The sequence below is a fragment of the Haemaphysalis longicornis genome, unplaced genomic scaffold (assembly GCF_048455015.1).
Source record: "Haemaphysalis longicornis isolate Haplotype H1 unplaced genomic scaffold, Haemaphysalis longicornis Haplotype H1 scaffold_17, whole genome shotgun sequence".
NCBI lineage: Eukaryota > Metazoa > Arthropoda > Arachnida > Ixodida > Ixodidae > Haemaphysalis > Haemaphysalis longicornis.
In genome coordinates, this window is record NW_027526276.1 from 1,073,384 (window position 1) to 1,145,472 (window position 72,089).

Below are 72,089 nucleotides of genomic sequence, written 5' to 3' on the forward strand. Positions count from 1 at the left end.
ATCCCCATGTTCCCACCAGACGGGGCATCAGTACGGCGAGAGACACAGCTCCAGACCTCTCACTACTGGCTGGGTTCCTCGACGTTACTTGGGTCGATACGAACACCAATCTTGGCTCAGACCACGACATCCTTGAAATAACTATTAAAGGACAAAGCTACTAGACCCATATCGTCTGGGCCAGACTCATCAACTGGGACCGATTTAGGGAAGCTCAAGCCGCGAAAGAACTTTATCTGGAGACACCCTATGACACTTGGGTAACAGAAACAATAGAAGACCTCAAATGGCATACTCAATCAATCGCAACTTCATACTCCACTCCATACGTAGACTATCGCCTACTCACCTTTGGGATGCCAGGCGTAGCCTCACAAAATAATGAAAAAAAAAGACGACATAACCGAAAGCTACGCAAACAAATAGTACTCAACTGCCTGGAAAAGCACAGTTTTTGTGAAAATTTTGTGGGCCGAGCCGGAAACGTGGAGGCTGCAAAACATTCAATGAACAAGCTAAGGTCCCGACCAAGGCTGAAACATTTTATGCAGGAAATCGACAAAAAACACTTTTCTTCCTTACTGCCTTAAAATATTTTGTCGCATTTAAAGGTATAGCGGATTATTTGATTTGTTTGGGGTCAAGAAGGCTGAGGATTCGCCCACAAAATTTTGCAAACGGTGTACCTAGACAAAACCGAACAAATTCCCGACACAATGTTTGACTTCCGCAAACACCTCGGAACTCAAGACGTTCTTCTGCAAATCAAAGAGGAGGTTCTTAACCCAGCCACGCAATGCTCCCCTAGAGCGGTACTAGCTCTGGACTTAAAAGGAGCGTTTGACAATGTTGCCCTCAACGATGCAGGGTGTGGTCAGAGGACCTACGACTATTTAACCGACTTCCTCTCAGACCGCACTGCAACACTCAAAATAGCTGACGTCACCTTCAGTCCTGTCCTCCTAGAGGGTTGCGGCACGCCTCAAGGATCTGTCTTATCCCCTCTCTTATTTAATATTGCCCGAATTGGTCTACCTGAGCAACTGGCCAATATACCTAACCTAAACCATGCCTCTATACCGATGATATAACCCTCTGGACGGGCACGGACTCGATAGGAGGATACAGGAAACACTACAACAAGCAACAGATGCCGTCAGCCAATATGTGAAAAAGTGCGGACTCATCTGCTCACCCGAAAAGTCTGAGCTATTGACTGGGCGGCGTCGTAGGAACAAGAAGGAGCCAGAAGACATGTACGTCATTTTGGGACATACAATCAAGCCCTGCCAATACCTTCGAGTACTTGGCCTCCACATTGAAGCCGATGGTAAAAGTAATGTCGCGATACAACGCATGACGGGAACCACTGAACAGGTCATTCACATGATACGCAGAGTGGCAACTAGACGAGGGCGACTCAAAGAAATAGACAGCTTTCGCCTTGTTCAGGCATTTGTGCTCTCGAGAATCACTTACATCATACAGTATTTGATTTTAAGCAATAAAGACGGCGACAAAATTTAACACACGCATACGGAAAGCAACAAAGCACGCCCTAAGCATTCCCATGAGCACGCCCACCGACAGGCTGTTGAGAATGCGCCTGCAGAATACGCTGGACGAGTTAGTGGAAGCCATCTCTCAAGCGAAAAGTCAAGACTAGCCAGGACTCAAGCGGGAAGAAAAGTCCCCGAGAAAATAAAATGGGCTTCCGACACCGGAAACCAAGAATTTAAATTTCCTGATCATTGGAGAGCGCAAGTCACTCTTCGTCCTCTACATAGGAATATGGAATATGCTCCCCGTCCACCACAGAGGCCGGCGGGCCGCAAGAGCTAAAGCCTTGAACAAGGCATATGGAGGCCTCTACTGACGCAGGGCCTCTACTGACACAACAAGGCCTCTACTGACGCAGCAGCTCTCCCTGGACGAAAGGCCAAGATAGCAGTAGTGACGACCAAGCACGATCTGGTCACAAGTGCGACTGCAAATTCAAGTTCAACAAACGAAGCCGAACAATTAGCCATCGCGCTGGTGATCACGCAGACCACAGCCCGTACGATCATCATGGACTCTCAAGAACCGTACCGAAGTTACCAATCGGGATGGGTGGCCCCCTAGCACATCGAATATTATCAAGTCAATCCCCCAACCGAAAGGTGCAAATCGTATGGACGCCTGCCCACCCCTCCATAGAGGGCAACGAATTTGCTCACCAACAGGCCCCCGTACTAACCAACCAGGCCCTGGAGAGTACGGTAGAGCTTACCCCACTCACTACATTCCAAGAGATTACTCAGCACTACAGGCTTAATAGGGGAATGTTCACATTCCCACATCAAAGCCTCACAAAGGATCAGGTAACAACTCTATGGCTTCTTCAATCAAATACATATTCTCATCCCACCCGACTTAACCTAATCTACACAAACGAATATTAAGCCGGATTCAAATTTTGCCAGAAGCCAGGGACACTGAGGCCCATTATTGTAGAATATAAAGTGACGCCATGATTTCTGCCCATAATATTCTCTTCCTCCCACTCCCAAGAGCAGTGGGAGACACTGCTCTCTAGCCCCTCCCTCCCTGATCAGCTCATCCTCGTCGAGAGGGAAGCCATGGTCAAGAGGGCCAATTGATTCCTGTGAATAGGGAACCACTCCTGCATGATCTTCTGACCAATGCTCCTAATAAAAGTTGTTCTGTCTCTCTCTCTCTCTCTCTCTCTCCTTTTATAGACAAAAAACACTCAGCTGCCATTGCCATCACTAGTGGAGAGGGAAAACTGACAAGCAAAACCTCATCCCTCACTAATTTCCCTTTTAAGTTGTAGTAGTACTTTTGTGCTGTTTGACAAGCAATAACTTATTTGCGGTAAGAATGCTGCAGACAAGTCCTCGGTCATGTTAAACACAGAAGAAATGGACTTGAAAGCACTGCACACCATAAGATCTGTTCTGATTGTTCTGCGGCATGTGACAGCACATATCAAGGACATATTGGGTGAACTGTTCAGCATCTGTTTAATGCATTGCATTATACTAGCTTGAACGTGCCCCAAAAGGGATAATTTTAAAAACGGTAACTTCAGAGGGCCCACATAAAGAAAAATGCTTGGCACCAGGGCTAAGCGCAACTAGGTAACATTTTCTCATTCACTGCTTGAGTCTGGATGTGTATTATCAAGGCTTGGTTCCTAGAGCTGGTAACAACAGCAATAACAAAAAAAAAACCTTTGTCCTGTGCGCAGCCCTACCTCCCACTGGGCTGCATGTCCTATTATCAGCTGGCTTAGGGTTTCAGACCAACGAAGTGATTAGCAGACAGATTATTCAGCATGGTAGTTACTACACCCTCGCAATGGTGAACATTACCTGCCTGCCTCACGACTCCGAACACTCAATTATAGCTGTCGTCGCACAGGTTAACTCCGTTATCAAAACACAGCCCTGTTGTCTACGTAGCAGTCCGGTGCGAAATAAGTTATGCGCGCAAAATCGTTTGCAGTGGCTAGTTTGGTTACGATGGGAGTGGTCATGCGCCGTCCCAGTGCTCTCGTGTGACCGGCGTTGCTGCCTCTCGCCACGGCACGTAGGCGACGAAACGCCCAGCGTCCTCAAATTGGCGCTCTAATAAAACACAGCGCAGAAGTTCGTCGAGAACGCACTCATCACTGTCGTAAATCGAGGCCGCAGAACTGATGCAGAGCGCCCGTGCTCACCGTCGCAACGTACTACGAGCAAATTAGGCAGTCGCACACACTCAGCGTCCCAATCGCACGTTGCACACCACCGTAAGTGCTCTCCAGAAGTTCTTCGAGAGCGCCCTAATCACAATCGCAAGCCAAACACCTATGCACCGCTGCAACGGCAGACAAAAATCACGACGAGAAGAGCGTAGCGAGGTAACCGCACAACACCCGCCATTTTTCTTGAACCATGACGTCACATCCGGCAAAAAAAAGGTCGCTTTCTTTGTTTTGTTTTTTTATGTCTCGTTGGCGCATGCGTAGTAAGGCTCGTCCACCGTTCCTGAACGTCAGGACACGCAAGGTGCGGCCTGCCGTGTCGCTCGGAATTCAACGGGCGAGGGCGTAGAGGCGGTGTTTACGTTTGCCGCCGCTAGACTACCTCGCGGCGCTAGTGTTCGGGAACTGGTTTCGGGACGGAGCCGGGCGGTCCCCGTAGGCGAGCGCTTACGCTGACTGAGAGACACGGCCAGCGCATGGGTTTTAAAAATGTGGTTGTCCTTCCTGGGCTATCCAACCGCGAAAACTGTCTGTCCGTATGTATGTATGTCTGCCAGTCTGTCGCCGGATTCAGCCACCCGGCCGTGACTGAAGCAGCCAGAAGATAAAATATTTCCGGAGGGAGATATAGGCAATACATTTTCAATCTATTAAATCTAAAAAGATGCTCCATATTCGACAACATTGTTAAAAAAAAGATAATATTCAGCAAAAAAGATAATAACCACCGGTTAGCTTTAATTGTCTGAAAACGTCTCACACACAGCACGTACCGCGTTGCGCAGTTTAAAGCCGCAAGTTCATTAGTTGATTGGCGGACTGCTGACAACAATGTAACTTCCACAGTGCTGCACCTAGCTTGTAGAATGAACTATTGACTGGCATAAGCCAGCGTTGCGGCGAACACGGCCTTAAGGCCGTGTTCGCAACGCTGGGTTCGCAAGCAACCGGGCCTTTCTTCCTACCGTGTCGACGCGCTATGCTGTGACGTCGCGCCTCGGGGTCGCAATCCCCCGGTTCCGCTGCGGTGGCATTACGGAAGCGACTGCGAAATGAGGGGCGGGGGTGAAGGAGCGGCGTTGTCCACGTATGCCTGAGCCATTCGCATTAGCGTCTTACAGCACGAAAATATGAACCTAATCTTTCTCCTTTAGACAAACGTGAAGTCGAGGCGTCGAAGAAAAAGGGGAATAGATTTCACGCCAACAAGAGGAAGAGGAAAGCAGCATTACAGTTCGCCCATAATTAGACCCTTTCCTCCTCAGAGCATCCTCAGAGTGTATATTTTGCGGCTGTAGGCACACTATACCACGTAATAAAGGAGGGTGGCCGAAACCCCTACGTTCCCCTCATCACAATAATTCCTGTGGGCAGACGGAAAGCGTGCTGTCCAGCTGACGCCTCGTCGTTGAGACCATCTTGGTCGGACAAGCAGCCACCACCAAATGGCGCATCAGCGTCCTGACTACGTAGCCGCGGCACAGTTTTGCGTGATCAGTAAAGTATTTTCACTGTGTGAAAGAAACCAATGGCGCTAAGAGAAGACAAGGATGAAAACAAAAGAGGACACCACGTGTTCGCTCTTGCCTTTTGTTAAGCGCTTTTGGTTTCATCAATGCATCCCCAGCACACCCAAACCTCGACCCTTTGGGCTTTATTTCTTGTGTCACTTTATTTCTTCTCGTTGGAGGGATTCTGCTCTCAGCCTTATTGTGATCGTCAGTCACGTCGAAAACAGGCTTACCCTCTCCTGCTGTTCATGTGGAGCGCGATTGTATTCCAAACGTGTCGCTCTGCTGCTCACTAGAGTGAAGAGCGGGGATTGAAGATAGCGTTGACAAAGCATAGTGACTTACAATCTATGTGTGGGTGTTTTCGTGCCATATGGGTACAGCCCTCGCCGGTTATCGCATTCTATGTTCTCACCAACATTTTTTCGCTTAGAATGAACCCCGAATTTTCACTTCTAATCAAACTTACCTTGTGTATAATACTAACTTCGTTGTTTTGTGGCCATACATAAGAGCAGTACCAATCTCATACAAAAGAGCAGTACCAATCTCAGAATAATTAATGGGCTTTCCAACTGTATTCGAGTGTCTTGTACAGATTAGATAACCAGTGTCTTGAGAAGTTTCGGATAGGCTTCGGGAATTCCTGTGTTCATGACTGTGCTTCGTGATCCCAGGTTTTCTCGATGACGTTATTGACGCATTTCTGAAAAAAAAAAATTGAACAGATCAAGTAATGTGAGTGCACGAAATATAAACAAAGGGCAGGTTGTTAAAGTTGCAGAATGAAACTTGAGCTTTTGCTTTTAGTGGGGCCTACGTACTCCTCTATGATAATAAGTTCGTTGTTTTAGGGGCCAAATAGCAGGCGATGACCAAATACACACAATCATTTAGCGGAATTTGAAGTGTAGCTGGGCCTTCGTACAGAATTGTTTGTTGTGTAGCTGCTTGTGCCGCGTTTAGTGAGTAACCATACACCTGTCGCATATAAAATTAAAATTTCCCCACTATTTCTGGAGATTGTGCGCTACTACGGTCCCCATATCAACTCTCCTAGTGTTGCCATAACTTCATCATGAAGCGTGCGAAGCAATTGTGTAATGGCACCGAACCCGCGGCTTCAAGCTGTCTCAGCTGTTATAGCAGGGGATATTGGCACTTCTCTTCATTTTCTTACGAAGCCCCGAAACGAGAAGGTGAGTTCGACAAGTGCAAGCAAACTGTTTCCAGGCTGCTTTAGTTGTTCATACGGCAAATTGTACTCTTTGTACCTTTACCATCTATTGATGGGGGGCACACAGGTTTTCAGTGTTTTACAAAGCTTGGTCATTATGCTTTTGGGTAATGTTATGTATTACGTGCAATTCAAATGAAGTCGTCACTCACTGCAGCGTCCCTAAACTTGCCAAGATCTTCATTGCTGAATCCAACTCTGGTCTGTAGAAATGAGAGAGCAGACATCGTCAACGGCGCCATACATTTTCACCATTCGTCAGTAGAAAGGTACTGTTGTTTTCTCGAGGAACGTTATAACATCCGGCACAGGCCTTCCTCTTACAACCTTCAAGAAGCCAGTGGATTTTTAGCGCTGAGTCAGAGCTCCACCCAAATGGCACAAACAAGTCCGTAGCAATTCTACATAAAGCTTGAACATTCCGAGTTCGCAATTGTGTAAAATAAAATGGACTCGTGCCCTTATGCTTCACGTTTTTTCCAGAGGAGGAATTGGTCTTCAGGGCATGTGACATAAGCGTAAATGTGACTGGTATGGCTGACAGAACACTGGCCTTTCCAGTGTGGTTTCTTGAAACACAGCCCAGGCTGGTCCGGTTTTTTCAGTGACTGTACGTCTTCCAAAATGTTTATTCGAAACCTCTGGAATTTATTCATCTTAGTCGCCCGCAGACCCACGTGAAATAAATTGCAGGAATTGTGTGGAATTATTATTCTGGGTCTTGGACTTCACCGTGACGCAGAAGTAGCGTTTAAAACCATCAAAATGTGGTTCGAACGAGGGGCGCATTTGCTTAAATCATTGAGCTTTCTATTTTTCAAATTTATTCTTAAGCTTCTACCCGCGAACTAATGTACGTAAGCAAACGCATTGGAAGGCAGATTCGCTAATAAGACCTATATGCTTCGGTATTGTTCTGACCTTTCCTGAAAACATACTATTTGGAAGCTTTCAAATGTCTCCCTACAAAACTTCAGCAGAGACACCATTAAGGAGATGGAAAACATTAATCAATGAATAAACTCCATGCCAGTATTTACACTACGGGACACATGGCAACAGGCGGCCAATGAATCGCATAGTAAGGTGTCTTGGAAATACGTTTTGCCAAACACACTACTCCTTGTGGCGTCATAGGGGCAGCCCGAAGAAATCTTTGGTAGTTGGACACTTTTTCAGTGGTTTCACATTTTGCCTAGCCTAATTGCTTGATTAATACGTTCAAACTAGGGAAATGGATATTTTTATACACACTCGTTAGAATGACCCAAAGTTGTATTTTGACCTGATGGTCCTCTTGTTTCAGCGCAACAAAATTGGCCGATTCGTTGCAACGTGCCAACCTGTAGTTGACCAAAGCTCTTCGATGTAGGCAGTTGCGAAACTCCGCCTCAAAAAAAACGGCCCGCACTTGGACCCCCCCCCCCCCCAACTTTGGATCATGCATACGGTGGCGCTACCGTGGCCATCGCACGCGCTATAAAAAAAACACACTAATTATTCGAACTAACAATTTAAGGTCAAACGTTATTTTAAAGGTGCATAAGTCTTTATTTTTGTACTTTCGTCGGTTATTCATTGCTTTTTTAGCTCCAGTTTTTATGTTGCGATTTTTTCTGCGTCTGCGCAACTGCCTCAACCAATTGCCGCTTGTCCGGGCGCTAGTCGCCCGGCCTACAGCACACTGTATGACAAAACTAATCTAGTAGCTCATCAAAGTGGCTCTAAATTGTCCCTTCAAGCTTGGGTAAAGCCGTTGAAGCAAATTTTTTATTCTTTTCTTGTCGCCGGAAAACCGCAGATGAGGCGCAGCAGACGACAATGTGCAAACGCCGATGCATCTCGCTGACCACAGTCGCATTTTTTTACTACTCTTGCTTCAGGAGGAGGAGGAGGAATAAACTTTATTTATGCGAGCCTTAGGTGCTGCTGTCTGGGCACCCGCCTGGTGGGGGGTTTCCTCTAGTCCGGGATACCCTGGCCTGCACTGGCCACCCGGGCCCTCTCTACCAGGCTACGCTGGGAGGAGAGGTCGGAGCTGGTCAGTTGTGCCACCCACTGCTCGTAAGTAGGTTGGAGATTGGGAGTAAGGGACGGGGTTTGTTGCTTCAAATGCATATAAAACACTTGCATGGTTGAACACATTGGGCTCCTTCGGCATTAGAAATTTACGTAAGCACCCATTTTTCGCCAACGTCTTCGAGCGGCGCAGCATGTTGCGTAGTTTATTCTGTCATCAAGAGATGGTGCCACTGTACGGAAAATCCACGAGTGGAGCAACCTTAGGGGCGCTTTTTGATGAATGGGGCATAGGAGAGTTTCGCAACTCCTATTTCAAGTAACTGTGATAGTTGACAGCGTACCAGCTGCGTAAGAACCAGATACATATATAGTACGGTTACCAAACTGTTCGGATACAAAAAAGCACTTGAGGTACACTTACCAAGAGCTGGTCTGTGTCCAAAAGCCTATTCCAGCACTGGTAGAACTGCACACAATATCCAGACAAAAGAACAAATGGTTCAAAGTTACGAACGTACCAACATAGCCATGTCAGTTTGTTGGAAATTGTTAGAGACATTTAGAAAACCTGCGCATTACCCACTCTCGTTTTAGACTGACCTTTCGTGGAAAGTCCTGAGCATCGTCGTTCTTACAGCGCCTGTCCTTAATGTCGGGAATGGAGATGTCGGGATCAACCTCTCGGGCGCATCGCAGACTGTATCGAATGCTCAGCGCTGCAAGCTGAAAAAAAGTTGATAATTAATCAGGAAATTTTAACAAGACCTGTTGGAATGCTGTTGGCCATTCATGAACTGCGATGAAGTGCATAAGGAGGGCTGCTCCACGCGACTTTAGAAGGGGCTGCATATACCACGCATATACACAAAAAGAAAGGGCCTCCATCATTACTTTCGGGGCAAGAACACTTTGCATAACTCTAAAGAGCTTGAGAGAGTAGGGCGAGAGCCTTAGATGGCCCAATGAGCAAAAACTAAAAAATAAATAGAATAAACAGAAATCCGACATCTGTAACACAAAAAACCATTGCCCTTCTACTCTGTAAAGAAGAATGATCAGTGAAGCTGCGCGGAGTCGGAGGAGCGCACCAAATAAGGCACGTTTATGATATCCGAGTGAGCATACTTCCTGTCCTATAAGCTGACTGAAACTTTGAAAGATTTCGGATTGAACCCAAAGCACTTTACTACGGAGGACCGCAGTCAGGTCGCATCGGGCCGGGATACGTCCACGTTCAGATTTCCGCCAGCAGTACGAGTAGGTCTACGGCGGGTGGGGAAGCCTACCAGCGTATGCACGCACCTCCCCCCCCCTCCCCCATTCAGAATAAAAATAGCCGAAGGGAGACAGACGCCGTGCATGCTGAGCACTATACATGACTCAGGAGAGAGGCGTCGGCATTGCATAGGATTGTAGATAGGGGCTATGAGGATGCTCTCTCCGTAGATGGCCGTGCTTCAATGCGCAACACGCAATGTGCGAAAGCCCCCTTACAAAGACCAAGCCTGCAGCTATCTCCAAGTCGGCTGCACCTCTAAGCACAAAGGCATTGCTGGCAAGACCTTGTACATGGGCAATATAATACGTCATATCAATATATGGAGGACCCCAGACATTTCTTTTCATTTATATAAATTCTCCCATATCCCGAAGACAAGTCCGCGAGTTTTAGCTCCTCGGGGGTGCAAACAGTGCAGTGATTTGACGTATACAGCTTCGCTGTAAAGCGGCTCGTTCGGAGGCGTCCCATTGCCCAAGGCGTTCTATATCACAAAGCGTTCCACAGCGCGATCTTGAGCGAGGAAGCCAGCGGTAGCAGTAGCAAGACAATGCCAGTGACCCACTGTCTCATTCCTGTCTAGCCGAGTGCGTCATGTATGGTGGAGTTGTGGATACTAGCCACCAACGTCTGCCTGGTTCGTCTATGCCAGAACTTCGAAAATAATTTATTTCGCGTGGCACTGCGGCCAGTTCCAAGGACGGGCTGCTTTCTCCCCATCTGCCTCTCACCGCTTGGTACTTGCGGGTCAGCGGCTTACTGTTTAGCCGCAGGCGAGGATATAATTTCCCGACGTGTTGTGACTGGAAGAGACGGTCTGCGCCTAGAGGCAGCGTTAGGAAAGCTGGGCAAGATAGAAAACCGTTAACGGCGTGGCGATTGTTTGGGTGTAGCCGTAGGCGGTAACTCCTACGTATATCATTGCAATAAAGGCGCTCATTGCAAAGGGTGACAATTAGACTGTCGTTATTTTTAGGGCTCGGCGACAACGTCATGTTGCGACCATGAAACCACGTTACCTATTAGGCCTTACGTGGCTTGTGCGCTCCCATAATGGCGGCAGTGGCTGAAACCACAAGGCGAGAGGACAACAGCTGCTAGCATACGTGGCTGCTTCAATGGCAGCTTGCGAGGAGAGGGCCGGCAGGCAACAAGCAGTAGCGGCACTGGATCACGCGGTCACACATTTGGCATGGCGACTTCGTAAGTAAATATTAGTGCCTATGTTATAGGAATGGCTACCAACTGCTTTGTTGTGTCTTCCTCTTGTGGGTAAAATGCAAGGACTGTGATAGTCACGCTACCGACGGAGGCACGGCTACTTGCCATGCCCATGCTCCATGTCGTTACGAGGAAGGGACAACGAATAATGGTGTATTGCCAGGCATTTACAGCAGAGCAGTGCAAGTAGGAGGAGTCACAAGTCATGCAAGGTGGTAGTGGTGGCCCATTAACTGGCGCATACCCAGTCAGGGGGATCGGCCAAGGAGATTTTTTTAATTAAAAAGAACCAGATAAGGCAAAACAGTACAGTCGAAGAAAGAGTTTAGTATGGAGATTCAAGAGAGAAATAGAAAAAGAAAGAGGAACGAGAAAGCCTGATCGGAATCGTTTTATAAACGCAGGTGAGCCGTCTCTGAAATCAACTAATGGATGGCGTGACAAACATCCCCATGGCCGTGGCCTAGCTTCGCGTCTCCGAAAGACAAAAGCACTGGCACAGTTAATGGCAGTCCAAGACGCCGCAGGGGAACCTCCAGCAGCCTTCTTCGACGATGAGAGAATCTGCGGCTAAAAAGGAACAAATATTCATCCGATCCAAGTGGCCGGGGTACGAGCGAGAGCGAATCCTCATCGTCCTCCTCGTTTCGCCTAAGCGCTAGGAGCATAGCCGGCATGGCTCAGGCACATAGTCTTCCCGCATGAAAGACCCCAAAGCATGCGGTAGCGCTGCATCTTCCTTAGAACGTAACTTCCGTCGGAAAAGCGCCGTCCCGGTGCCTTTCCTCTCGGGGGTTACCATGAGAGGAGAGGGAAATACACCATTATTCGTTGTGCCTTCCTCGTAACAATATGAAGAGGCTACACGCCATGACTTCTTTCAGTATTGATATCACGGCCCAGTGCGGCCTGCTCGTTTCGAGCAGTTTAAAGGGGTGCGGACAGAGGGCGCTCCCTAAGCGACAGGATGTAGCGGAATAGGAATGACAGGTCTCAGTTTCGTTCCAGTGCTTCTACGAAGAGGGGACTAATGTATAGCGGTGGGTCTTCTGCTGCGGGAAGGCGTAGAGACGGTTGAATTTATTTAATCGAGATACTTTAGCGGCCCTTATTTATTTAGAGTTTCATAAACGCGACGGCTAGAACTTTCACAAGGTGTACGAATATGAAGATCGCGAAACATATGAGCGATCCCAGACTGCGGCGATGCTGCACCATTTCATTTTGAGCAACTACCCATCCTTATGTGCAATCGCTACGGGACCACGATAATCTCGAAGTCGATGCTAATACCCTTGGAGGGTTTGTGGCGTTGTATATAGGCCGTTGAAAAATATGTTTGGAGTCCACTTCTCACTGAAATTAGACGCTTAGACTTTCGGAAATCGTTTGTGAGAATGTGTGCGATATTACTGAGAATAGGATGTTGTGGTTTTGTTACCACATCTCGTAAAATACAGGTCCTATACTAATAAGTAAATTGATATGTTACTCATCTAAAACGTAGTGGTCAGTCCCCGAAGATAAATAGCTCTGAGCTTTTTACCATCCCTACGATTTTGCTACTTACCCGGCGTAACCGGTGGCCAGGGGGCTGAGGTAGAAGGGCAGCTTATCTGCACTTCCTGAGTAAGTGATATCGCACTCCTTTCCCAATATCTATGCGCCGCACTGTCGCTGTGCTATTCTGTTGATTTTGTAAAGTGTCTGCAACTTTTAGGGTGTCAGAGTCGATGTAGAGAAAAACATGCCGCAGAAAAACTGATAAATATTTCCCGACTGTTGTGGTATCTGTTTGTTTATCGGTGTGATACAGCATGCGCTCAATGGAACAAAACTGCCAGCGGCGGGCCATGAGTGCCTTTAACATCGGTACTGTTTAAGGTGGTGGTTAGGCCGGCGAACATGCGCAGCAAACCTCGCAGAGCGATGGCGTCATAGCCCGCGCTGCCACCGTATTCACAGTAGCTTTGCCTCACCGGGCCGTACGAAGGACGCGCATGCGCAGTTTCAGAGCGAAGCCGTTACGTCACCACGGGAGTAAAAAATGCGGCTCCGCTCGGCTGCCGCGGCGGCAGAACATCCTGGTCTTCCACTGTGGGAAGATGGGGCGACAGAAGAATAGCGCCACTCCCAAAGAGGAGGAAGCGTGGCGCGAAGTCCACCGCGAGTACGGATGCGACTACTTCGGTCCAATACCGAATATAGCGCCGGTGTAGCAGCAGAGAAACGTCAGCGAGTTGCAGAGGATCCGGAGTTACGAGCTAGTGGACATTGTTCACACTGTAATGACCGATACTTAATTGCTCTTTAGGGGCCTAACGACGACACCACGCAGAAAACTTGACCGGGTCCCCAAGCACAACCAGGCGTAAACTTAGCCGAACCAAGAATAAGCTAGGTGGGACGGTGAGCTTGGCTGTTTTCCCAGTTTCCGCGCCACCAGTTTGAAGCTGTCGCATTTTTTTCGACATGGCATCAATTCCTCGGTTTGATAGAGGCTGCAGCATGTGTATCAGCAGTCAGTGTTCTCTCCTTTCTTGTTGGAATGTTTCATTGTGTAACCAAATAAATGTGTTGCACTTCGCTAGCGTGTGCATCGGTCGGTCTCTCCGCTCCCGTTCCAAATACGCAAATAACGTCATTGAGTATCTCCAAAACTTTGCATGGTTGCCATTCCGCTCTGGCGTGCGTAGCGCGGAAAGCCGTGCAGTGCAGTCCAAAATCTCACCTTGTCCTTCTTGCCGGACAGGTCTGGCAGGAGCTCCTTGCATTTGTTCACCTCACCTTCAAGGTGTTCTGTAAGCAGAACAAGACGTTCAAATTGAACCTGCTGTTGTTTCGTCTTGGTTGGGGCGGCAAGAATGTTTCCATGATAAATGAAGACAAAAAATGGCTCCAATCCAGGCTGGGAAGGTGGTTTGAAAGCAAAGCTTTAAACAACACCAACCACAATTTCCCATGCGATGTCACTTAAATTCACACACGTGGCTGTACAACGAGGGAAACTAGCGATTCTGCCAGCCGTTACCTGGGATTCGCGGGAGTGAAGTACCGAACGCAGCAGCGTCGGCCACAGCCGGGCTATGCTTGAGAGTATGATATAAATCTTCGGAGGCACATGTTACAAGCCAATCGGAAGTAATCGCTTAACCTAAGCTGACGAATTGGCCCCGTGAAAGGAAATGCATCTACGCATGACCTGGCATAAACTTCCGGTGATGTTGTCAACACTTTACATAAGCACAGGACGGGACCCGCTTGAGAGGTGAACTGCGCGGGTGGCGAATTAGCGTAATATGCATAATTACAAAACATGTAAGTTCATAACGTAAAGTCCGCGACCATACTTCTTTATAGTATAATGTCCACGCACCAAAGTCATCATAGTTCACAGACATCAGTAGACCTCTGTTCGCACATCGAGAACCGTACATATTGAGCAACGACAGTGAACGTGAAAAGGTGATCTATAGGGCATTACAGATCGTTTCACCGTGTCAAATAGATAGGATGTTCAAGCATGTCAACGGTGTTTAACATCAGAGAAAGGATACAAAAAAGGCAAACACTTTGTGAGCCTTTTGGATACACAAAAGGCAAAATATAAGCGCTGAAATGAGGTTAGCAACGTTTGTAAATGAAGATGTCATCAAAACTTCAGAAAGAATGCTATTTAGAAGAAGCGAATGCGTGACGATCGAGCCAGGATAGTGTGACGATGATGATGGTTGGATGTTTATGGCGCAAGGCCAACTGGGGCAAAGAGTGCCAAGACAATAGTCATATATGAGGGGTGAAACCTTAAACACTAAGAAAAATCAGCAAAAACAAAAGTAAAATCACAAAACGACAATGAGCATGGCTGGTGTATAGGGCCAGGGAGTGATCACGCGTGGTATGAAATGAGGTCTAAAAATTGAACTTCTTCTAAATATTTAAAAACGCACTTGATAGAAAACATGGGATCGTCAGACTGGAAAAACGCTGGGTGTAGTGGGACGTGTAGTCTGTATAGCTGTGGGAAGTGTTTGCGTCGTGTTGTGTGAAGTGCTTTGCATTGGATGAGTATGTGAACTACGGATAGGGCTTCTCCACACCTGCCACACTGGGGTGTTGAAGACCCCGTGAGGAGATACGAGTGTGTGACGTGTGTGTGCCCTATCCGTAGCTTGGCAAGGGCAACTTCTGTGTATCTGTTGCGCGTGTCAGTGGTGTATAGTCCCATGCGTGGTTTTATAACATGTAACTTGTTATCTGTTTGTTCACTCCAGTGTGTTTTCCATCTGTTGCGAAGTTGGTGTCTGATGTGTGGCGTCATGTCTCTGTACGGCACTGTTGCTATGTCCATTGTACTCAAGAGTGAGCTGCAGTGGCCATTCGATCTGCGGTTTCGTTCCCGGCAATTCCAGAGTGCCCTGGAACCCAACAGAAAGTTATTTGAAGGTTTGATGCATATGCAGACATGATAGCCTTAAAAACATGATTGATGACAAAGTTTTTAGAATGCTTTCCTGATGCAAGTGCTTGTACAACGCTAAGAGAGTCCGTGTACACGATGGACTTTAGGATTTGATGTTGGACTATGTGATTTATTACCATTCAAATACCGTTGCTTCCGCTGTGAATATACTGCTACAAAAGTTCATTGTTTTACTGACGTGAAAGTTTGGCCCATGCGCAGCACAAGCCACAGCAGTTGCAGTCTTGGACGCATCACTGTAAAAGTCTTCACAGCGGTACTTATGCTGCACAATCGGAATCCTCGGTGACCTGTTCTTGCTAAACTGCATAAAAGACAGGTCACATGACACAGGGCGGAGATGCCATGGTGGAATTGAATCAATGATGGGGGTCTTGTGAATGCCTGAAAACGAGACTTCTAGCTCAGAAGCTTCTTCTCGCACTCTTAGAGGAAACGGCATGGAGATTGATGGACGATTTAAAAAGAGTTGCTGTGAGGATGCGTCATTAATGATCGGAGTAAAAGGATGATTTGTCATAGACATGATTTGTGAGGCATATAAAACGTCCATGTACACCCTCTGGTGATCTAGGAACCATTTATTGCATTCTACATAGAGTCTTTGGACAGGGCTAGTGCGAAAAGCACCGCATGTGAGGCGTAGCCCTAAATGCAGCACCGGGTCAAGCATTTTCAGTGCCGTTTTTGTTGCGCACCCATATACAACACTGCCGTAGTCCAAGCGGGATCCCACTAGGGCGCTATAAACCCGCAGAAGGAGTTGCCTGTCTGCACCATACGACTGGTGGGAGAGAACTTTGAGAATATTTGAGGACAGTGTGAAAAACTGCGGGAAGTGAGACGTTTTCAAGCTGGTGACGCGCTCACGCTATGGGGATTCGTACAGTTGGTAAGCACCAATCTTGGAATGCCAGTAACTCCTTAGACTAGGTTGTAAAATTTGTTGAAAGTGAGCAGCGGAAAGCAGATTATAGAAATGCGTCTACCTTAAAGAACGAGGACAGAGGAACGCAGTTTGAAACAGCCGGATCAACAGGAATGGGATGCATTATTGGCACGCAGCAGTTACAAAACTATTTGTGGTGAGCCCAGTTGGGGAAGGGTAGTTCTAGCTGCTATTCTAATAGGGATACTCTAAGGCGTACTGTGTAGCAGTTTCTGCCAGAAATATTAGGAAATTATACTAAACCTAGCTTGCCTTACAACGCTACAAATTCTCTATGAGCCAGTCTGAAAACAGCAGTAGCGTTGGTGCTATCAATGCCGTTGCCTAGACGGCACGTTGGGAGATTGTAATCTAGTTATTACAGAACATTTCAAACTCATTTGGGTATCTCTTTAGAGGCAATACAATGAATGCCCTAGTGACAAAATGGCCACGCAGCACTATTCACATTTTTGACGGAATTTCTCGCCTCCCACAGTGCGCCATTTCTGTAACTATGTAAGCACAGCTATGAGGAGTCTTGCGGATTGTAAGTGCCGAAATAATAACCGATCTCACACGCACATGGGCCTTCTTTACTACTTTCGCCGTGCCGCCGAACCCAGTCTATATGGTTATCACCATAATATCTGCACAACACATTCAGTAATTCGTGCCAGTATATCACCGGTACTTTCATTCTTTCGTGAAATTATCTTTGCAGCAGTAATTTCTTGGCGCCTTCGACGAAAGGGCACGTTAGAAAAGTCTGCGGTGTGCCATATTATCAGCAGTACAAATGACTTATCCTTGGCATTATATGGTCCATTCCGTTAGCAGATTTAGGCTGTGCTTACTTTATACTGAGAAGTCCTAAAATTCCCGAAATGCTCTATGCAGCACCTTTTTTTTCATGCTGCCGATGGCCAGGTGTCAAGAGGCGCTTTTAGTGCTATTTGCAAACTGAAATGTTAAAAAGCAGAGAATAACTGATTGTTACAGCTGCCGCTGTAACGCGTGAATGTCACATGTAAATCCTGCGCATATATTTTCTTGTCAGCAAGTAACCACCGAGAGTGGAGCGTCCGCCCAGTAAATTTGATGGCACGAATCAATCGGGTGTCAATCAGAGTCCCGCTATTGCAATGTGTACCTACAGCGCATTTTGGTATCAATTCATATCTGTAAGGCAACCCTTAGTAGGATGTTGGTGCTAAATTGAAGGAATGATCTCAAATTGTTTCAACGAAAGTAATTACGAACCCACGAAGCTTTGCGGAAATTTTTCGCGTCTATTTATAGCCGAATCTAAATCTTGAAAATGCACAGGTGTCATGCGCGCGTAGCGCCTTCGAATGCTTACCAATTGCAGTAGGAGATTAAAAGGTTTAATAAATTTGTGCTAATACTGGCGGATATTTAATACCAATTTCCAAAGGTTTTTCGGGATGGCAGGATTGTATGACTTGAGGCAGCATGCAACAAACATGTTATTGGCTGTATAAACACAGATAAAAAGCCGGCCAACCATTTAACCCCTCAACTGTGATCTTTTTTTTAAAGACTCGGCATGATTTCAATCGCGAAGAAACACAAAGTGCGGGGAAGTACCGTTTACTTGCGCTCATATTTGAAACAAATAGCGTCCGTCCGGGTCACAGTACCACAAAAAAATGAAAAGCTTGTCCTGCTCATCGCAGAAGAAAATGCAGAACAACAGACATATTCCAAAGTACAAGAAGCAATTTTGCGGGGTCTTGCGTTTGGAATTCACACAACATCTCAGTTTCACAAACAACGCGCGTTGATTAGCACCAGCCACGTTGGAGATGAAGAAGGCTAACCTATCCAACTATGACTTCCTGCCTGTGTCCAGTACAGATGATGGAGCTAGAGGGTCGTTTCCACAAACCTTTAGCTATTGCTCTATATTCAGCAGTGATAACTGAGTGCCGTACCCCTTCATTTATATTCAACACAGATCAAAAGTTGTGGTGGGCCATACAGAATTCCCAACAGGTTTGTAGAAAAATGCCTGTAAATACTGTGAAAATACAATTTCCTTATATTCTCAATATCAATTGTTATGTTCCGACCAAATGGGACATGCCCAACATTTTCCCAGAGTACTATGCTTGTGATGGGTTTTCTGCAGTAAACTAGAGGTATTTGTTTATTACATAGCTCATTCTGATAAAATCGCGCAGCAAATATGTCGAAACTAACGGCATTCCTCACTCTTATAAGTGTGATTTCCGTCGCAGTCTGGCTACAGTTATGCAAGTAGTTGTCATTGAAAGCTTCAATGGCTCCATGAATAACGAGCGCGGGTTGACGGTATTTTTTAGACTTTTTTCAGGCATTTTACTGTGTTTCGCCTCCGAAGCGGACCTTGATGCTCACAAGTGTACGATAAGATAAACACATACAGTTGTTGATACGAATAAGAGCTCTTTGACAGGCCCTTACTGATATTTGCAGTATTCAACCAACATGCCTGAATCTGTCTGACATTTGCGCGGCGTTCCTCATGTGCCGATTTTGCCTCTTCGTTTGAAGTGTATAGGAAAAAGAGTTGCTCTCAAAACCAGGTACCAGGTGAACAAAAAACACACTTTACAAAAAAAACCAATTAACATTCATGATAAGTTAAAGACAAATGAATACCTACAACGCTGCGATTGACATTCGAAAATAACTTTACAGTAAACAGTCACAATGCCTGTTAGAGAGCAAAACATTTGGTTAAATTTTTCGCAGGTGTTCTAAAATGACCAGGTTGGCATTGTCCTTGGAAAAAATATTTGGGAATCTTAATTTATCATCACAGCAATGGGTTTTCTTTTGTGCACCATATTTCAAAAAACGCTTTGGGCAAATTATTCTTTTCGATCGAAGCTTTCGCAATTCTGCACTATAGGGGTAACACTTCTGGGTTGTCCCATATGTATCCTGATTTATTAGGGAAAATAAAAATGTACCACGGTTGCCTTTAAGAAATCGAAATATAGCTACGCCGTAAAACAGCAGCGGAAAGCTTTGCTCTTTATTTCAAGTGGGACAACTATACCCATTCACTGACAGGGTTTTACATTGAAAATATATTTAAATGCTGATTAATCGTGCCTGCCATGTCGTTAGAAATTTATGCACCGGCTCAGCATCCATTCGAAATTAATCTCGCCGTATCCGTTAACGACAAAGGCAAGACCAAAAACGGAACAGACATTGCCCCACACGTACTGTATGTTTTTGCACGAACGTTTACCGTGTGGTATTGGTGTATTAATATTATTTTACCCGTGACATGTTTTTTTCAACTCCTACGGCGCACTCCTCTCCTCCTTCAGCGGAACGCATGGTGTACGTAAATGGACTATGCTCTTTTTATAAGCACGTGCCATGCGCGGATCTGTCCTTGAAACTTTAAGAACTAAGAAAGACGGACACAAAAGGCAACACAACGTAGGGCACAGGGCTTTTACGGTCGTCTTCCATTTGTCCGTGTCTTTTAGCGCATAAATGATGTTTTTAGGAAGTATTCGCACACTCGCCAGCAACAAGAACTTCTGGCGGGGAAATCCGCTGTCGGGGGCTACAGCAAACCCAGATAGGAATATATTGTATTCAGCCTCACTCTCACGCAAAAATCAAACCAGCTCTGCGGCTGTTACCGCTGGTTGCGAGCAGTACGGCTATTTAAAGTTGTGCGGTTTTCCAGGAAATGTTGCACCATCGTTATCTAGACAATCGCGACGCCATCGGAAGCCGCCATCTCGTCACGCATGAGTTCACTCGGTCTCTGCGACACAGCCGACACCAAACTGCGCCGGAGTAATGGTGTGGCCGGGGCTGAGGCGTCACGGGTACATGGCATACGTGAAGACTATCCTGATTTCGGAACGCTTACAACACGCATCTTAGTCTAAGCACATTCAGCTAATCATGGAGTGACCTCCGCGCAAGACTGGTCATAAATGCGACGCAGACCTGAAGGCGTCAAAGGAAAGCCCCGAACTCTAGCGCTGCTTGACACAGCCTTAGTGGACCCGTCACATAGGCACCTGCAGGCCAAGGTTCGGTAGCTATCGTTACGTCTAGAACGGCGTGCGAACACGGAGGTACAGAACCGGAGTATGTCCCAAGCATATGAAAGGAGCACACCAGCCGATTACGTCACTTAACACCATAAAAAAAAACCCTTCGTCGACAACTCCGCGGAGCGTCGAACGCGTTGCACAATACGGGCGGTCCAGCATGGACGGGTTTTTCATTGACGTCAGGCGTGTCGTTAAAGTGGGTGCTATGCAACACATTCAGTAGGAAAGCGGAAACTCTTTAGTGTGAACCCGCGACACACTGGGAGCGGCAAACTGTCTCCCGAACAGACGGGAAGGCAACGTTTGCACGCAATGTCTAGCTTGTCGCCAAACGCGGCAGAATCTTCCCCCGTGTCAGATAGCACAGGAAGGCGCGCTGGTACACCTCGTTTATGTAAATTGTATGCACCACGACATAAGAAAGAACGCTGAAAAACGAGTCTGTCGGCTCGGAAAAGTAATGCCTAATCTGTCCCTTGAGTAAAACTCTTAATCAGGATGATTGGTACGCCCTCATTGCTTCTCAGTTCAAACAGGAAGACGGAGAAAAAGGGAGAAACTACAGTAGACTCGATAAACGGAACATCAAGGAACCGAAAAAAATAGTTCCGTTTAACAGGAGTCCCGTTTACTGATATAGATTCGTGAAAGTGAAAATTTATGTGCGTGCACTCTCTTAAAGGAGCCATGAAGAGAAAATGCAAGTTGGTTTTATTCGAAAGATTTCGTGTTTTATAGTGCCCCCGGCGCTTGTCCGGATACAAACGGTGCTTTATTCACTGAGAAATTAAACAAACTAGGTTAAAATTTTGATTTTCCCGCTCAATCGTGCGTTTTCGTGGTCCCAAATGACATCACAGGAACTGACCGCTCTGCAGCCTAGAGTACCTTCATTCACGCATCCGCCGTACAGGGTAGAGACACGTATACGCTGGCGCCGCCATTTTCGGTTGCTCGCTCGCCGCCGAAGCAAGTCATTGTGTCAAAACCGCGCTAAAATTATCGCCGCAACGCGGTTTACTGAAGAAGTTTGAATCATATTGTCTGTTTCGCGTTGCTAGGTCTCGTGGGAAACGAAAAGAATAACGCGTTGAGCCCGTTGGCCCAATTGCGGCGGCACAGGTCCGTTCAAAGGTTGTCTCCACCCTGTACAGCGGTGTTGGTTTGTTCCCGCGTTTCTTTACGTTCCGTAACCTAGATGGCGCCACCATACCGTGGCAAGCGTTTGGTTTGTTTTTGCCCGCATTTAAACCTGGCTTGTTTTTGTTCTGGGAGAAAATATTCGTTCCCGGAAACAGTGCTCGCTCGACAAATGGGGTCACGTAAGACACCGTTGCTTGCGTCAATCGGCCAGTGTCGTCTGAGACAACCCCAAGCCCCTTAGTGCTGTGCAGCTAAACCAAGCATGCTGTGCGCAGTACGAACAGCAGAACGCATCAGTACTTCTATGTTTACATGTGCTTTCGTAACTTCCACTGTTTGTCCCATCATTCTTATTGCTTTGTAAAGAATGTGCCCTAAATTTAAGCGCAAATCGCTCGTTCGTCTAGTTTGTAAGCTCTACCTAATTTGCGTCTGCTTCTGCCAGCCTCCGCCAATCGCAGAGCTTAGCTCATGTGACATCATAGGTTCTGTTGCGGGAAATGAGCTGGTGGGTCGCATGACCATTCCCGTTTTTCCTAATTATGTAGCTTATTTGAGCGAAGTTTACGTTAAAAGTGGTGTCAGTATGATTCTAACGAGACAATCTTTTGAATGAACCAAACTTGTGTTTTCTCTTCATGGCTCCTTTAATACCATTTCATGGAACTCTTAGCACTATAACGTCAATGTAACTGATAGTTTTTTAGAAAGGAAGAAAACTCCAAGACGTTTAGGCACAGCATTCACAAAATTGGTCTGGCAACAATGAGTAGTGGCAACAATGCACTACAAAATGCATCAGTTATTTTTGTTTGAGTCCTTGCAACTGCATATTCACAGAAACTAGAGGCCTCAACTTCGCGAGTTCTTACGATCGGCCCAATTGAGAAGACGGGAACGCGGTAATGAATCGCGAATAGCGCCACGATGTCACGAACGAGGCGGCAGGAGCTGAGCCCTGTAGCATAGGCATCTTGAATCGAGACCGAACGAATGGAACAAGAACTGCGATGTTGCATTCGTTGCGGTAACACGGCTGACCACAAACGAGACGAGGTTTACATGGCCAACGAGGTTAACAAAACGTGGAGAAAAAAAAAATCGGAACAGCTGGAACCGTGAAAAGCTCATTCTCATGCCAATGGGTCTGACAAGAAGTTTCATTTCCTGTTCCGTTTACGCGGTGACGCGGAAATTTTGGTTCCGATTACCAATAGTTTTTTGTTTACATTATCTGAATACAAAACCAACCAACTTACAGGCTACTGTTCCGTTTAAGCGGCAATTCCGTTTAAGCGATTTCCGTTTATCAAGATTCTACTGTATAGACAGAGCTACACAACGCCAGCAAGTGGATAATAATACGGAAAATTAGAGCACCAGTAAAGGCAACAAGGGAGAGAAAGAAAGAGATAGGCATGCAGCGAAAGCTGCTTTCTAGGACACCACCTGTTTCGAGAATCATGGACTCAGAGGAGAAGAGAGAACCGAAGCCTGGCTTACGCACGTGGCTTGCAAGCCTAAGCCTGCCTTAACCACTCTTTCACTGTAAACCGCTGGTGATATATCACGCGTGCGCACATGCGGTTAGACAAACTGTACCTCTACGCGCTCTAACGTCTCTTGCATAACGAATGAACCGGGCGTTCCGGGTAGGCGGCGCCTTAAGGAGTGCAGTTGTTCTTTAAAGAGCGATCTCACGCCAGACATATGGTTTCAAAGCAGTAAGTGGGATATCAGCGGTTTTTCAAGCTCACAAAAGCGCTGCTTTCTCACCGATGATCACACACGCCGAAAATAGCCGAGATCTGTGAAAAGAACCGGTGACCAGTTGAAAATATTTAATAGGAAATGTATTCTTTGGCAAAATAAATTAACAGAACGGACGCAGCATCTCTGCAGGAGTTTTTTACCTTGGATTATATAATAAGGAGCAAAGAATTTGTTCCAGTTAGGCGTACAATTTCAGCTTCGTTTCTGTTATGTTGGAAGCGAACCGTTCCAGTTGTGGCTGTTTCATTCGAACTCAGCCGGGGCATGTTCAGTTGCTTAGCGCTATGTGCGCAATATTTTGACGGTTTGCATTTAAAAGCATTCGCTCAAAGCTACTGAAGCAATGTTGAAGTGAATAGTCGTACGTTAGAACTGAGGCTTAAAGAAACAGTAGAACAGAGGGAGTTGAGAGTTGAGCATGCAGCTTGTCAGTGTTTACAAGGCCGCCATCACCTGAATAGATTTAGGAACTCAAGAAGATTACATGCCCAGGTGCCGCATTCAAATGGCTTTTTCGCTGCTGATGTTACCTGTTGTTGACTTTATTTTGTGACAATAAAGCATATTGAGAGAAGAACAACCGCAAAATTTTAAATTCTGAGAACGGTGAATACAGTTCAGCAATGTGGCTGTGCAATCTGGCGTAAAACTTCAATTCTCAGTTTCCACCAAACCCTTGCCATACATATAAAGCAATTAATGGTAGACAATTGACCGGCGTCATTAATCACGAGCTGTTTGAAAATGACGCCGTATATTTAAAAGGAATTGATGGAATCGACATACATACTGTTTAAATAAATGGAATGTAGCTTAATAAGGGGAAGAGTCTTTTTGGAGTGAAGCTGAGTACGATTTCAGCGTGTTTTTGCGCTGCCCTTTGGTCCTGGAAAAATTGCAACGCTTTTGATAGCGCAACGGTCTACGTCAAATCATGCCATTCCCATCCACCCTCACTGCACTATGACCCCTCACTGCACTTACAATTGTATTCGCTTTTTTCCGGAACTATTGCGTTATGGCGCAAGATTAGTTCCCAAGCTTTACCAGAGAGTGGTGAACCATTTTGTTCGTTTATCCCAATTGCCTTGTCGTATAGGAACTCTGCGAAGAAGACAAGTCACCCGTGACTGTAAAGTGGCTTAAGTACCGTCCATTTATTATTGTCGTTGCCTGCGTTCAAACAAGCGTATATTAATGATAGACACATTGCAGATAACTTCGGAGAGATGCTTACTTCTTGTTTGACGCCATTAATAGCACGGAACTTCTCAATCATCTTTTTAAAGGTTAAAATACTACTCCTAAAAGTTAAATTTTGAGGAGAAGAGTTTTGGGGGCGCTTTACAGCACTTTCATTGCGTTTTTGCTTTTTAGAACGAAAGTTTTGAGTGGGGTTTATCTTTAGCTGGTAACACGAACATACCACCTCAGCAGAACAGTAGGAGGGCTAGACAGGTTTGAGAGGCGAAGAGGTCAGAAGACACATACACCATATACGCTCTGTCTCGCACATACCAGAAACACACGCGCGCAAGCGCACACACACAAGAGATATGTAAAGCACTAGCCATATCACATGTCAGGGGGCCGCGAAATCTGGCAAGCCCGGATCCCGTCGAAGTCATGGCGAGGGCAAAGCGGAAACGTCTTTAAAGGGACCATACACACAAAACACAAGTTTGGTCTATTCGAAACATTGCCTCGTTAGAATCATACTGACACCACTTTCAACGTAAACTTCGCTAAAATAAGCTACATAATTAGGGAAAGGAGGGAACCATGCGACCTACTAGCTCATTTGCCGCATTAGAACCTATGATGTCATATGTGGCAGCTCTGCGACTGGCTGAGGCTGGCAAAAGCCAAAGCAAATTATATAACCTTGCCTAATGAGCTATTTGCGCTTAAATTTAACGCAGTTTCATTTTAGAGCAGTAACAATTAAAGCAGTGGGACAATGAAGTTACGAAAATACACGTAAACATACAAGTACCGAGGCGCACTGGTGTTGGTACTGGGCCCACTATGTTTTTTTAGCTGCACAGCAGTCCGCCGCTTTGGAGTAGTGTTACCCGAATCTGGCTGATTGGCGTAAGCGAGGTTGTCTTACGTGACCCCGTTTCTGGAGCATACCCCATGTTTCACGAAACGATTACGGTCTATCGTGAGAAAAACAAGCCTTGCGCAAATACGGTCAAAAACAATGCAACGGCGGACAACGGTCTGCTATTCTGTAAGCGCCATCTGGGAGGACTGACGGAAAGCAAGGCTGCAGAGCCTAATGACGCACTGGCAGTTCGTTTGAATACCCGCCCTTGTTACTCCATGGCGCACGTTGCAAAAACACACGATTTTGCGGGAGAATCAAAATTTTAACCTAAATTGATTGTTTTCTCAGTGACTACGGCATCGTTTGATGTCAGAAAAGCGCGGGTTGTAGAACACGAAGATTTTGTAATAAAACAACACGAAAATTTTGTAATAAGACAGCACGAAAATTAAAACACGAAAATTTTGGAATAAAACAAATTTATATTTTGTCTACATGACCCCTTTAAGTGCCTAGCGATTTGCATGAACATGGCCACCGGGCTGCAGTCTGCCACATGGCCTCACTATCCCGTGCGATTACACCATTTACAAAAATACAGCGCTTGCGGTCTTGGGTTTGATATGCGATGACTGTTTGCGCTAAGAACCACAATAAGTGTTCACGTTACGCAGGCGCTCGAAAAAATTTGTTCATGCCCCATCCTGTTACCGCAAACGTGCCAGTCTTCCCTTCATTGAAAGATGTTGACGCGCATGAGGCTCCGCACCGGCGTCGGGACGGTGGGTATACTCACCTCACATTTATAAACACTGCATTTTCTAATAGATGCTGAAAACGAAAACGTCCTTCTGTTGGGATATCAACACATGTTAACGATTCTTATCTGGAATGAGTTAAACCCATAGCCGCAGCTTCCGAGGACAGCTTCGGCGCCCCAAACCTAAATTTTATGGACACTGCTCTTTATGGGGTCTCCTTTGTTCTTCACTCGAGAATGACCCAGTGCGCCAAGGGGCATCATTACTAGCGCTCAGACATTTTTAGAACCAGTGCACATTACGGCAGCCTATCACTTCACCAGGGATTCAGTTGTATGCTTCTGTTGTGGATGAAAAAACAACAACAAATATCTAAATATATTCATGTTGGAGTGCTGGAACCCGACCTCAAAATTATAACCTTTACATGACAGCAGTGAATGTGGTGGATGCAATCACAAGAACGAGCGGTTTCCGTTATGGTTGGGCTATATGGCTTACATAGCTTTAGGCACAGGTTGTTACACCGTGCCGACAGAAGCAACCGATCTTGTTTTTTAGTGCTCTTCCGCTCTGAATTGGCAGTAACCGCAAAGAGAACTTTTGCACCAATCGTTAGAACCTAATCATGAGCATCCCTGTGTGATCCCAATCCCATGAGCGATCCCAATCAGCAGTTATTTTCCCAGTATATAGCGAAACAAGTCCTTGAAACGCAATTTCTTGCTGATTGACACGCTTTCGGTTCTGCCTTGAAGAGCTAGCGGAGCTTCCTGCTTAGGTTAGGTATGAACGATCCCCAGCAAACACCACGTCCTTATATTTCAATGCTGGTTGATAAACGTGGCCCTGATTTATGATTTACGAAATACCCGGTAGTTTTACCTTGCCATTTCTTTCGCAAATCAGACTTAGTCAGGATTTTTAATATTCAGGGCATCTTCTTCCCAGTGCACCAGTTTTAAACGCTTTTGACGTCTATATCCCGAGACAAGTCGGACCTCCTTCAGTGGAGACTATGCTACGCAATGCGCGGGTTTTGTCTTCAAGCATTACCATTAACGGAAGTTTTCTAATGCCACTTGTCTAGCATTTCGTTGTGAATAACAAAAATTCGCTCGCACATCCATCCATTCGGACTGACTTGTGGTTGGGGAAGAAGGTTACTTTGGAGGAGTTATCCAGGGGAACGAAGGAAGACTCTCGACTAATTGGCTTTCACCAAGCTTTGACACCGCAGAAGTGACAGAAAACAAAGTGAGAGTTCGTTACAATATATACAATGTCTGCATCCGTGTTTCTAAAAAAAAAACATGGGCAAAATTAGCAGTGGCTTAGCTCGGCTATGCCAGGATATACGCAGCGTGAGCTAAGGTTCAGCTGGTTATTCTTAGGTTTCCTGGTTGTCTAGGATTAGCTGATTATCAGGCTCACTGCTGCTAAAATAATTTCCAATCCAATCAAATGCAATCCAGTTGCGACGGCAGCGATTCCGGCGCGCCAGCTGTGCGCCGTGAGACGGCACTGCTCCTCTGGCATGCGCAGCACGTCTCTCCAGGAGCCACGCGAAAGTGCTCAACCTCGGCCAGTGTAGCTCACGCTACAAAAACTTTTATTCTACTTATCGTGCAATATTACTGAGTGAGGATACTTTGTTTGAAGCTAATTCTTGAGATTTCGGAGTAAATAATTAATTTGAACATTTATAATCAGGCTGAGCTATACAAGGGGGAAATGAACCGCGTTGTGTAGTGTAGGTAAACGTTTCCTAAAACCAGGTTGATAAGAATGTAGGAACCGAATATACCCAACGTGTTTTATTATGCCCTAATATAAATGCACTCAATTGTTCCGCAAGACATCACAGTTCATAAAATGATCGCCTAGTTTCGCGGATCTGTTTTCGAGTTTATGAAACAAGCGCCTAGTTTCGCGGATCTGTTTTCGCACCCCTTGAAATAGCTCATTGTAAATAGCCACAAAGTGTAACCTCAAGAGACAGAGACCACTATTTATTATACTGGTGAGCAGGAGGAAGTTCTTAGGGCCAGTAACAGGCACCTCAAAAAGTAACTTATTATACACATGTGATATTTGCGACTATGCGGTCTTCAAGACGCCGCATCAGCTTCGGAAGTGCTACTAAATACGCGATGACGAAAAAAGTAAGTAAAGTAATAATTCCTCACATGTTGCACACGTGAAACGCTCAGGAATTCTCCCCGCTGCTCTCTTGTACTTTACCTAACATTTTTTTCCCCAAACAAATTAACACTACTTTCAGTTTCCATATTTCTGAGTACAGCTAAGTATACTACCTGTGTGCAATGTTCAATGTGCAATGTCGAATGCGTGCAATGTGCCATATGTGCAGTGCCCCGCCTTTCGCAGTTTAGAAGTGCTGGCCTTGCGGGCTTCGAGATCGACAGCACGAGAGCACCCACGCACGGCACACGCGGAAAAAGTAGCGCACGAGCGTTTGAGCGTTTAGAGAGAGCTTGGGCTCGCCGAAATGAACTTCTTGCCTATAAAAAAGTCTGAACGGATCCTGCCCTACAAAAGCGGATGACGCACGAAGCTTTGTCGTGCGGAGGTGCCGGTCCTGCATCCTTCGCCTCCAGTTCTTTCTTTGTGCAAAACCCCATTGCTGTCCGGCGGTGTCAACGTGATCGGCGACGGAGGCTGCACGTGTTTGTTACGTATCCAGGCATTCTATTGACTGCGTCGCGGTCGTTGCAGCCTTAGCTTGTTTTCTTTTTGTTTTCTTTTTCCATGCTTCTTGCGAACTTTCACGCCTTCCCTTCCACGACGTCCTTTATTCACAAGGACGCCCTGAAAAGTCTGTGAGATGAGCGGCTTAAACGTTTGCTGCAAGAATGCTCATTTGGGATCGATGTTCCTTCGACAAAAATGAAGGCGAATGGCGGGAGGTCCCAGCCGTTATTTACAAGTCGACTTCTTCTCGACTTGGGGGACGACGAAAAAGGGTGTGGAAGCATGCGCAACAAGCAGAAGAAATAAAAGGGCCGACTTCGACGAGGGTTGTTCCCCGAGAGCACAATAATTCCTCGCATAAGGCTTGGTGTTCGTTACAAGAATGGGAAATCTACGGAATGCGAAAAATTGCGCTCTAGATCAACCCATTTGATCGCAAGCAAAGGGAAAACGGAATAGTTTCTGACTAGGTTTATTTTGTTTCGCTGGGGCGTTTTTTTGTTTTTTTTTGGGGGGGGAGGGGCGGGGGGAGAGTCGAAAGGAAAATTATTTTTAAGAGATGTGAAATGCCACGCACCCATCGTGACGGTGCGGCATCCATACGGAGACTCACGCCTGTCGGCACAGACGCGATGTTACAAAGTTCTTAATTAGTTACCTACGTTCTGCATATGTAATGCTATTACGTGAACGGAGGTCGAAAAGAAACTATTACGCTGTGGTAATGAGGTGACCATCTTGCAATTACGCTGTCGGGTAACTGACGTACCGTGCATGCGCATATTATGTGTTTTTCCTATAATGCCTGCTTTGTCAGGGAGCTGCTGAGACCGCTGTGTAGATGGTATTCTTCTCACATATATACAAAAAAAGGTTGCCCTTAATTTCCAGATTTACATATCTCATTAAGTTGTGGTTATTTACGGTTTGCAAGCCGCACTGCAGCACAATGACAGAAGTTTACTTCCCCTTTCTCCTAACAGCCCGGTTTGTATTTCGCGCGTTCGTTTTTCGCACTGCCTTGATAGTAGTTTGCGTCGCATCTGACAGATGGCGCCACCAGTCCACGGCGCGCGCGCCGCTTGTGGGACCTTGTTCTCGGCGGTTGCACTCGGGTCTCTGCAAGAGGTAGCGTCAACATCCCCCCCCCCCCCTCGCGAGGGGCACGATCAAATGCAGAGCATTTCCGGGGGCGCACGACGTTAAGTAGTTTGCGTTACGTTAATGTTGTTGCACTTGTGGCAACTGCTGACGAGAGAGCGCTTGTCAGCAGCAATTTGAATGAGTCAAGGATATAAGGCACGTCCGTAGCCTCCCATTCTGTGTCGGCTTTGTGGCGCAGTGGGTAGAGCGTTGCGTACATTGCATTCCGCCCGCAGGGTCGAGGGATCGAAACCGGGCGCCGGATAGTATTTCTTTTATATAGTAGGGACAACGACGGTGCGGACTACGGACGTCAACGAGGGTGACATCGTGAGTTACTGAAATGCTCTGCATTTAAAACCAGGAATGTGCGTGCCATGTTCGGAATGCGCGCTTCTCAAAGAGCCGTTAATAAATGCTGCACGCTGTAATATGTCCTTGGTTAAGTCAATTTTCGCCCCATATTTGATATAGAAGGGTGGTAATTGACAGCTTAAGGTAGGCTCCATAACATTATTACTAACAACGGGGCCATTGAATATCCCGCCGTACTTCATGAAGATGCAAAAGCATGCTCAAAATTAAAACAAAGTACTGCCGCGGCTTACTTGAGAGGAGGGAGTGTGGGTGGTTCAAACGCCCCAACCCATAAAATTCCCCACAATCACATGCGTATGGAAAGATATTTTTACGTATAAAATCTACCCATCTTCTAAATGCTGAAAGCATTCTGATTCTCATCAGTGCTGCGCAAATGTTTCAAGTTAGTTTCCTAGGACAGCTGTCATTAGGAATGATGTGACGACGGTAATTTGAGATACTCATATATTTTTATAATAGTTTGTCTCAATTACTACTCAACATGTGTTTTAAAATAAAACGTTCTCCCCACTACCACTCACATGTATTGCAGAAAGGAAAACTGTACAGGATTTAGTCTGCGTTCCTTTCAAAACAAATTCATGCTCTCCCTTACAACTAAAAACAGGTTTCAGAGAGTAAAATACTGGTACGCATCTTTGTAGGGCGCAGAAAAGTTTTAAAGTACATTCTTTTCTTCTGGATATGATATTCTCACCTAACACTTGAAATGTCCTTAACAAGCGCGTGAGAACAGCATATGTTCTGCATGAAATATCACCAAAAGCTGTCATTGAACGCACTTGAAGCGGATGCTACTATCCCGAAACTTGGAGGCGCCAGGAGTATAATTGTGAAGAACATTGAAAGACTCCGACAATATCTTCGGACAAAGGTTCAGAGACCACACTTATAAATCTGGATGTATTTGGTATCAGGGAAAGAGCAAGCGCTTTCAACTCTTGGAGGCCGTCGTAGTGTATCGTCTGAAGGTCACTTAGAACGTTCACTTGAATAAATTACCAAACATTTCAGTTACTGTGATTGATTGATTGTGGTGTTTAACGCACTGAAGCTACACCTAGGTGATCAGGCGCGCCGTAGGGCCGGATACCGAAATAATTTTGAGCACCTGGGGATCTTTAACGTGCGCCGAACTCTCGACACACGGACGTTTTCGCTTTAGGCCACCATCCGAAAAGCATCCGCCGCGGCCGGGACTGCACCCGCTTCCTTGGGCTCAGGAGCACAGCGCCTCAGCCACTGCGCCGCCGCGGGCAGGTATTTGAGTAACTGTGACTATAGTAGTTTGTTAAAAAGTTGCGTTGATAAAACGTAAACTGCAGAATTTCATCTGAGCCCATTTTTAATAATAATAATTATCATATAAAAACAAACTGGTAAGGTACAACGCCGGTCCGCGCACAGCCGTACTGCACTGACACGAATTTCCCCGAATTCAATAAAACTGCGCAGTCACCAAGTTAAAAATGATCCTACTGCGTCATCAGGCTGCCTAAATGAACGGCTGTCACTCGTCGAGGGCACAGCGTGAGAAACGTATTTAAAAAGAAGGAGAAAATTGAAACGAGGACAGTGACACAGCTATTACTCACTGTGCTGCGGACAGAGGATCTCCTGTGTTTCAACGTGCGAAATCACTGCCGAAAATCCTACGAAGCAAACGACGAGGAAACACCGAAGGGACGACATGCTGCAAGCTTTGTTTTTGGACGTCCGCGACGACGTACTCCTCTGCTTGGCGAGTCTCAAGCGCCTTACGTACAGTGTCTTCACCGACTGGTTTCTGACCCGAAGGCACGACTAGAATGCGCAAGTAGAGTCCGCCGATCAGCAGGTCCCTCGATTCTCGCCGACGTCAAAGGCTTATCGTGAAAGGGTTGAAACGACGTGGGGTGGGAAAACAACAAACGGAAACAATCTTTTTCACTCTCGCGATCCCATTATTTCTCCCACTTCGCGCCGGCCGCGACACTTTCCCATTGAAACATCCAGGCTACGGCGGTTGCATCACTGCGAAGACCGAGGCGACTTAACTTCGCCTTCCTGGTGGCTCCCTCTGGATGACGTCAGGAGGACAGGTGCGACGCGGCCAATGGACCGAGGAAAAAGCGCGGGGAGAAGGAGAAGCCTTGGCGCGGAATTAACGCCGCTCCTTCATCGGACCAAGTTTTCGCGCGCGTTTCGAGGGCCACTAGCTCCAAGGACGCCGACTCGCCAATCGGGGACGCTACGTTAGACCCGGCGGTTTCTCGCGTGTACAAACATCAACGGCTTACCGAGAGGAAAAACGAGCGTTGAAAACGACCACCTCCTCACCGCGGCGGTGCACACGTGTTTAAGGGAAGTCCGGCGTACTAGGCAAAATAAAAAGTACTGAAAAAATAAAGAAAACGGGCCATGCGTGAGGTCGCAGTGGAGCACCTTTGCAGAGAAGCTCAAGGGCAACGGGCTCGACGTCTTAGCAGGCTCAGTGGCTAAGGCGTTGCGCTGCTGAGCACGAGTTGGCGGGTTCGATTCCCGACGGAGGTGGCCGCTTTTCTGATGGAGGCGAAAAGCAAAAACGGCCGGGTGTACGAGATTTCGGCGCGCGTTAAAGATCCCATGCAGGTGGTCAGAATTAATCCGGAGCCCTCCACTACGGCGCGCCTAATCGCCTGCGTTGCGTCGGCTAGTTAAACCCTTCAATCAATCAATCAATCAATCAATCAATCAATCAATCAATCAATCAATCAATCAATCAATCAATCAATCAATCAATCAATCAATCAATTAATTAATTAATTAATTAATTCTTCAATCAATCAATCAATCAATCAATCAATCAATCAATCAACCAATTGCCGTCTTAGGAAGCGCAGATTAACAAGTTTAAGGGAAGACGGTGGCCGGGTGAACCATTTCGCCCGTGTTTAGTGAGCCCCTGCAGGGTTTGGAAACGGGCGCTTTGGACAGCATGAAGTGCTTACGTAGGGTAGAAGATTAAGCACTGAAGGTCTCCTCGTCTGCATACGTGCGAAGTATATCAATTTCAATCTGATTTCTTGCTTTCCCCCATTTATTCACTCATCGCTACGGTGCGAATACTCCAGTTATATCATCAAGTGACCAAAATAGGCTTGAGAAGAAACAGCGTGCTCAGCGTGTCTGCCTACCTTGCAAGATTACCGTAGGCTCTACAAGGTTGAAAGGCATGAATTAAACATCTCGACTCTACTTTGCAGGATGCCCCTTTAACGAGCGCAAGTTTGTGTCATAGGCGGGCAACAGTATGCGCAAGAAAAAGTTCGCCGTCTCAAGTAGGTTGGCCGAGCTACTTTCACTTGATCTCCTACTACGCTTCTTTCTTTCCGCGTCTAATCGCTCTGCTTGATCAAGGGAGGGTATATTATCATGCATGATTCATTTCGAGCGCCTTGAAAGACTGAGCCAGAGGCGACTCTGAAACCGTCGTTCGTTGCGAGCACAGTCAAGGGGCCACGTGGGACACCTATCTGCTTTTCTGGTCAGCGTCTCGTTTTATAAGGGCAGCGCTTGCGCAATGTGTTGTTGTACTGGTGCAATACCTTGTGTCCAGCACCGTGTCCCGCTGCAGGTATGCTTACGCGTGGTTTGCACAGTCCCCTACGAATGAAAATTGGCTGCACCCATGACGTTGTGCGATGCGCCTGTGAATGTCGATTCAGTGAAAACATGATGAGCACCAACTACACAATTTGTACCGGAAATAGGAAATGGGACGGGAATTTTTCTTCCGGTGTGCATTCCCAGTTCTACTGTCTTCCGGTGCAAGCTGACGCCTGTTCAGTTTCTTTGCAGCGGAACGGTTCCACGGCTTACTAACCGGGCACAAACTGTAAACGATGGCGCAAATGCAATGTTCGCTTGTCATTGGGAAAATGTGGGTTTTTTGCCAATATTATGCGCGGTTACTAATGTAAGGTCAAGGCGGCTCCGTATTACATTTTTGTCACATTTTTATACCTGTAGCGGAGGCTGGGTGACTATAGTGGCGCACTGCTCAGCGCGAACCTGCTACACTGATTCGCTGCTTATAAGGCGAAAATCTCAAGTGTCTGTTTTTCCCAGAGCATGGTGGAAGTAAACAAATATATCGCAATAGAACTACGTCTGTCTCGATGCTCAGGCGGCGCGCTCAGTATGAGCGCAGTTTAATGCCTACACATTTTTAACTGATTCCTTATCATACTTCATCGTTAGCCGGAGCGCATACCATTTGCCTAGTGCGCAGATTATAGTGGATGGGGAAAAGAACGGTTTTCGGGGCCGCACGCCCCACTCAAAGAAGAAGTGGGTACGACCCCTCCAAGCGAGCGGGACGTGCGATAGCGCAGTCCCGACACCGTTTATTACTTTCCGCCACTGACGCCTCGCAGGTAGGTTGCCTCCATGCCTGCGCGCCCGCGGGGGTGGCATTTAGGCACCCCATTCCGACCGGTGTGAACCAGGAACAGGTCGTATGCACATCACCCACTGCCGCATACAAGCACACCGTCTTTTAAATGCGTAGCGACTCTTCGGACACGTACGGGCCTACACGGGCTCAACGGCGAGTAGAAACTTTAAAGCCTCCTCCTTAACAGACACCTTTGCGCAATTAGTCGTCAAGAGAGATCATCATGTATAACTAGTAAAATAAATGACAGGTACATGGGGCGCTCAAGTGCGAAGATAGCCGATAACGGTAGCTGGTGAGATAAGCGTTGCGGATGATCGCAAGGAACAATGTCGTTTTGTATACGTTACCGTAAAGCCGACTGCTTACTGTGAGTTAGTAGTCATCCAGAGAGAATGTTTACTGCCATATACCGCGCTCCCCAAAACTTACTTCTGATTTCTGGAGTTCCTCACTTGTAACACCCTCTTGAGACCAGTCGTGTGCTTCTTACCGGTAGGGGTGAAAACTTGACCCGCACTTCTGTCTTTCTGCCTGGAAGCTCCCACGCAAAGCTGACGCAACGGATATAGCAAAGACGTCCACATCTTCATGCGATAGCCCTTGTGTATAGTGATCTAATGACTACTCAGTTGGAAGGGTACGGTCAGAAACGGTAGCTGCTACCGCTGTTCCTGTAGTGCATCACGGAGGAGAAAGCAAATAGGCCGGAATATAGCCACCTTGGCTAAGTTACTCGCGCTAAACCGGAGATGGCGAGCGCGAACTCAGGGTTGCGAATTCTCGTACCTCACGCCCGTTCATTGGGGACACCCATCCCGGACGCGAAAATCACAACTGCGGGCTCATTCCACCAGGCTGCGCTGTACCATTTCTGCCAGACCAAACATGAGCCTCCTCAGCTCTCGCATCGCCCATATTAAAGGACATTTACTTCATTTCAGCAAGATCATATAAAGCTCTCAAAACTCAACACCACGTGAGCTACGAAGGATTCTAGAGCACATATTTTGTGGTGTTCATTGAAAGAGGTGTTCAACATAGGCTCCGAACTCATCATTTCAAAAACTCCCATTCTGTAACCTGTAAATAAAGGCGCCTAATGAAAGGTCTCTGGCGTTGCGCCTACGTGATTGCAACACTAGCCAATTTTCTGTGCACTCTGGCGGCTTTGCCTTAATAAGAATCGATGAGCTTTCCAAAGAGGTAACTGCAGCTCAAAGTTCGAGTTAACGCCTCTGTCCTGTCGGGCAAGGCTGCCGTGGCAGAAAGATGGTCATTATATCTCAAGCTGGGCGAACGGGAAGAAGAGGTGCAGAAATGTAAATCATGTCTGCTGCCGGAGAATGAGACGGTCGAAAAACTATATCGCAAGGGGTAAGAAGTTCTCCCTTGGAGTTGTAACAAAATGTGATACTTTGCATCAGCAAAAACGGTACATCAACATGATCTCTGGCTTCTAAATGCGTCGGCATAAGCAGCTGATACCAGCATTCCACTATTTAATAAAATGGATCCGATTTTTTGTACTTCTGTTTACAACGTTGGCCATTTTTGGAGCCACCTTCAGGTCACAGCTACGCCGGGTTCTCTCCTAAGGGGAATGTGTAATTGTTTACCAATAATACAAGGTAATATATTGTTGATAACCAATTCCCTTGTCTCGTAAGGGATCAAGCTAGGGCTATGCTTCGGCTGTTTCATCCTTTCTTCGGAGAGGCACTTAAAATTTTTGTAACTCGGGCTTTAGTTTCTGACCGCGAGCTAGTTGAAAACGTAAGGAGGAGCGATGTGAGGAGCGATTTTAAGTTTAGGGGTGAGAATTTATGCTGTGAGAGTGTTTTTGCGCCGTCGTAGAACGATTTCATCTAAAGCAATTTGGCGATAATGATACCTACTACACCAATGTGAACGTACGAAAACATATCGCTGGGCCCTAATCCCAGTTCTCTTTAATCTGTTTAGGCGGTCGTGGGATGCAGGGTGAGTAAAGCGGCTCCCTTACCGATTACACCAGCGTGGGCAATTAAGGAATTACGTCCTACGTAAGCTCACTGAGAAGCCGATAGTCTTCGTCATGTGTTCTGCATAAGGGATGCGCAATTAGGTATCGTTTTTATCTGCCCGCTTTGGAATCCATACCTCGTCCACTGAGCGCAAATGCGAGTATTTTTCGTCCGGGGTGATTACTGAAGGAGGCAGAGCCATTCCCGTTTAAATAATGCTATCTTCACGGTAGATGTTTGCTAATATCATCGACGAGGCGTGTGTGGTGGCGTGTATAGCAAGAACGTATAAGCCTCTATAGCAGGATGTAGGATGTATAGCAGTATGTAGGAACACAACTATGCGTGTTGTCGATACCCCTAGTTTTCCTGCTGCCGCAGTGACGTGGCCATCAGGGCTGGAAACCAAGAATTGGCGGAATAAAAAAGAAGTATTTTTAGAGCTAAATAAGAAGGGCATTACCGTAAGTGGAGTGGCTAATGTACTTTGGCTCACCGCGAAATGAATTCTGCGGACTTTGCAATCTGTCAAGTGCTCTGACGCCTATTGACGTACGGGTAGCGTTGTGAAAATGCGGACACACTAATAAACTCACAAATATATGCCAGCTACAATTCAGAAATCAGCATTCTATTCAGCCCGTGAAGGCAAAAGATGATAGAACAAGTAATAAATTTTGGAAATGACTGATCTCACGCCGGCGAGTTTTGAAATGTTGTGTCATAGTCTAACAAGGGGTGCAAGAAAGATACTCAGAGCCGTCGCGTGTCTATATGGCAGCCGTTCTTGCGACCTCACTCGCTCCGCAGTGGTCTTTCCTGCTTGTGTCAACTCTTGTTCATCAGGTGACTTTGGAGGATAATGTGTTGCGGGTACTTACGCGCGCTGTCAAGGCGGCACTTTAGATGATCACATGGCTGTCACACGGGAAAAAGTCCCGGATATTCATTCTCAAGCTTCAGAAGGTCGATAAGGAAGTTGACACTCAATGACAAAAAGTTGCATTGAACAAAGAAATACTGTGATTATCAACTTTCACTACCTTTTTCGTACATCCGAGCGAATTCTGTGCGACGGTGGGATAAGCACTTTGCGCAAGGGCGGAATAAGTGAAGCGTGGAATTTAGAAAGATGATATAGCGCTACATTTTTGCGTGTCCCATTCTTGTGTCATATAAATGTTCCAATATATTCGAATGTCCCAAAAGTGCGGGTAAAACGCCTTCAGTAATAGTGAGATATTTTGAGATGAACAAAGCATATTGATTAATTGATTTTGGGCGAAATTTTGCGCGTGTCAAATCTTGCTCGCTTTTTTCGCGTGCCTAGCGCACTTCAGGAATAAGGCAATGCGTCTTTTCAGCGTCTGGAACGCTTGTAACCAGAAATGACAGTTCGCTTATAACTATGCACATATGTGAAATTTTGTTTAATGAAGAGAACTTAGGAATAAAATACTTAACGTAGTGGTATTTACCTGCACTGGCTTGATTATAAATGATTACTCCTTTCGTGGCCATAATACTCTATGGCTCAATTGCTCTAGTTCTGAAGCATTGCGGCTTTGAATTTTGCACTCTTAGAGTTTGTAGATTCAAGGCTGCATAATAAAGAAGAACATGCCGTGCCGCGCCGGACTGCATGAAAGTCCGGCGGGGCACGGCACGTGTTACAAACTCATCTGTTTCTTTTGCTAGGATCCTTTCCATGGTCAAGAAAGAAGACGGCGGAGCAGCGTTATCGTGAAGAAGCACGCCAATGCCACTTGCATCACCTGACTGCGGCTATCAATGAGCAGCGAGGGCTCTGGGGACGTCATGCCTTCAACGTCTTCATAAGCGACGAGGCGACAGAGACGAGCTGCAGTCCGGCGGGGCACGGCACGTGTTACAAACGCATCTGTTTCTTTTGCTGGGTAAGGCACTGAAAACCTGGGCGTTTGAACTCATTCTGTATTCCGCTGTACTGCAAATACCGAACTGCCAAGATGTGTATGGATTGTTTGGCGTGCATGATAGCTGTATTTGCTGAACATGTGGGTATAAAAGGCGGAGCGTGTGAAAACTGGTATCATTATGGGAAGTGCTCTGAACTAACCAAAAACACCATGAAGGCTATGCCTTCAGAAGAAATTGATAGTTGGCAATGCGGTACATGCCGAGTGCGTAAGGAAACGCAGCCACTATCTGCCACGCCTACCAGCGATGATAAGCGCGCAGCAGGCCCAACCGAGGCAAATGCATGCTGCGCCGAAATTGTAAGGGAGATAAAGAAGCTAGGCAAACTTGTACTGCCTTAAACAACAAAATTGACTCTGTGGATTCAATCGTTAACTTGAAGGTCATAAAAAATGAAGCTAGTGAAGCTAAACTCAGGAAATTGAAAGGCCATGTCACTCCTTTCGAACAAGTACGACGACATCTTGACGAAAGTGGATGGTCAAGGCAAAACTGTCGAACAGCTGAAAAAGAAAGTCGACTCACTTAAAGCACAAGTGACTGATCGAGAAAAAGAAATCAAGGACCTGCAGTCGGCTGTCGATAACGCAGAGCAATATTCGCGCAGATGTAACCTGGAAATTCATGGATTACCAGAGGCAAAGAAGGAAGACTTGGTGGAAGTAGTACAAAACCTGTCCCAAAAAGTGGAACTCCCAGTTCCAGACAAAGAGGTAATCAAAGCTGTACATAGGTTACGTGCGAAAGAAGGAAAGGTCCGACAAATCATTGTAATGTTTGCGCGCAGATCTGTAAGAGACGAGTGGCTTGAGAAACGTCTGTTTCTCCGTTCAGAGTCCAGTTTCATCAACGAAAATCTAACACAGCGAGTGAAGAAACTGTTTTGGATCACAAAGCCGATAGCCAAGGCAAAAGGCTATCAGTATGTTTGGACAAAGAATGGCAAAGTACTATCTAGGAAGGCCCTAGGTGAAACAGTAATTCGAGTGGATAGCGAGACGGAACTCGACAAGCTATAAAATGTCTAAGACTTTCACTTCGTTTGGGGAATGGGACGCTTATATTCAAGATTCACTGACTGATCAGGATTGTGATATTGGGTTTACTCTTCTACATATAAACACGAGAAGTGTTAAGAAACACTGGGACCTGCTCAGGACAAATCTTTGTGGACAGACCGTTATTCCTGATGCATTAGTATTATGCGATACAAACCTCGCAGAATCGGAGTGCCGTCAATATACTATGAATGGGTACATGCAGTACAACTTCTGCAGGAAGGAACGGAAAGGTGGAGGAATTTTGGTGTTTATTAAATGTAACCACATATGCGAGCCGCTAAATTACACCTAGTTCTGCGCAATCGTTAATGCTGTCTGTAAACACCAAGTCAGGTAGTTACGTAATCTGTGCCATGTATAGGCCCCCTAACAATAGTGTCGATACATTTCTCTTAGAATTGGAAGAAGTAATTAAAAAGGTTCATAATAGGAATCCTGTATTTGTTGGAGATTTCAATATAGATATAGCAGTCGCGAAGAAACCATACGTTCGTACGTACCTAACCTTGTTAGCAGGATATGGATTAAGTAACGTAATCGACGACTATACGAGAAACGAATGGCGAGGAGAAACCTTTACACAAACTTTCATTGATCATATTGCAATACCAACGTCCATAAAAAGCTTGTCTTGTGTAATCCAAAAAAAAAAGTTGTGGACCAGTACTTCATTGCTCTAGCTTTCCTTGAGAAAAGAGCTACGAACAAAAGGAGGAACAAAACACTTCTATCGTTGACAAGTTAATTAAACAATACGACTGGAATTCCTTATTGTAGTATAACCACGTAGAAATCTATACAAATTGGTGACGGAACTGAACAATATTTACTCCCAGGCTTCTAAACAGAAAGTCTTGAAACCAAGAAACACTAAAACCGAGTGGATAGATGGAGAAATAATTAAACTTTGTGACGAAAAACGCTGCATATGGAAACGCTGCAAGAAGGAACCCGGAAATCAAAATTTGATAAAAGAATACAGAAGAATTCGTAATAAAGTGACTGCGAAGCTGTGGCTCGCGAAAAGCCGGTACTATTTGGAAAAAATTTCCATTAATAAAAATGCCCGAAAAATACGCGGGGAATGTTAAATCAGCTCATCGGCAAACAAAAGAAAAGGGCTATCGACGACACCATTATTAGTTACTTTAAGAACAAGGACGTCCGCTCCTTGAATGATACATTCAATGACCAGTTTATACAGGCTATTGAAGGCGTTAGGGGAGCAAAGAAAGCACCATCTTCGGATGAAATAACTAGTAGGTCAACATGTTCCCAATCGGCCTATTTGCCGGGAAGGACTGACGAATATCTTTGGTATATTGTTAACAAAGTACCAATATTTAAACCTGCTGGTGTGGGTGTAATAAGGCCGAGAGATATTTTCAGAAATTTTAAGGAATTGCGAAGTGTGACCCAGGCTATAATTAACGGGATACTCAACACCAGTATAATACTCAATGAAATGAAAATATCAATCGTTAGTCCACTGTACAAGAATGGAAAGAAAGACAGCATTGATAATTATAGACCGATTTCTATTTTGTCTGTTATAACCCACAAAACGAAAAAGTATCTGGAAAAATAATGATCAGCTTTTGTGAAAATAATTTTTTATTGACGCCCACCCAATATGGTTTCCAAAAAGGGCAAAGTACCTTGAATTGCCAGAAGATTTTGTGACCATGTACAAGCCAAAATTGAGGAGAAAGAGGTTGCCTTAACTTAATTTTTGGGTCTCACTGGAGAGCTTGACACGATTGACCGCGACATTCTGATTTGTAAACTTGAAGGTCTGGGATTTCGAGGACCATTCACTGCTTTGTTTAAAAATTATCTCTCCGACCGGAAACAAACTGTGAAAATTGACGGTAATTACAGCGAATTAAGATTGACAAAATACGGAGTGCCCCAAGGTTCTTCATCGGGACCTTTGTTATTTAATTTGTATGTGAATGACCTCGGAATGCTGAACCTTCAGTCCAAAATATTTTAATTCGCTGATAACACTGCCCTTGTCGTAACACACCAGACTTTGGAGTGCGCAACAAGTTATCTTCAATCCGACGTATATAAAATTATGTCATGGTATGAACAACACTACATATACGTTAATGCACCGAAAACAAAACTGGTTTGTGTTCACAATCCTCATGAAAAACTTGATGAGTTCAAACCCGTGTTGCTGCATGCTAAAGCTTGTAAAGGCTGTTCGTGTGTTCCACTGGAACTAAGCATTACTGCGACATATTTGGGATTACAATTAGATGAGACGTTGTCGTGGCGCGTTCATGTCGAGAGCATATCTAAAAAGAGTTACGTTATGTTGCCGCTCAGCTGTATCAAATTAAAAGCAGTACGAGTGTTCATTTACGAAAGATTGTTTATCAAGCACAGGGGGGGAGTCACTTTTAAGATACGGAATTTCGCTTTACGGTTTTTTTTCTGACACACTCAAAAAACAAATAAATAAAATAATCATCAAGTGTGCAAAGGCTGTATGTTACGGTACAAATTGAAATGATCTAGACAAGAAAAGCCTATTGAAAGTGCTGGATCTTCTTACAGTGGAAAAGTCACGCGATTACGTAATTTATGTAAACCATTATTACGATAATCGTTTTAAAGTGGTCAAACCAAAGAGTACGTCTGGTGTGAGAAAAAGTGAATATTACAGCGTACCACGGATTTTCACCAATTATGGGAAGCGATGCCGAGTGTATTATGTTCCTTGCCTTTTTAGTGAGCTGCCAATTGATGCATTGTATATTCCATCATTGAAGCAAGCGAAGCGCACTTCGAAAAATGGATGCTGGAAACGATATGAAATGTACTGGCTGCGTGTATGTTCTTTTTTTTAAGCGTCTCGATGGAAGAATGTCAACTGTGTACGGAAATGCTAACTGTGATTTTCGAGTTTAGTTATGTTTTGTTAATACGATACGTATAATAAGATATCAATGACAAGTGCTTTATTTGTCAACAAGTTTATTGATCTGCATTATGTACACCTGTGATATATTTTGAGTGTTGTTTTTCACCACTGTAGGTAATTTTCACACAATGCCTATTTGTGTTGCGTTCTTTTTTATATATATTATTGAGGCATGTGTTAAATTTTTGGTGCTTTCAAATATTTATTCGTTCAAAAGTTTCGAACTTTATTATGTACGTGAGTGATCGTGTTTTGTTGCACTGCTGTTGAACTATGCCGGCTGCCTGTCCCGCACTCAAGCACGCTAGTGCTTAAGCGGCGCAGAATTAGGAATGTCTGTAATTTACAGTGCTCAAACAAACTTACTTACTTACTTACTTAACTACGGAAGATGCTTAGCACTTTTAATGGATGTGAAGGAAAAAGCCTATTAGGACCTCCTGTTGATTTCATGCACAATTTTCATGTTGCTTTTCTCGTGCCGCTGCCGCAGCCTCAGCAATAGCTGCTTCCTTCTGTCCACCCGACCACGTGTATTTTGAGCTGCTCTAGCCTCTACCGCCATGGCGTCCTTTGCAGTTATTCGCCGGCGACTAGGACCTGGTACGTCTTCAGTGCTCGTCACCCATAGCGATGTGGAATTAAGCTCTGGGCAGTCGCGAAGACGTATACTAGATGTGTCATGAACTTGCTACGGGTTTGCCGTCTTTTTTCGTAACTGCTGCCTTCTTGTACCACTGCTACCTTCCTTTCGCACCGCGCGCCTCCAATTTTGTGTCTATTTCGGAATTCTGTGCACCTCGCATCAATATTTGCACCACCTCACAACGCACGCGCTTGAAGCAGGGAGATATGTTGTGACCATGCGTGCAAGCAGAACCCCTTTGTGAGTATAGAAATGGAGTGAGGGCGCAGTAGTTGTGACTTCACACTGCTGCGCCCAGTGCGTCTGCGTCTGCACCGTCAGAACAAGTAATGGAATAATGTTCATCACTAGTGAGCCCGTCACCTGTAAATTGTTTTGTTGTGGTGCAACTCACTGATCATCAAGCAGTGACTGGGTCTATCTCCCCGTGAAGCGTTGGTGGAGTGGTTCTCGCCTCCGCCGCCAACAATAAAAGTGACGGCGCCAGGCACAAACGCACCAGCTGCCACCGAGGAAACGCCTGATACTCTCGGCAGGGCAGCGACTTCTAATGAACAGCACCCGTCGTGTGGCTGGATTTCTGAACCTGCCATGTCAAGAGACCTTAATCCCGCGCCTCAGAAAGAAATAAAAACAGCGCTGCGAAACCACGCGGAGAACCTGACAACTTTAGCAGGAAGGCGCTAGCCCTATATATGTAGAAGGCCACTCCGTTATTTCCGCTGATACCACTTGGCAGCAGAGAAAAGCCTCAAACAGAAGATTCGTGAAAGGAATAGTATCCTAACGCGTGAATTAATTTCTACCTCACCACGGGCCTCCCAGTGAGTCTTACACGTGGACCAATCCGGTGCAAGGCCACATTAAGGCTCCCCAAGAAATATACGTTAGAGGAATTCAGAAACTGGTTTCCTAGCAAACTCGAACTCGTTTCTCGGCACCAAAGGCTCCCACTTCACTGCACGCCCTAAGTCAACACCATTGCTTTGTTGCACCTGACAGTGGCTGATGTGTATTACATAATAAAGGCTCGAACGTATACCATCCCGCCTCAAGGTTCGGTTCCCGTCCAGGTGTACCTCGTCGAAGGTTCTGAACTTAAACGCTCGAGTATGTGGCATCGGCGGAAATGAAGAGGGGGCGGTTCTCAAGCGGGGGAATTACTGCCCTGCTTCTTGTTTAAACTTAGAGCGCTTCATGAGAAAAAGTGCCCTTGCGTCGTCAACTACACTGCCATCCTGCGGGTGCACTGCATCATTGGAGAGCACTACAGGCGAAAGCATGTAGCCCTCTACATCTGAAAAGGAGTTTCCACCCAGTCAAATTGAAATTCCCTCCTACAACCCCCAACTGTTGTACCATAACAGTGGTATCGTGTGGGCTCAGCCTTACCATCCCAATGTCGACTATTGCAGCAGATGCTCTCGACCTCATAATGCGCGCACGTATTGCCCTGTCTCGTGTCAGGATGATTATATTGCTGATATAACGGCTACCGAAACCTTGCGTCCCTCGCAATAACAAACAATGCTCTGTAACACTCTGCACCCAGGAGGTCGTCGCCTACAAGAATTTCCGACAGCATACACCTGTGCCCGAGAGCGATGATGTGTTTACGGTGGCTGTTAACGACAAATTTCACCAAGCTACGGTGGCAATACGAGTTAATTGCTCACGAAATACAATGTGATCAATGCACAGACTTGTTCTCATCCCCCTACACTACACTCCGCCGTCCTCAGCGCCGCTGTATACATATGATAGAAGTCCTCTGCACTCTCCGGCAACTGTACTACGTCACTTTGGCGTTTTCCGGCTAACAAACTCTCTCATGGCACATCAGTGCTCGTACGGTACTTGTATTCTCAACCAAATCGGCCACAATTTACGAGTGTCAGGTATCCTCAGTCGACCATCAGGAGTCTGCCATCTGTATTTGCAAGTAACTACCCCTATTCTCATAGGCAAGCTTCCGAAACGTCGCTTCAGGAAAGAAACGCTCTACTTTCTCTCGCGGGCTATACACTGCTCATGCGTCTCCACAAATGGGCAATAACCCCTTGCAAAATGGCGGTACACATGGCAACGTGCTACCCTCAGATTCGCCTATTCTTAGAACAAAGGTGCAAGTGATATCAGTAAATGGCTGCAGTGGCTTTAAAACTTCCCAGGCAAGAAGCACGCCGTGTCCCACGGCGTGAGGGCACCTAAAAGCTGTTCTTTACATTAGTGTGGGCTGGCAATTGGCTCTCAGGCAACGATGCCTTCGGTGCCTCATTTTGGTCGTCCTCAACGAATTCATCCGGAGTGATTGATTGATTGATTGTAGGTTTTAACGCGCCTACGCAACGCATGTGATGAGGCGCGTCGTATAGTGGAGGGCTCCCGATTGATTTTGACCCCCTGCAGGGGACCTTTAACGTGCGCCGACATCTCGTACATACGGGCGTTTTTGCTTTTCGCCTCCATCACAAAAGAGGCCGCCGTGGCCAGGAATCCAACCCACGGCCGCGTGATCAGCAGCTCAACGCCTTATCCACTGAGTCACCGCGGCGGGTATTCATCCGGAGTGGGGCTACCTCCTATCCCGCCCCTGTGGTAGGCATGCGCAGGACGTTTCTGTTGACGCGTCGTTCGTGATCCTGAACCCCTCTGGTACAGGCACACGTGCAGCGCAAAAATTTTGCTTTCGTATGCACTGGGCCTCAACCAGGCATCCTTTATGAAACCTGGAGCCCGACTGTATGGTGAGTGATCTCCATCCGGACTACAACCAAATCCGCGCGTCGCGGGACAACCGGCTGCGTCGAAGGTGCTGTGCCACCAGTAGGCCCACCTTCTGGTGTACCATGCATGGCTGCCCCGCCCGTGAAGGGTGCACTACACATTTACGGCGTAATACAAATTGTGCTTCCTTGTGCTACTAACACCATTTCTAAGTGTCTGGATGTCCTTGCTGGGGCTGAGCTGTGCGACCTCCCAGTCTGATTCATCGTCTGATTCAAAATTATTGGTCTGCAAAATGGCGCACTGCCATAATATGTATTGCATGTTGGCCCGGTCTCCGCCGGAAAAGAAGAGCGAGCTATGTGCGGTAGGGCGTATTCTGCTGTACAGTGCTGGGGAAGGGAGTGTGTTCATCTGGATTGCCGTAATACGGTTGCTTGGTACCGAGTGAGTGAGGCGTGCGGGTATGGTTAAATGCGTCTAGTGTCCTTATTGCGAGTTAGGATATCTTGAAAACTAAGGAGGGGTGCTGAGAGAGGCGTGGCTGGATGATCTGAGCCTGGATGGTGAGCTCACAGGCCAGCTCATGAGCCACCTCATTCCCCTTCAGGCCAGAGTGGGCGGGGGTCCAAAGGAGACGTATGGGAGGTAAGTGCGGAGTCTCGGGGATGGTGCGTAGAATGCGACCAGCTTGAGGGCTGCACTTGCCGTTGGTTATGTTTCGCAGGACGATTTGAAAGTCAGGGACGACGATTCCAGGCAAGGCACCGCGAGCGATCATTACAACTGCAAGGGCGATGGCGGCCTCTTCTGCGTCGGTGATGTCGCCATGGGTCAATGTGCATGCCATTTCCTGGTTATTAGGAAAGTTAGATATGGCAGTGCAGAGGGCGGGCGTCCGTTATATGGGAGGCGTCCTTATACCAGACATGTGGATGGGTCTTGAGGAAGCGGATTAGGTACCTTGTTCGTGGGCGACCCCGACTGTCTTGGGAAACCGCTTGCATGTTCTTGGGGAGAGGGGGTGCTTGTATCGCGGTTTGTAAAAAGGGAGGAACGGGTTGCTCAAAAGGGTGTTCAAACGGGACCATGCGGCCTAGCCATTGTCAGCTGCAGCTTAGCCATTTTGGAGAGTATGGAGGCTTGTACGAGGCGAAGTAGAGATTGTTCGGATATTCCATGTCGCCCATTTCCTGCCCGAGTGAGCATGCGACCGACCTGGGCGGCATGGACATCGAGCTGGCGAATGGATTCGTAGTTGACACCGTTTGCTTAATGTGCATCCCCAATATCCGAATAACGGGAACCTGAGGTATGGGCGTTCCCGTTCTGGAGAGTAACTGAATGCTGTGATAGGGTGGAGGGGTGTGACGGCCTTGGTGGGTAACTAAGAGTTCGGACTTCTGCGGGGAGCACCTTAGCCCCTTACTATTTGGCGTAGCGTTCCACTTGTTCTAATTCCGGCTTGAAGGGCGCCGTGGATGTGTGGCGCGGCACACGCGCACTCCTTCCGCAGAGGTATGCGATTCCTTCCTTGAATGTCACCAGGGCGGAAGAGGCTGTGATTAGCCTACCAAGCACAATTTATTTATTGCCTCAGCCTAGGGATTTATGCCTCAGCATAGGGATTTGGGTGGGGGCGGCCAAAATTTGTGCAGTCCCCAGCCACTGATTTCAATTTTGAGGTGCTTTTACAAGCTCTGGTTAAGCCTTGTTTCCCATTTCTGCGATGCTGAGGCATATCTCCGTCGCTCACGGTGATTCTGCCTCACCTTGCAGAACAAGGTGAGGCAATAAGGAATAAGAAGGCAATAAGACGGGAATGCGGCATGTTTAGTGAGAAGCATCTGCTCTGAGAACGCGTCCTCCTACATTGTGTAAACACAAACACGAGAAGATAAAAAATTTAGTGCGAAGGTTTCTATATCTAACTTATGGCGCCCAAAACAGTAAACGCAATGCAGGAAAGCCGGCTTTAAACAATGGTTACCACAAAACGATCATGATAATAAGTGAAGGCACATGAACCGCCTCAACAAAAAAAAAAAAAAGCTTTCGGTGGTCCGTATGAAACCTGAGTTCCACACGTTATACAGCCGATGTCTATACTATTGCGCCATTGGAGTTCGAACGTTGGCTACGACTTCGGTAGCATATGGGACAAAGCTTGGCGTTTTAACCATCTTTTTCTTCACAAAGGGGCTTTAATTTTATCTTGATCTGATGACGTCTTCTCACCGTCACGTGACCGCATCCTCAGTTTATTTATTTATTGATTTATTTACATACCTACTTCGTCCGTTGGGCATTATAGCAGGGAAGACAGAAAATCGATAAGAAATACAAGATTGCACACTGTTTAAAGGGTAAAAATGAAAAAAAAAATCCATTGCAAGAAAACATACAAGGTTTAAATTTGTAATCCACACACTTCATACCGTCAATACAATACTAAGCATCTTAGCGCTAACCCAGGTAGCACGGAAAGTCCGTTTCTTGACCGGCCAACCTATGGCTGTTCTCCGGAATGCTCGGCAAGAGGCAACAAATTGGCTGCCGTTGATAATAAAATGGGCGGTACGAGTCCGGCTGCCGTCACCTCGGAACGTTTTCGGCAGCCAGTTGCTCATATGTTGGTCGCCTTTCACTGGTTTGCCGTAACCACGGTTTCTCCCCGGCGCGGGTTGCTTATAAATTCTCTGGTAAGTCACCCGCCGCCGAGGAACGGCGCTTGCTCCCGCAACATTGATCACAAGTCGTGCGGCAAGCTTGCGGCTGCCGAGTACTCTTTTTTTCTTTGAAAGCCGGTCATCAAAAGATGAGCAGCACGTACCCGTCTTCCGAGCGGCCAACCTCTTTTCGCCTGCCGGAGTATAAAAGATGAACGGCTATGATGCCGTAGCCGAGTACTCGTTTTTCCTATAGCAGTTAATGTTCAAAAGTCGACAAGAAAACGTCTGGCTCCCGATCGCATTAATCCATTCGGAACCAAATATATTATTCACGCTCCTGCTCTTCGAAAGGTGAACGGCTGATGTCTGTCACAGGTCTAGCACCGCCCCTGCCCAATCACCGGAATTCCGAAGGTCATGCGTGGGCTAGCGCTTAGCCACGGAACACAGTGTGCTGTATATACATGTACACTCATGGACGAATGAATAAAAACACGAAAATATTAAACGGAATGCTCTAGAGGAAAGAATATGGATAGTGAATGCAAAATAATGGCTCGCTATTGGTATATCTGGAAAGACACAGTTTCATGTTATATAGCGGCGCGATTATTTCACTTGCATGGAAAGAAATCGCGCTATTTGTGTGTTCCGGTTCATATTTTCGTGATCGCGAAATAAATGTCACTTTTTTGGACTAAAGAAGAAGTGCGCGTAAAACAACTCGTGCTTTGCGAGCCTGCATAGACACTGACCGCATTGGTACAGACGCTGACCTCATTGGTATTGCAATTTTTGATACAAGTTAAAAACGTAAGGTTTGTGACGAACCGCGACGCCGAGGGGGTTAAGGATCAATGCTCCGGGAGCACAACGCATATTACCTAGAGTAAAAAAGACCGCCCTTTTGGCGTTCTCTTGGTATTCTTTTTTCCTTGGGACGTCAAAATCACTGTACGCAGAACGTTTGTCAGCAAGTTTCCTTGCTCGTACAAGCGACCTAATACTACTATGCGGAAATATTTATTCTATAGAATCTGTATTTTGGAGCGTCATCGCGATAGCAGTAATTACATGCAACTGGCCCATGTCGTGCCATCAAGCAACCCTTTTCATTCGCCGTCTGTGTTGATGGAAAGAAGCAAAAATCGTATGTGCTATTGAACGAGCTCCAGGCTTTAGCACCTAAGTAGCAGTCAAGAAATGCACTAACATGGGCCCGAACAGCGGCGAAAGCTCGTGGCTTCCTGGACTGAGAAAAGGCCAGCAGCTATGTGCAAACAAATGTGCCGCTCGGCGGACGCTAAACCGGCTAAATATGACAGCAGATCTATGTACCGATAAGAACTCCCACTAAAAAATTGCCGAAATTCAGGTTAGAGAAACTTTTTTTTTTCACGTGTCAAGAAAACGAGGATTTCACCCACCGAAGCCATAATATCAGTCTAAATATGAAGGCAACGATTCATTAATTAGACCACGTGGGCATCCTAAATTTTAGTTCCCTCATTGTTTCTGTGGAAGGCGAAGTGGTCCCAATCTTATCTTTACAACCCCTCAGACGTGACCAGTAAGAACGGTGCATAATTTGAGCTTATTTTGTTGCAGCCCTGAAAAAAAAAATAAACTGGTACGTAAATTTCTGATTGGTTGATTTATTATTGATTATGTGGCTTAACGCGCCGACGCTATAGATACGCAAGCGACGAGGCGCGCTGTAGTGGAGGGCTCCGGATTAATTTCGGTCACCTGGGGATCTTCAACGTGCGCCGAAATCTCGAACACACGGGCGTTTTCGTTTTTGGCCTCCATCAGAAGTATAGTTGTATGACGGCGTCAGCAATTCATGCACGTTTCAGAAGAGCTAGCTCTTTATATTTGATTTCTAATATTTTTGATTGACAGTATATAACTTCGTTTATACAAAACTAGCTTTAACCAAAGGTAATTGTTTAGAGGAATTCGTTCGTTTGGGGTCTATTACCTAATATGCGCAATTACGGGGTGAGTAAGCTGTCACGCACACACAAAAAGCCACAGCTAGCCACCGCTGCAGCTACAACTGCCAACCGACCACTCCAGAAATGACCCCGTCTGGGCTTCCCGAATGCTGCATGGACCAGTTCCAGTTACTTCAGCATGACCTACGGAAACGTGAGGAAGCCTCAACATCGCTTTCGCCAACGACTACCTGCATGCATAAGACGAGACGAGTATCACCTCTCTGTCACTCTTGTAGTGTTCGTTAGGACATTGAACCTGCCCTGTGTGCTGAAACTCAGCGTTAGCATAGGCTCACAGCATACGACTGCGTCTGCGACAAGGGCTGCGAAGGCCTTGCCTTTCTCCGTGACCGCGCTTTGAGGAAATTCTGTGAACGTTTGCACTGTGTGCGCGTTTGTGCGTCTTTCAGATTTGCGTTTCTAGAGTACTGATAGTGTATGTGCTTTTTTTTTGTGCTGGTGTATGCATTCCTTGTCGTCATTTTCATTCATCAAGCCATCTTGTTTCCAGGCTGACTTCTCCGTATCATAAAGGTATTCCTCCCTCCCAGTTTTCCTCGCAGAAGTTACGAAGAAAACACCCGACAAAAAAAGAAATGCTAGTGAATAGTCCTGTGCGAGTACAGTAAAGACTCACATAAACGCTGTACCTTTTACGAGAAGTTATAGATTTACCAACCAAGTGGTTGAAAAAGCGTAAGGCGAGAGACACCTGCGACAAAGATTTCCCTCGGTAATGATTACGCACCCTGAAGTCTCAGATCACACCTTCAAATGATCGATGCAACATCACGGTCTGCAAACGCGCGAGCCGAATGATTCAGGACTCCCGTGCAAGCCTGCGCTGAAGCAGGCCGAACGCCAAATTTTGTCCTAGCTCAAAAGCATTGTAAGGCACACGTGAATTTTCCTTTGTCTGGTTATGACCGAGACAAGTCCACGAGACCGCGTACGGCGCAGGGAATCAGAGCCAGAGATAGCGGCAGGTGAAATGGAACATGCCGCCACCCCGATTCAAAGACTTTTACTCGCCATCATCATCCCCGTTCGAGGTTTTTTCAGGGCGCTGCCATGCGCCAAAAATACAGCCTGATTGGCTTAGATCTTCTGGCCAAAACTGGCAGCCAATCGGAAAAGACCGGGAGCAAGAAGGCAGCGATCGGGAAAGTTACAATCAGGAGCCTAATAAAACTGAAATACTTGTGAACACAAAAAGCAATAATAATTTTGAATGAATAATTCCTTAAAGATTGACAAATTTTGCAATGTTGTGTGATCACTTTGCATGAAAATACAAAGAGTGAACTCTGCTCTTGTGTCGGCGCTGCAGTCGCTTCCGATCAGGATTCTATTTAAACTGGAATACTTGTGAGCACTGAAAGCAATGACAATTTTCAATAAATATTTCTTTGAAGATTGAAAAATTTGGCAATGTTGTATGATCACTTTGAATTAAAATATATAGTCGTAACCATCGTAACTCTGCTCATGTATTTGGCCATTTCGGCGCTGCGGTCGTTCCCGATGTAATTTTTCCATGGAGTGCTGGCAACGAGGTCGACCGTGGTTGCGCATTGTCCGTGTTGTTATTCATGTTTTTTGTGTGATATACCGTCGTAAATTGTGTTCGCCCTTTGTATATAAAGCCTGCTTGCCACGTTGGAAACACGTGAGGTTAAGGATAAGCTGAAATACAGCGGCAAACGATCGAAGAACGGCGGCGTTTTCCTGTGCCCGGACAAAGAAGTTCGGTAAGTTCTTTTTTGCTGGACCTTTTCTAGCGCGAGTAAGGTTCGGTGCCAGAAACGTGTTATTGGCTTGATTTCTCGTTTCCGCGTCAGTCTCACGCTGTGGTTCGTGCAAGCTAAATGCAAGTTGCTGGTGCTGCTCGATATGTCTAGCGTTGCTGACGGACAGGTGGTGGGCGCAGCGGAGGGCCTTAGGAAGCTTCAAATAATTGCCGGTGCTCTTGATAACATCCTGAGGAATCGATGTGTTTTGTTTCGTATGCGGTTTTTATCGCATAAGGTCTATTTCTATATGCGGCCGTGCGGTTTCACCGCGCTTATGTTTTATTTCGATAGCTGTGCCACTTTGAACAAAGCAAAATATCATGTGCGACTGCTTAACTTATCGGACGTAAAACTTCCTTTGAGAAAAATGAAAACCGGAAATAGTTTGAAAAGCTTAACTTGGCAATGAAAGTTTTGATATTTTTTATTGTCTTGTTACTGGCTGAAAACCTTTCCTGACCCTTTTTCGCGTTCTCTTTCTTTGGAAACTATTTGTTTTCTTCAAACAGTTTGTAGTTCAGGAGCACCTAGGCGGAGTATATTTCACATTGCTGTAAACGCTATCTACGCTTACATAGCATTGGTTTTAAGCACCTTTCATCAATTCTGTGGTTAGGTCTTCTGACATAACTGTCTTGATAATAAAACAATCATTGAGTGAGTGTTCTTACTTCTCGGAATGTGCAGTGTACTGTGAGCTTTTAACTTTGGCAGGTAACGACGTTTGTGCTTATGTAACTTTTCTTTGCAACCTTTTCATTTAAAAGTGGCTGGAGCTTCAGGACGGGGGCTGTCTGGCAAGATGAAAAGCAATAGCAGGTACGTACTGCATTTATGTGACCGATATAGGAACCCAGAAATAGAAACTGGACCTAGAAGTACGCGTTTGAGTGATGTGGGGCCTTTACAGCAGGAATTATGGCCAGCTAACTTGTGGGAGTTGTTTATTCTTGCATTACCACAGGAATAATAGTAGTAGGTAGCCCTTTCAGCGGTAGGGTGCTCTGCATGTTTAGGACATTTGAATTATGTTGAATGTAGCTTTTTATACAAGCAGAAAGTGAATTCCTGTTTTATATTTCTTTTGCACACGATGTAGTGCCTGTGCAAACCAGGTTTTCTGGGTGAAGAGTCCTTCAACATCTCCTTGAGGCTGGGCAGCTGTTAAGTCATAATGCTTGTAATGTGAGTAAGCACAAGGTCTTGCAGGTGCAGTCCCAGTGCCGCAAGAAGTAATTGGAATGCTGGAGCTGGGGCCAAACTCGGGTCTGTGTAGCTGCACCAGCGGTAACTGACAGCAGCATATCATATATGCATGCATATCGGCCACAATATCCCCTCTATACCTATGGACCCTTCTGTATTACCGTGTCACTGAGCACTATGCATTGGATGTTGGATGCCGCGCCAGTGGAGTGATGGTGCTCTCAGCAGACACTTCTGGCAGCATAGCCTGCATGCTTCCAGTGAATGTGAGCTAGTCAAGCTGAATCTCTTGCAGATACAGGAACGCACTGTTCTTTTCTGTGAATACAGACTCCTGACATTTTTGGCGCTATCTATGCACTGAATTTACATGGCTTCCTTGTCAGTGGTCAGTTAATCAGCCCGCTGTTTTGCGACGGGTTAAGCAAAATAAAAAAAAAACTGGGGAAATTATGCTGGGTGTGCGTGCAAGGTCCCGAAGTTATTTGTGAACTTGAGTTGTAAGTTGATCTGTCGAATGAATTTCTTTCGCTTTTTTTGCATTCAAGCTCACCCACCCCTTTCTCTGAAATAAGATCATGTCTATGCTACTGAGCTGCACTGTTGGTGGCACCTGGAGTGAGGCATCTTTATGCTTCATTTCTTTATGTCGACTGCATACTGTGACTGCTCAAAATGCTGTGAGCACAGTGCTTACATTATGCGCACAGGCTCAGTTGTTGTGTGAGTTCAAATTCAGTTCAACCAAATAACCTGCCGCGGTGGCTCAGTGGCAAGGCGTTGCGCTGCAGAGCACAAGGTCGCGGGTTCAATTCCCGGCTGCGGCGGCCGCTTTTCTGGTGGAGGCGAAAAGCAAAAATGCCCTTGTGTATGAGATTTCAGCGCATGTTAACGATCCTCAGGTGGTCGAAATTAATCCGGAGCCCTCCACTACGGCGCGCCTCATCGCCTGCGTTGCGTCGGCGCGTTAAACCCTACAATCAATCATTTCAACCAAATAGATTTTTGTCGAACCGAAACGAACCGTTGTGCTTTCTTTGCCATATTTTGTTTATTCTTGCTCATTAATTAAATTTTTTTTTTCAGCTATATAAAATGGCTTTAGTGCCTCTAAATGTGTGCAGACAAAAGTTTACATGCTGGGTTCTGTTTTTAAATGAGGCATAGCCACATGCTACTCAAGATCATGAGTTCGCTTTCTCAAGAATTGACGGTTTAGATTCTTTCGGGCCAGTAAAGTGACCGCACATGTTGATGGGGTGGTAATTCTGGCGAGGCATCAACCGCCTGGTCATCATATTGAACATATATTTGGCTAGATAGTGTGCGAAGGATGTGAAAAAAAAAATTGTACCAAAACAATGTAAATTAGGTGCAGTCAAGAGTTTGGTTCTTTGCACTATAGGGTAATGTTAGTACCTAAGCAGCATTTACTGTATTCGCAAGTTTGAGACACTGACAGCATAATGCACCCACAGCTAGGCTCAGTGGCTAAGGTGTGGTGCTGAGCCCATATATGCAGGTTTGATCTTGGCCGCGGTGGCGGCTTTTCTGATGGAGGTGAAAAGCGAAAACACCCTTGTCTCGAGATTCAGCAGAAGTTAAAGTTTCCCAGGTGCTCAAAATTAATCTTGAGCCCTCCACTACTGCACGCCTCATAGCCCATGTGCAGCTTGAGCGTGTTAAACCCTGCAATCAGTCAATCCGACGGCGTAACGTAATCACGTGATTTTTATCAGAGCCTTTTGGTGGGATGAGGGGGCAAATGTTGATAGCCCTGGCAAATAAAATGCATCAATGGTACGGATGGGTACATGATGATGATGATTGATTGATTGTGGGGTTTAACGCGTTGACGCAACGCCGGCGATTAGGCGCGCCGTAGTGAAGGGCTCCGGATTAATTTTGGCCACCTGGGGATCTTTAACGTGCGCCGAAATCTCGTACACGTGCGCGTTTTTGCTTTTTGCCTCCATCAGAAAAGCGGCCGCAGCAGCCAGGAATCGAACCCGCAACCTCGTGCTCAGCAGCGCAATGCCTTAGCCACTGCGGCAGGTACGGATGGGTAGGTTTACCTAAAGTAGCCCATGCTGGCTTGTGCTCCTGCATGGTCTACTATAGGTAGATATTGGGGCAGCAAGGCAGTGCTCCCTAATGATTTGGCCGCAACCCCCCTGTGTACCAAGCAGGGGTACCTGAAACAGTCCATCATTTTTTAATACCTCAAAAGCTTCTCTCATTGATGATCGGGCACAAATATGATTTCATTTTGTTGTTGGTTATATACTTGCTCTTCTGATCAAGATCTTGCTCTTCTGATCAAATGTATGATATTTGTTCACCTCCTCTATTGTTTTGATCAGCATACTTGATCATGACAGCATCATGTGACGTTTTCAGACTGCCTAGAGATGGATGAACTCATGTTGCTCATGGCAATTTGCTGAAGCACTGATTGAAATTTTGAAAAACTAGGGAAATTTTGACGCATCAGTTTGGTAGGCGCCCTGACTATAGACCCCAATTTTCCAACCTTCTCAGGGTGGCGCCATTTGCCCGGGATTGGTGTGAGCTGTGCAGGCATTTCCCGGGGGACAGCGGGAGCAGCCACGGCCCCAGCCACATTGGACTGCGTATCTTATGGCTGATTCGGACACCTAATCTGATTTGAAAATTGGTAAGTTCATATTCAACAGTTTGCAACCCACAGTATAACAGTGTAGTAGAAAGTGGGTTAAAGGCGAGTGAAAGCTAGTTGCATGCGAGGATTGCGTATGCTGTACACAGGCTGCAAAGTGGACCATGCTGTGCATGGTTCTCACCGAAATCGCGGTTTGTGGAGCTATATTTCTCTGTGCCACACTTTTTCCAGTCAATTGCTGCACCCGACTCCTATACCCTACGAATTAGCTGTGTGTCTCACCGTCCCCGCAGAGCTGAGCTGTAGCACTAGAAAAGGGTTGAATTTTGTTTGTTTCTCGTCTATAAAATGAACACTGCTAACCTGTAGGGAACAAAAATTAGCGATAGATAATGGGATTGGAATCAATAACTGGGCTCTAAAAACAGCGTACGACAGCGCGTATTGTTGCAAAGGTGCTACATTCAAATATGTTCAATTGGGTGTGATAATCTATTGGCGGAAGCACTCAGGGACCCCCAAAATCTTAGTTATGGTTTTTAATGCAAAACGATCTTGTGTTTGTTATTTTTTTATGTACTCAACAACTGTACAGTGACGCTCGAACAAGCAGCCTTTGCACATTTTCACTCAAGGCATGCCGACCTGCATGCTGGAGGAAAAAAAAAAGTGAAAAATGTGGGTACAGCTGTTATATTCAAGAGGACTGCCATGACAAAATATACCACTCAGAGGCCATGAATCTGATAAGACAACATGCGACACGGTGCATTTGCAGCCTGTGCACAGCATGGGCAAACCCGCCGTGCAGTTAGTTCTCGCTCACCATGAGTGCGCTCTCTAGTGCACTGTTAAGCTGTAGGGTGCTGACTCATTGAATAAAATTGTACTTGCCAAAACCTTGGTGCTGAGACAAATCGTCTGGAATGCAATTGAGTAAGCACTGTTTGATGGTAATGGCACTATCTAACCTCATCGGTGCTTTATTTTTAGAAAGTTCATAGCATTATCGAAAACCATGAAAGATGCAGCTTCTCGCACAAGTTCACGATGTGTGCTCTGAAATCGAGTCTGCGCTTAAAAACTTCCTTACTTGGGGGCAGCTGGATGAAATATAAATTATAATCATACAAAGAACTAAATATTCCCAATGTAAATTCAACATAAATTCATCTTTATTGTCTTTTAAGCAGCATTTATTTATGCTTCCTCAGAAACTTCACTGCAGCAACCAAGCACAAGTTCAGAAGTTCTTGTACTGTATAGACAAGGCTTGCTCAGTTTTTTTAGTATCCTGTGCAAGTTTCTAACCTCTGTTGTTGGCTAGAAGCTTACTGTGTTAATAACCGTGGAATAGAACAAGCTGACAATGTTCCTGTCAGTGCTGCGGCACTAGCTCAAGAGGCAGCTGCTTTTTTGCCATTCACTATGCCGATGTGGAAAAAGCCATGTGTGCATTTCTCCTGACAGGTCCCTGGAGACAGGGGTGCCTGAAGTAATCAAGTTTAGTTGCAAGACAACCGCTGGTGGCTTTACTGAGCAACTACTGATGCCCCCTCCTCACCCCCCCCCCCCTACACACACATACACACCTTTTTTGGCATCTTTCTTTGTCAACTACGACTGCACACTGCAATTTCTGTGGCTGCAAAGCTCGTGCGAGCGTACTGAGTTTGTTCCCTGCCATTTCCGTGGCCTCAACAATATTGGGGCAGCAGAGTTTTACAATCTAGGCAACTGACCATTCATAGCCGTAGTGCAAAAAAATTGGGCCTGTTTGTTTTCTCATTGCGTGTGCTTTTTTTTTTTTTTTTTGAGGTTCAACATTGCGAGGACACCTATGCGCAGAATTTTGCGGTGTGTGCTTCTTGCAATATCCTCGCTTTATTACACAAGACTAAAGAGGAAATGTGGTACTATGCCGTAATTGAGACAACTGAAATAAAGCCAATGGTATGTAGGCTGTAAAAAGTGCAATAATGTAAGTACGAGGTCCAGGTTTTGTATTTTCATGATAGAAGCATTCCTTTCCCGTCATTCGCACAAACATTTTTACTCAGTGGCTGCTATGAGGCTTTTTGATGTTAGTGATTATTCGAATAAATGCTAATGTACTGCAGCACGGCTGAGATGCACTGCTTTAATTTGATAAAGTTACAGGGGGGGAAATGTAGTATGATGCTTAATAATGACAGAACTGTATCAGTAAGTGTTCTCAAAATACACATTTCATGGGCTTTGTTTTTCCAAATGAGAGATTGAAATGGCCTATTTTAACACACACTTCAGTTGGTTATGTAATGAGTAAAACTCGCCTGATAGTTTCCCACAGTGGACTGGGACACTTATACCCTAGTTACACGGGCACAGCTACCCCGCTAACCATGGTTAACGCAATCTGAGCTTGGCCACCTCAGTTCGGTTACGCTAACCGCAGTTGCCGCTGCCGCAGTGTTCAAAAATCGCACAAGTCAGTTTGCACACAAGTGGCGGCGCATCAGCGTAGGTGAAAAAAATCACCTGGCGTTCGCAGAAGACGAAGGCCTCAAATAGCGGGGCCCCCGAAGCTGCCCCCAAGAGGAGCTTGTGCTCTTTGCGTCACTCTCGCAGTCGGCACGACCGCGCGTGAGCAGCAGCTCGTTTCCCGGTCCACCCGATCAACTATGAGAAAAGCCTAAATTTGTAAATTCCGCTGATCGTTTGCCAAAAAAAAAATAGACAAAGCAGGCAATCATGAAGCGTTTTCAGCGCTCAGAAACGATCCGTGCGCACGTCGGCCGTTCCTGCAAACATGCCGGCTTGTCTGTCCACACGGCACTGAAAGCGGCTCGAACCAGCCCAGACCACGGCAGCAACAGCTTGTCGCCCCTCTTCGAAATCAATCTGATCGCGGAAAAGAAGTTCCACATGCGACAAAGTGGATATTATAAAGGTTAAAAATTGTGCTATGTATTGTAATTCGCAGTTGTAGAGATAGCGCCGGTCAAATATCGACCGCGATACCAAGTTCCCAACACCAAACCGACCCGAGAACAAGCCGGTCGCGAGCTGATGGGGAAGCCCCTTTTTCGCCGTGGGCGAGTGCGTCGCGTTTGGGTCTGAAGCAACTGTTTAACGATATTTTATGTCTACACTGCTTCGTCTTTGGTTTTTATCATGAGGTTAAAAGTTTGTTACTTTATTTTTGTTACGCTCGCAACCAAGTGACCGCTGTCGACACACTTGGAATTTCCCATGTAACAGCCAAAACTGCAGTTGCGATAACCGCAGTTAAAATTTAGTAACCACCGTTAAACGCAACTACAGTTACTTCCGCCATGTAACTAGGGTATTAATCTCAATTAAGGGATGGTGTGGGGACAACCAAAATATTTGAATATTAAAACAGTTGTGTTGACTTTTTGCTAGAACTTCTAGGGCTCCATGTCAAAATTAACAATATTTTCTAATGATAAGATGACGGACAAACAGCTGCAATGCAGTTGCATAAGGAGAGCAGCATAAAATGAAAGAAAGCTGTTTTGCAAATGGTAGGATGTTGCACCATTCTTTGGATGGCTCTTCAATTGCATGGCAGCTTTTAAAGTTGAAAGAATTTTCAGCAAATCATGTAAATCATGCCTGGCATTCTCTTGGAACTCCCTGAGGGTTCAGGTGAGCTTCAGTTGCCTGCTTCTACTCAGAGTGAGCACCTAAAGCAAGAACGAACACCATGGCTATATCATTTTGCACTTAAAACACTGATAAGCTCTGCAAGGTTGTTTGATCAGCGATTCCAAAGATTTAGTTTCATCACAATGGTGAGGAATCTAGTTTGCTGACTGCCCATTTTTTTGCTGCTGCCTTCCAGTGTGTCACAGGGCCCTTGCCACATTATAGTGTGGGGAATAATGAAAACTTCAATCCTCCCCTCAAAGGAGTGCTGGCACAAAATTTCAAAGCACAGATGACTACATAAAAAGCTTTCGTTTTAAATAGAGATACCCCTCAGGAAGGTTAACCTGTAAGTGTTCGGAAGAACATATTTCAAGTCAATTTTAATATGTGCATGCTCGAAAACGTTAAGGATGGATTTCCTTTCGACATCGAGATCAGTGTGATGCCATGTGTGCCTCTCCTCAAACTGCCTATGTCAGGGCTCCCGTGACGTATCCAAGGTGGCCTACTCTGCCTGATCCTTCTGAGAAAACGCAGATCCTTCAGTGATGGCGCCAGTGTTTTCTATTGAACACAATTGTCGAGAGCCATAAGCTACAGCCCAGTCTTTAAAAAAATGTCTGCTGTCGTCTTGCGTGAAAAGGAAGGAAATGCCCAAAACAGGCGACACAAAAGGCGAAGAAATAAGTAGAAACAACAGCACATGTGTTTTTTCTCATTTCTTTGTCTGATGTATCGCCCATTTTGCAGTCTCGTCTTTTTCAACTTAGAATCAACTTGGCCTAGCCTCAACCCTAGCAAGTCTTCATGGGCCCTTCATTGAAATTACGAAGGGTTTAATGGGTTTGTATGCTCACGTGATGCATACAAAGGAGAGATCTTACTTATTTTCATTCACTTCGAATTGAACAAGCAGTGACAGGTTAAAAATTTGCAACTTTTGCTGAATAGCAGGGGTCAGCAAGCTTTTAAGGCGGAGAGCCGGGTTTAATGTAATGGACACGGAGGGGGCCGGAGGGCACATTGGTTGGGAGGGGAGGGGGGCTTTGCAGGCAAATAAATTTTGGGGAGGAAATTGAAAGCAGTGTACAAAACTAGAATAGCAATCCTTATCATGTTTATTTCCAGCACGAATGTCACGAGCTTTCATGCCAGTTGAGGTCAAAACTGCCATGTCGGCCTTCAGGTAGAAAGGGACAGAGGAGAAGGGGTCTACCATTGTGCCGGGGGCCACATAATACTGCCCCATGGGCTGCGGGTTGCCAACCCCTGATTTATAGCATTTTCGTATATCGTCTGAACATGAAGCACTGGACAACCTAAGGTTGTCAGTTCTAGATGTTTTCATTTGTGACAGAGATGGGTGGCATCTAGGAAACTTTCTGGGTGTTGCGAACAACTCAAGGCAGGTTTTCGTGGGAAGATTGACAAGCATGCTCTCATTACGTTGCAACACTTGTGGGAGGGAACCCCTGTGTCAGAGGACCTGTTTACAGACTAATTTCCTGGTGCTAACAAATTCCAAAATTTTTATGGCTGCTGCAAAGATCTTAAAAAAGAATTGTTTTTACAATTTTGTAACAGTTTGTGACCCCGCTCAAGCATTCAAAATGCTTGCCCGGTTTTCTATTCGTTTTGGTTGCTTGTCCATTTTTCATTTTCAAAGTACCGTAAATTATGTGTGGTCTTGTTTTTTTTTCAGTGCCTGGCATGAGCTCCTTGCTACTGATCCTGCCACAACCGCTGTGGATGAGAGTGGGCGAAATATGTGCTTCACTGCTGCTAATCTCACAAGGTTTGTGGGATTTCTGCATCTTAAAATCGAGGATATTGACATGCAGTTTATTAGGCTTTAGATAATACCTGCTGTTAATAGTTACTGGTGGGTTCTTTAGCATAGCCGTGAAGCACAGTGTGATTGCTTTGTGTTTTAGGTTATTTCATCCCTTCTTTCAAGCTTAGAAAGACGTGTTTGGCGAGTTGGTACATCTTAACGATACTTGAACTTGGCGCCAAATATTGACAATCACAGAAAGTAGCTGGTGAGAACAAGCAATGACTAGCAACTAACTTTTAGGCAGCGTAAGAACACATAATTGCAGGCCACAGGTACATGGCTCCACTTGCATGCAAAAAAAAAATGTGATAAGGAAAGTTCACAGCCTAATACATACGCTCTTTCATATGAAGACCCGTTGAAATGTCACTGACACAATTGAATCCCTTCTTTCCTATGTGCTAAGCTTCCTGTATCTCACTGCACCTGGACAATTTTCACTTGCTTTTTAAGAGCGTCATGTATGCGCTTGCAGAGCTATGGATGGGGTTATGCCCACTTGTGCAGTTCTCAACTGAGAGGTTATGTTCATGTTCACGCAATCGCACGTTCACACATCTTCCAGTGTGCCCAATGCAGACCTTTCCACATGAAAGAGGTATCTCATCAGCAATGTCCCTACACAGCATCTTGCGTAGGCATTGGTGGGCTTTTTCTCGCACCCTTGCCTATCGAAGGGACCCGCAGCACTTTCCCTCGACTACTCGTAATGTATTTTGGGGTAAAGTCGTCCCAGCAATCACCTCCTACAAGAATCATGAAAATATGTTCGCTATGATGGAAGGTACGTGCGATGCAAGATCGCACATAATAACTCCCTCTCAACTCATTGCGCAGGGTGCTCTTTAAACCTTTAATTAAGGCAATGCCCCAATTGCCTATATAAGACATTTTGCAGGAAAGTGGAATCTTTCTATCACTCATGATTAAAATTCAATTGCTAGTCTGTCAAATCACATTTTGTCTGCTTCCTTTTTGTGTGTGTGGATTTGTCCCTCGTGAATTTCTCGAGCAGAGCACATTTCTTTCAGGTACTTTTTGGGCACTACATCTGTTCTTTGTGTCGTGCAGGGATAGATGCAAAAAAAAAATGCCAAGATCCGTGTAGAAATAAAAAAGTTGTTTAATTTTAAATTTAAAAATACAAGCAAATAGAGCACTGCCCTCTTCTCGAAAACTGGAAATCCGCTGCTCACTTTCTCACTGACCCTGATGTCATATGGCGGGACAAATGAGGGCGGCAAAAAATACGTCCTGGAAGTTTTAAGCCCATGGTGGCCTGACCTGGGAAGCTCCTTTCTGCGCTTCTTAACGCTGTCGTTCGGTGGTACCGTGCCGGCAAGTAGGAGAGGACAAGCAGCCACACGAGACCAGCAAAGTGACGTGCCTGCCGCTGCGTCGATGGGTGTTGCTATGCCTCTTTGTCTGAACTCTGTACCATCTTTACCTCTCTTTAATTTAGTGTGAAGCCATGTTCAGCGCTGCCTTGCTATTGAGGTTTCATGTGAACGTCACTTGTGGGTTCAAAGAAAGGTTAAAGAAGCAGCTGCATATTCTGGTAAAAAAAACCTTATAGAACGCTCACAGCAAAAAAAAACGCGGGATTAGAACCACTGACTTGCAAAACAGTACTCCAGCTTCTTACCTCTCGACCATATACACAAGCTGTGAGGCTTGCAAAAATTAAGCACAGAGCTATATAGTCAACAAATATTGCCAGGTGTGTGTTTCTTGTCATGTTTGAGAAATTCTGGCAGTGAGAATGCTTGTGTCTCACGCACCAATCTTGCAGACAACCCCCATCTTGCTAATACTAGAAGCAATATAGCTAGAGCTTCCATATTTACCTCATGACAAGCATCACGCGATCGCAATCTCTACGACGCAAGCAAAGGTAGCGAAGTACAGAATGTGCCACTAGAATTATATCTGTCTCCAAGAGATAATAGCTTGCCAACAAAAACAGTTTGGTTCAATTTGTCTCAAGGCAGCCAATCACTGCTAGAGAAAAAAAATGTTGCTATTTTTTAGTGAACGGAACAGCATTTCCCAGTGCTAAAACATGTCCCTAGACTTAGAGACGGACTGATAACCTGGGAGCTGCCGTCCACTTTTGCTATGCTCCCTGACCACGCCTCCTCTACCATCGATGCCAATATCTGCCGTGAATAGACATCAGCATACGGCGTGCGAAGGAACGAGTTCGCGTGTATTTCGGCGATGCGCGCTGACGCCAGGCGATGTCAACAGTGGTGCATCGTAACACGCCATGGAAAGGCACACGTGCTCGAAGCGGAGCCATAGGCTCTCTGTTACTGTCTCTATAGATTTTTGTATTCTTTGAGCCCGCGGTTAAGCTTTTATGCTTACTTTAAAAAAAAACAAGCAGTAAGGCAACATTTAGGCTCGTTTGGTCAAAATAATGGCATATACACTTTCAAGCTGAGCCAACTGTAGGGCCGCCGCTCTTTGTCGTCATATCCGGAGGCCTCAAGTGTGACGTTGCCAGTACTGCATGTGCTTGTATTTTTAGACTAAAAACTAGAACTTTCTCATATCTGCACCGCTTTGATCATTCTTTTTGCGCATGTAGAATTTTTTTCATAGAATGTGGACTTAAAAACATTATAAACAAAATTGAGGCGTGGCTTTGCTATTGCAAACAGCAGTGACCAGTGCAGCTGAGGGGAAGCCTCAGAAAATGGCACACCTTCCTAGTCTACCTCGACGACGCCGTAGTATTTGCCCGGAACTGCGACGAGCAAGTTTAACATGAGCGCGGCCCGACGAAGCGTGTTCTGAGAGGGAAACGAATGTCCCGGGGTTTTTCATCCCTGCGGACTCGCCATCAAAGTAGTCTGCTGTGGGAAACTTGGTGTAGACCCGCGAAAACGATCTGAAGGCAAGAAAAGGCGTGGCTTTGCTGTCGCAAACAGCCTCGCGAAAGTTATGCGCGGAACGCTGATGTCATTGCTAACGTCATGCCATTGCATTAAGCAAGCTTGTAATACTTTTTTTTTCACCCGACCGCGGTAGCTTAGTGGCTAAGGCGTTGTGCTGCTGTGCTGAAGGTCACGGGTTCAATCCCAGCCACGGTGGCCGTTTTTCTGACGGAGGCGAAAAACAAAGACGCCCATGTGTTGAGATTTCGGCACATGAAAGATCCCCAGGTGGTCGAAATTAATCCGGAGCCCTCCGCTACGGCGCACCTCATAACCTGCGTAGTTTCGGCGTGTTAAACCTCATAATCAATCAATTGAATTTTTTTTTCAGGAAGGGCATTGTGGATATTTTTACAGTGTAGTATATTACTTATTTGTCTGTTTTCAATTTTCTTTCAGTGTCAATACAGCCCCGGTACCCCGACGCAAACAAGGTCTCTGTGGCAGGTGTTATTAAGAAATGGCTATACTCCGCCGGTGACCGGGATGGTGACCGGGATGGCGGCCCCACGAAGCGGAAGACACTGGACAGTATGAACTGAGCAAAATAAATTAAGTCAAAAAACCTAATCACCACAGGCTTTGTAAATCATTACATTTGTCCCTGAAAAGGGCAAACAGTGCTCTTTAAAAGGGCACAAATGCTTATGCATGCAGTACGAACTTACAGCATGTCCCGTTTTTAGGAACCCATGTGCGCAATTCGAACTGAATGTGCGCAATTCGAGCTGCTGGGGTTGGACAGCCGGGATGTAAATGGCAGAATGTCTACTATGGTTGAACGGCTAGTATATACCTAAAGTTGAACAGCCAGGCACCAGAATATGTTCAAGAGCCGCTCACTAGGACAAGCTGACTGGCCGTACTTCGGCAATAGCTTATGGGCCATTGATTAGACTCATTTCAACGGCTGACCATCGGCATAAGGTCAACAGCTGACCTCCTGCAAAAGTTAAACAGCCGGCCTCGGGCAAAGGTTCATCAGCCAGCCATCGGCAAAAGTTAACGGCTGATCTGCGGCAAAGCTGTACGGCCGGAGACTGTTGTGAACCCCTCTGCAATGAATTAGTAAAAGGAGAGTGGCCATTGGGTGTACAGCAGTTAACTTTAAACACACGGCAGAGGCCCACCTTTGAGTGCGCGCTTTACACTTTCACTGGAGAAAGGCCGGGCAGAAATTACCCGGCTGAAGTTCTTAGGCTGATTATAAGCCGTACAGGCTTGTGCTGCTTGGGAAAGAACAAAGTTTCGGCCAGGTAACAAGATACATTAATTAACATTTTTCATTGTCCATTGTTGCCCTGTACCAATAGCAGCGGCCAGAAAAGATCCGCTCCAGGGATAATGGTGATCACCAGAGCACTCCGGAAATATCGTAGTCACGTACTGCCTCTGGTAGCTCCCGGATTGCTTGGAAAGCGCCGCGACCAACTCCGCCTATTATAGTAGTACTTACGCGAAGTTTTCTTGTTAAGTTTTATTCGCTGCTATGGGTGCCTACCAGCCAGCTAATCATAGACTGCCACATTAGATGGTAGATCGAAAGGCAATTAATTACTACTGCTTTGTTTATCCGTGCCGCAGTTTTGGTTGCGATGAAACAAACACCGTAGCGGCCACAATGACAGAAGGGCGCTCTTGACGTCACTGTTCTCGTCATACCACGTCCGGTGTAAGCACGCGCGCTCGAATATCCAGGCGGACCCGCCGCGGTGGCTCAGTGGCTAAAGCGTTGCCCTGCTGAGCACGAGGTCGCGGGTTCGATTCCTGGCTGCTGCGGCCGCTTTTCTGGTGTAGGCGGGAAGCAAAAACGCCCGTTTGTACGAGATTTCGGCGCACGTTAAAGATCTCCAGGTGCACATAGTAAGATAAAGAAGAGCGCCGACTGTGGCCCAGAAAAACTCATTGCGAGGGACGATAATGTCCCCGTGCCATCGGGCGCCCAGCTTTCGCTTTGCTCTCTTCCTCTTTCGCACCCTTCTCATCGTTGTGCCTTTGTACGTTGCTCTACCCTTGCTCGCTTTTCGCAGCAGCTTGTTTCCGTTCGCCGCGACATCTGCCTTCTAACATGTCAAACCATGCGCACAATCACGAGGCGCGCACGGAATCTAAATCACGGTGCGCGGCCGCAATGAACGGCGGCGTAACCGCACACCGCCACATACGTGACGACTGCGTATTATCTAACAGGGAACGTTTAGTCTGGAATAATCAAGGCGGACTGAAGAATATCGATATAACCCAGGAGATCTAAAATGAAATCGTATGACGACGATTTCAGAAGAACCACACAAGAAATGAGCTAGAGTAATATTGCACACTGCAGCATGCAGTCTAGCCCGATTCGGCGTACGGTAAAGCGGTACAGCGCAAACATAGCTCTTTATTGGTGGCCCGCAACCCTGACACGCGCTTAACGATTTATGCTTCTTCTGCACACACGCAGCGTTTACGTCTGCAGTCGACATAGGCGTGCGACAATGATGGATACAGAGAAATGTACAGGTGCCGCCTGGCCATGAATATTTAAAGGCGTTGTCAGCGTCATTAAGCGAGCAAAGAATTTCGAACGCTATCGCTGTATCAAAACGCGTCGTAACTTACGGCCCGATGTTCACTGTCACCGTGCGGTCGTGTAATCTTGTCGATGACGCCAGCGTATACCGCCAGATTCATTCCTGAGCGACGTGTTCTGATGATCTGGTTTGTAAAAATAAATTTGTTCTAGATTAGAGAGCGAAGCCAAAAAATGACCTATATTGCGTCATAAGAATGGTTTGCGTGTTTTATAAAATACATCTAATTTAAAATAATTTTAAATAAATAAATTGACTTTGTAACATGTGCTGAATCTACACCTGTCTGATTATCTTATCTTATTAATGGCGCAATCGACGGAAGTCTGCCCCCTGCATGTCGTAGCTACGTGTCGTAATTAACAGCTGCACAACCATTTGAGGGGTCGCAAGTACCCAGAAATTAGAGAGGGAGGGGGAGAAGACAAGTGGTATGTCGAAAAACCGGGAAATATATTTGTACTAAGCAGGGTGCGAACCGAAAAAAATACCGGTTCGGTTACGGTTCGGGTTCAGGTGAAATAATTTCGTTCCGGTTCAGTTCCGGTTCGACAAAATCACGTACCGAACCGGTTCGCGAACCGGTTCGGGAGCTTGAACCGGTTCGCGAACCGGTTCGATGAGTTGAATTGTCACTGAAATTAGAAAAAAAATATTTAGTAGTTTAAAGCTACAGTAAAATCAAAACACAAACAAAAATTCAAAATGCTGCTGTTCCCCAAGGGCAGTGGCGCAATTGCAAGGTAAACTTTAAACATTCACGAGATATTAGAAAAACAGATGAAGTGGTGACGATTTACCACCTACTTTCTCGTCCAGACTTTATGTTGTCCTAGCGACTATTCATATAGCCACCGCCAAGAGATATGACGGTGGGATATCCTTTTCATTTTTTGTTGAAATCGCAATCGTCGCTATGGAATCGCCCATCACGCTAACCTTGAAGCCTTAAATTTAGGTCTGCGTACTGGCGCGTTCAAATATCAGCGCTTAATAGTGTGCATTACAATCACTATGTCATCGTACCACCTCACCCCCGGCCGTGCCCCCCGGCCATCGTTCCGTGTGCTACATTGCGGAATCTTATAACAGATTAAGCTGTTACAAAATGAAAGGGAAATTTGATGCGCGGAGCATGAGATGAACGTTTTTGGATAGACGCTCTTTAATTCGTCCACAGCAGTACTCCCCTCCGACCCGCCGCCGTGGCTGAGTGGCTAAGGCGCTGCTGAGCGCGAGGTTGCGGGTTCGATTCCCGGCCTCGGCCCGTGTGTACAAAATTTCTGCGCACGTTAAAGATCCGCAGATGGTCAAAATTAATCCGAAGCCCTCCAGTACGGCGCCCCTCATCGCCTGCGCTGCGTCGGCGGGTTAAACCCCACAATCAAATCAAATCAGTACTCCCCTCCGGAAAGAGTAGCAGTAGAAGTAATGTAGCGAATTTGACAGTCAGTACAAGTGCACCTCCGAAAAAAAAAGCAGATCTGAAAGAGACAACACTGGAAAACAAACAGAAAAGATGATCGCTGGGTGAATGGGACAGTGTGAGGTACCGGCCTGCCTTTCTGCACGTGTCATATGCTTTATTACTGTTTCTGCTTCCAAGACAAGGTCAAAGGCTGCAGTTTCTTGCCAAGGGATTAAGTGCGCACCTTAACAGTTTTTCCTGACACATCTGTTGTTATTTCTACTTGTAAAAAACGGAACTTGTCCACTGTACTGTCCTCAAAAACCGTCGTGGGTAAGGGTCATCGAAGCCACTTGTGGTCAGCAGCAGGCGGTTTAGCCACTGAGCAGCTCCTGCGGTCACACTTGTCAAGTATTAACAATTTGCAGGTGTCGGACCTTTTAAACAAATTATAGGAGGAGGAGGAGGAGGAATAAACTTTATTAATGCGAGCCTTAGGGGCTGTCAGGGCACCCGCCTGGTGAGGGGAACACATTATGAAATGCGAAAAGTTTCCACACATCGGGTATGGGCTTTCGCTGCTGCGCACTGGAGCACTCCTGCAGCCTGATTGCTCCACTAATGTCGCAGCTAGGGAAGGGCAAAGTCGTTTTATATCCCCTGCAAGCTGCGGAGAATGACATTTCGTTTGGTCAGCTTGCACTACGCTCGCGCTTCCAGCAGCAACAGACCATTGCTACTTTGGTGCTCATTCATTTCTCTTGTTACATAGAGCGTGATAGTGTTCAATTGTCTGGAGGGGAAAGTGCGCGAGCGGGTACGAAGTTGATGGTACGTGAAAGAAAAAAAGCCCTGAATTGCATTGACTGTGCAGTGTCAACAACGGAGGGTCGAACCGTTTCGCCATGAACCGGTAACCGTTATTTCTTTTTTCGGTTCAGTTGCGGTTCGGGTTAAGCGTGCTCAAAAAACAACGGTTCGGGTTGGGGTTTAGTTCCGGCAAAAATACCGGTTCAGTTCCGGTTCGACACCCTGGTACTAAGTAAAGTTGTGATACGGAAACATTTCTCGGAGCGTCCACCGCGTGCTCCTGGCGTGGTTGTTTTGGCATTACTCACAACCAGCCTGAATTAATGATAGAAGAAGCTGTTCATGCAATTCAACTAGTTAAGTTGATTTCAAATTCAGCGTTGCCTTCAGAAGCACCTAGCCCCAATGATTATTTTTCAAGCAACACTCCGCGTTTTACGTGCACTATGCACCAAGGAGCAAGCTGCTTTCGACTGTGTAGATGTAGCTGTCTGGAGTGCCGTGCGCTATACAGTAGCGTGGTATGCAGTACTAGCACTGCGCATAATGCAATGCAAGCTGTCGTATGCAGTCGCAAAGTGGAAGAAAAAAAAAAAAAAACTCGGGGCTACACCCCCGCGTGATACGAGCAGAGATACTGAAAAATATCGGCATGTTCGCTCACTGTATAGCATTCATTCCGATTTTCAGCCAGCAAGTTTAGTTTACAAGTGGCCAGAAGGTGGAGGGCACTTTTAGAATCGCTATTTGTTAGAACTAGTTGGCTTCTTTAATGCACGTAGCACACAACAGAATTCCCATTCGCCAATTTACGGAACGTAGTGCCGTTCGTGGCCCGAAGTGCAGAAAAGGAAGCGTTTCTCTAGCGGCCAGATGTCTAAATGTGGTCGCTCCATTCGTATTCCCGTTGTGCAAACAAATCCTTAAAGGGACACTGAAGTGAATTTGTCAAGCTCCCGTTTTTGCTTGCACTGCGTAGACTGGCTCAAATTAGCCCACTTTTCATCGTTTATCCGGTTGACAAATCGGTAATTATTTTACAAAGCGCCAAAGAAGGAAAACTACCATGCGCGGTTTGCGGCGGCCGCACCAACTAAAGCTGTGACGTTGGGAGGAGCGGGACCGTGATTGGACGATGCCCAAGGTGAGCAACCAAACAAGTTTCGGTTTCGGTTTCGGTTCTGTAAAACACAACCTGTGCGTTGTTGGATGGGCATTCTCAATAACTCAGTAATCATCGTACCGCGCTTCTGCCATGTTGTCAGCTGTAAAAATGCATAAAGATAAGCCTCCCAGGACGGCTTGGAATCGTAGCATTCACTAGCCGAGGCCTACGCAGTGCATGGACGAACAAATGTAATGCGCTTCCCCCCCTCCTCCCCCCCCCCCCCCCTATTTGGAGCTTGCCTCACTCATGCCTGTACCGTAAAATGCGTGTTCGCACCAGGCCACCAGGCCAAGGGTCTGTTCATTCTGGCCTGTGCCCACTGCCCGCAAGCAGTCGGTGCTTATGGACAGCACGCCAACGAGAACTCGCTAGCGGGCCAGTGCCAGCCTGCGCGCGTTCTGTGAACTAGTTCGTGGAGCCATGAACGTTGCGGACCAAACAAAGGTGAACTCAATGTAGAAAACATCGGCAGAAAACAAAAAAGTTAACTTACAAAAAAAAAACGCACGTACCCGCGGGCACTCGAACTCGTGACTTGCAAAACACTCGGCGGCGACACACCTGCAGCCTTAGACAACTCGGCTACGAGACGGGCTGCGCCGACCGTCGTAATATAAGGTATATATTGTACAACAAGTTTACATTTTTATTTAGTTTTGGCATTTCAAGCAGCTTAGGTGACTATTTGTTGTATTGTGCTCGTGCAGTAAGCGTCCCCCGAGTTTCCGCAATAGCTCACGTCTAGCAATTGCATTTCGTAGACGGAAAAGCGTTCGCAGATGCGTAGTCGTGCTGCTGACCGCTGTGCTTGTTCGCCCAGCGCAAAAAAGTGCTTCCCGCACCCTATTTTTACGCTGTACGGTAAAAATATCAGTTGATTTTATTTCCTTAGTACCTATATTGACTTCGCTGACTCTTCTCCCGCCTTCAAGAGGCCTTATATTTTCCTACGGGCGTACCAGTCAGCGAAGCGTCGCATGTGCGTTTGCGCAGCGCTTGTGTGAAGCGACCTTGACTAGGAGCTAGATACAGTGTACAAACTAACCAAGTAAAGAAAGGCCCATTCTTCCATTCACAAACGTGTCCTGGCACTGGCTTCGTTTCAACTGAGCGAACGAATTGCG

General features: G+C 46.1%; 1 protein-coding gene and 1 long non-coding RNA gene across 3 annotated transcripts; one reads left to right on the forward strand and one right to left on the reverse strand.

Moving 5' to 3' along the window:
* Positions 1 to 5,821: 5,821 nt before the first annotated feature.
* On the reverse strand, positions 5,822 to 32,495 carry LOC144166372 (uncharacterized). The gene is made up of 6 exons (XM_077695886.1): positions 32,097 to 32,495; positions 13,753 to 13,820; positions 9,122 to 9,244; positions 8,943 to 8,987; positions 6,652 to 6,702; positions 5,822 to 5,968 (listed from the first exon to the last, which is right to left on the reverse strand). The coding sequence occupies exons 1-6, from the start codon at positions 32,191 to 32,193 to the stop codon at positions 5,915 to 5,917; spliced, it is 438 nt and encodes a 145-aa protein (XP_077552012.1). The 5' UTR covers positions 32,194 to 32,495; the 3' UTR covers positions 5,822 to 5,914.
* Positions 32,496 to 52,569: 20,074 nt separating this feature from the next.
* LOC144166339 (uncharacterized) lies at positions 52,570 to 56,567 on the forward strand. 2 transcript variants are annotated; one of them, XR_013321648.1, is made up of 3 exons: positions 52,570 to 52,678; positions 53,488 to 53,539; positions 56,468 to 56,567. It is a non-coding gene; the product is annotated as an uncharacterized LOC144166339 (long non-coding RNA). The 2 variants fall into 2 exon arrangements; XR_013321647.1 differs by lacking the exon at positions 56,468 to 56,567 and adding an exon at positions 53,930 to 54,171.
* The last annotated feature ends 15,522 nt before the right edge of the window (positions 56,568 to 72,089 follow it).

Excerpts from the sequence above, each read along its gene's own strand:
- LOC144166372 (XM_077695886.1), bottom strand. The coding sequence starts at position 32,193 with ATGTCGTCCCTTCGGTGTTTCCTCGTCGTTTGCTTCGTAGGATTTTCG. Across the intron at positions 13,821-32,096 it reads GATCCTCTGTCCGCAGCACA|AACACCTTGAAGGTGAGGTG; the intron begins GTGAGTAATAGC and ends TTCTGCTTACAG. Across the intron at positions 5,969-6,651 it reads GCAAGTTTAGGGACGCTGCA|AAATGCGTCAATAACGTCAT; the intron begins GTGAGTGACGAC and ends TTTTTTTTTCAG.